The following is a 52,450-nucleotide window of genomic DNA, read 5'->3' on the forward strand; positions in this document are numbered from 1 at the left end:
GAGAAACAGCTCACAGGCTCACATAAGTGGGATGCTTGGGGAGGCCCGACTTGGATGTCACCCCAGTTGAGATTTAAAAAGGTTAAGGTTAGAGTAAGGGTTATCGTTAGGGTTAGGATTCAGGGCAGGGTCATCCCAAGGACCCCATTTAGCATCAACTGTACATAGTGGAGGCTGGTAGGGGACCATTCCTCATTCCATTCAATGCATTACAATGAGCCCATACTCTGATTTCTACCTTCACCAGTCTCCACATATGTCCATTAGCCACGCCTGGACTGTAGTTGGAAACCAGACTTTCCTCCATTTCTTGTTATTTGCCATGACATGTAGTGTACAGTACCACTGACTATTGAACACTGAACTTTATTAACACAAGTCCTTTCCTGTTGAAATAGCAATGGTTGACCAAACAGGATGTTCCCTCTTTACAGGAGCCTAGGACAAAGCCAGCAGAGGAATGAGAGGCATGGAAACTGAGGTTTCCCTCCATTCGTCACAGGAAGAGAAAAGCTCCAGCAGGTGACGGCTCCTTGACGGTTCCTTGCCTGTGGGTTCACACCAGTGATTGGTTGATGGGTTGAATGATATTTTCTGTCTTTCACACAAACATGCACACACACACACACACACAAGCACTTCTGAGGTGAGAGTAGGACACCTGGTGGCTGAAAGAACACACTGATCTATGGGTCTCATACAATGTAAAGTGAAGCATCAGTTTATTGAAGTACAACAAATCTAGTCTTATTGTAATCCTGTTCATTTAAAACACCTATTCTTGTGCTTTCCCATCCTCTTTTGCCAATCATTTACAGCGTGTAGAATTATCTACTTAAAACAATATTAAATAATGATATGTCATTTCCAGGCTCAGATAACTGTTTATATTATCAGCAGAGATGGCAAACCATATAAGTGAATAATAAGTGAATATGAAACTATTTAATTTACAGTTACAGATTAGTGTTACAATATTAGAGACGGGTGACTGTCTCAGACACAGTAGTAACCACAGTCTGTGTGTCGTCTGTCTGTCCGCCTTGCTTCTTACAGCAGGGCAGGGCCTCTAGCACCTCCCTGGGTCCGTTGGCCATGAAGATGTAGAGGAACGGGTCCACCAGGGGACTAAGGTACAACAACAGGTTGGCTATCAAGCCCAAGTATCGCACTTCCTCCTTCAGGGACAATGACTCCAGCAGGATGTTGAGAATGAAGGGAAGGAATAGAAGGGTATAATTGGTCAAGATGACCGCCAAGGCTCCCAGAATCCTCCTCTTCTCGGCTGTGGTCATTGAAGTGGAGCACAACAAGGCTCTGGCACTATCCAATAGGAAGAACAGGAGGAGGGGGAAGGGGACGAGGAGGGCCACAGCGAACCAGAAGAAGTATTTGAGGAAGGCGAGTGCCAGGATAGCGAATGGAGCCCCCCACATAGCCATGGAGATGAAAGAGGACTGTTTGAGTTTGCTGCAGCAGCCGTGGCACTGTGGGTAGGCCACCAATAGGTGGCGTTCCTGCGCTATGCACACCATGAATGTGATGTTGGATATGATGCTGAAGTAAAAGATCAGAGTAGTAACGTCTGTTGATATGACAATCTCAGTGACCATCTGGGGTCGTCCAATGAAATTGAAGATGTCGGCGATAAGGAGGCTGATGATGTAAATTGGTACACCGTTTCGACCTTTGACCAGGTTCTTCAGGGTGTAGATAGCCAATCCGATGGCAGGTAGCCCAATGGCGAAGGTTACCCAGCCAATAATATGAGCCACACGGTCAAAGGTTGTGGCAGCGGTTGTGTTGGTGGCGTTGTGAACAGCTCCTAGACTGATGTCATCCATGGGGTCCGGGTGGATTGAGGTGGTCCCTGATGTCTCTCCTGATTGATCTATCTAGCTGAACTTGTGTGCTTATGTTGTCATCCCTTGTGTCTGCGTCTCTCATCCTTTACATACTGCAATGAGAGCAACATGGAAGAAAGAATTCAGCTGATTTTCAGTAAGTCAGACAGATATTACTTTGACAGACAGACAGACAGAGATGAGCTAGCACTTACTTGAAGCAGCAGTAGAGAAAGCAGTACGGATAGAGCATCATTGTGTCCTCCTTTTTAGTATCGTCTACTTTGGTGTTCTCCTCGAATGTGCTCTTCTTTAGTGTTCTCCTTTTGAATGTGCTCTTCTTTAGTGTTCTCCTTTTGAGTGTGCCCTTCCTTAGTGTTCTCCTTTTGAGTGTGCCCTTCTTTAGTGTTCTCCTTTTGAGTGTGCCCTTCCTTAGTGTTCTCCTTTTGAGTGTGCCCTTCTTTAGTGTTCTCCTTTTGAGTGTGCCCTTCTTTAGTGTTCTCCTTTTGAGTGTGCCCTTCCTTAGTGTTCTCCTTTTGAGTGTGCCCTTCTTTAGTGTTCTCCTTTTGAGTGTGCCCTTCTTTAGTGTTCTCCTTTTGAGTGTGCTCTTCTTTAGTGTTCTCCTTTTGAGTGTGCCCTTCTTTAGTGTTCTCCTTTTGAGTGTGCCCTTCTTTAGTGTTCTCCTTTTGAGTGTGCTCTTCTTTAGTGTTCTCCTTTTGAGTGTGCCCTTCTTTAGTGTTCTCCTTTTGAGTGTGCTCTACCCTGCTGTTACAAACCTGCCCTGTGCCTGGCTGGTGACTCGAGGAGATGATGTGAATGCTACCACGTCCATGATATACGGTACACTGGATTTATTTGCTATTGGTGTCTATGTATATATTCTCCTTGGAAGTGTTTTATTGGTGCTGCACAGCATGGCCACTTATCGTAATAGAAGCGCTAGATAAGCAGGTTGAATAGGACTCCTGACTCTCATATTTCCCTAGGTTCCACATGAGCTGTGTTGATGCTGTGGGTAAAAGTATATATTTGCATGGTGGACTATGAACAGTCTATAACAGCCTACATCGGAACGATTTCCTCTAAGCAGACACTGAAGTCAATGATGATGATGTTACACTTTTCCAAAATCTAGTGTTGGCATCTTTAAGTAATGCACCACATTTCATAGAAGAGACAGCGAGTGAGAGAGGGAGAGATAGAGAGAGATAGAAAGAAAATAAGAAAAGAAGCAGGGGAAATGAGAGCATACACACACCCACACAATTTGGTTTGATGTTTTTAGGCCATCTCATCCGCCCACGTCTTATTGCTCTGTCAATTCCCGGAGCATAGCATGGGAAAGCATAGCATAGCATGAGCTCAGACAAGTGCTCTCATAACACGGACTGCACTGAGGGAATTACACGGTCGGCCTTTGGGATCCCACTTTTTACACGCTGTTTAGGGAGAGTTAGCAGTGGAAGGTTACGTTCAATAGCGGTCTTTCCTCATGAACTTCAGTTAATGACTTAACAACATTTCATGAGCCGCAGACCGCACATTGAATTAAGGTTGAGATTTATTGGAGAACAACAATGAGCTCAGCTGAAGGACCGTTGGGGGTGGGTTTAGCTTGGATTCTCAGGACATTGTAGAGCCATCTTTGGGTAGAAGAGTTGATGTCAGTCGTCAAAAGACTCAAACCTAGGCATGTCATGAAGTTGAACAATGTTGTAACAGATGTCCGGAAGGAGGGAGATGGGTGGAAGGAGCATTCTGGGTAATGGCCTCTGTGGCGTGTGGACCGTTGGATAGACTACTTGAAAACCTAGCCTGGACCCCAAAAGGAGGAAAAGATGTGGTGGCGAGGAAGCCTCTCAGACGGGAGGAACCAGACCCCAGACCTGCGTTGGGGAGGACAGCAGGCACCGGCACACTGTAGGCCCTTTAGCAGGAGGCAGAGACGAGGGTGGGAAACAGAGGGGAATGGGGGGAACCAGTGAGGCGCTTGAAGAAGAAGGCCAGGTACGCCCGAATGGTGGAGGTGCACATGGAGAGGGCCGACAATGTGAACAGGTCATCGGAAGGAAGGGGCAGGTGATAGGATGGAATCCCTGGAAACACACACTCAAAGACAGAATACCATAATGTATAGAGGACACACATTGAAGTGGGAATATGATGAGTCATGAGTTAATTCTTTCATTTCCAAATACAGAAAAAAAATAAGCCTAGAAAAAGAAAACATGATATTTACTCTATGATACATAACAACCTTAACAATTTTGTACATAAATATAAGACATTATAAAAAATACTCAGCAAATTAAAAAAAAACTATCTTGTTCCTCGTGACATGAAATAATCCAAGTGATACATTTAAAAAATATTGAAAATTGGGCAGTGTGGCCAGGACATGGGGTGGGAGTAGCGACAAAGAAATTAGCAGGTGCCAGGGGGATTCTATGTGGACGTGAGCTACCGGGAAATTCTGATGTTCATTTTGTTATTGAATGTGGGACATCATTCTTTTGGAGATTATTTGGGGGTTATGAGTTATTATTTGTCATCATCTGAACATTGACGTCTCTGCTGGGGTTGGCTGGCACAGACGCCTCGCTTGAGCTGTTCCTGGACCCGAGGAAGCCGCTTTCTCGGTTTCTCCCCAGGGCCATGTACACCCAACACCATCCGCAGACTCTGACTTCCCACGTTAACACACACATCTAGTTGCAGAACCTTTAAGACAGCCTATCACCCCTAGACTAGACAAGACTGGAGATACCTGTAGGCTGGCTAGTAGGTTTCCTAACAGTGACATCTACAGTATGGGACAAATGAGCAGTGGGGATAAGTTTACACCACTATCATTCTCTTCAGGACAGAAGAATGGATAGTTTCTCAGCGAAGATGCAGCCAGTGAAAGAATAGATATGGGACCTGGCCTCAACATTGTAGAAGGACACCAGCCCTTGCCCACAAACACCCGCACCTTGCATCCACAGCTCTATGCATTTGACGGTGGTCGTATTCAACTTTATAACAAAAGTGGCAGGCCAGTCATTGGCTGAAAACTGACAATTAAGGATTGCACCTTTAAAACTGTTTAATAAGATTAAATATTCAGTCAATTGTATTTACCTGGATACCCTTTCATGTTCAGAAAATCTTTTGGGTTAAAAAAAGCAAACAAAAACAAACAGACAAGTGATGTTAATTAACATGTATGGGTAAATGTTATGTGAGCATCTTTTCTTCAAAAAGCAAAACCTTCTCATTGATACTGTACACATTTTGTTTTAACAAATGTAGCCTGTGTGTTATTTTATATAATGCATTATGAAATCAGACATCACACCATGAGAGGACAACATTAGAAGTAAGTATTTTACTTTATAGTTTCATGTATATACAGCACTGTAACACACTCCTATACTACTTAACGCTGATAAGAAAGCAGACCTATAGATAGACAAAAAAACTTAAGTAATTCAGAAAATCCTAATGCCATTTGTAAAGTTGATTCATTCATTCCTTTTTTAATGGATTTAATTTAGAAATCTGCGCCTCGAGTTAACATGTAAATATTTACTTTAAATCTTAAATCTGTGTTTCGAAATCCATATTTAACGAAAATATAAATATTTAAATGATATCTAAATATTTTATTCCAAAATAAATATTTAGTGACTAAATAAATATTTAATGTTTATTTTGTATCTGCAGGGCTAAATAAATGTTTAAGAACTAATTATATTTTTAAATCTGGGGTGTTGAAATTAAATATTAAACTTAAATCTAAATCTGAGATTTAGACTTTACAATGTTTACTGATTTGTTATGGAACTCTACCATTAGTTTTATTACATCTGGCAAAGTGTAAATCTCAAATTTAGATTTAAGTTAAATATTTCATTTCAAAACCCCAGATTTAAGATTTAATCTAAATATTTGCGCTTGAGCTAAACATTTAAATCGGTCATCCAGATTTAAGATTTAAATTAAATATATGTGATGTGTTCTATCATTTCCAGGGGCATGTCGCCACCCCTATTATTATTGCTAGTCCAACTATTATTATTACTTATTCTTCTTATTAGGTGGACTTGCTTCAGCAAGTGCAACTATTGTTCTTCGACATACTTATAAGGTGGGCTTGCTTCAGCAAGTCCAACTATTGTTCTTTGACATACTTATTGTTATTATTATTATTAGGTGGACTTGCTTCAGCAAGTCCAACTACTGTTTTTCGACATACTCATTAATGCACTTTTTAATATGGAGGTCTATGGAAACCAAAAGATGTTGATCTTACACCTTTGAAGCTACACAATTTCAACAAAAAATGTGCCAAAAACTTAAAATTATCAACTCAAGCTTTTTGATACCTTTTAAGCTTTTTGTAACTCCAAAACCTCTCACCCTGTTAACATAGTGGAATGTTGATTTAGGCCAACATTCTGTGAGCTCCTTTGTTACTGCAACTGCCATGGTCCTTTCAGGACTCTTAAATAATTTTTACTTTGACATTATGGGGTATTTTGTGTAGATCAGTGACAACTAAATAAAAAAAAAAATAATAAGTCATGTTGTAACACAACAAATATGGAAAAAGCCAGGGGGTGAATACTTACTGAAGGCACTGTATCTAAATTGCCTATTTTGGCACACAAATTGCCCATACATTTTCATCTTAAAATGTTCTATTTTGTAATAATTTGTTGCTAAAGGAGCTTCTCTGCTCTGCCACAGTGTCATGTGCCTATGGTGGGTTTTTTTTAATATGTTTTTAGTCAGAAAATAATAATTTTAGTGGAAATTATCTGATTATGATTTGGAATTTGATGATGTCTCAGAGTATGAAACCTGTGACATCGGTTTCATTAATGAGAACTTGCCTGTACCAACGATTGGCATTGGAGTGACACAGGTTTAGCTGGCATCAACAAATCCAAGCATTCAGTTGGAATGCATTTTCCCCAAATGAGGAAATGAAACTACTGCTGGAGTTTGTTGTTGAGTTATGTAGCTTAGTCTCCTGAGTTCCCTCTACCATCTCCTCTGAATTACTTGCTCTGATCTGAAGATATACAGTAGTTGCCTGGTCACCCCAGACAACTCCTATTGTCTTTATAATGACAGTATATAGCACAAATAGGCAAGGGCAATCTGGCAGAGATATAGCTGAGGGAGAAAATATGCTGGATGTCTAAAGACATTTCATTCACCTGTTTTACAGGGGTGCAGATGAATGATGGAAATCAAATGGGTGAAAGATGTAGAAATCTGGCATGGTTGATCGAGACAGGTAGAAGCCAAAAGCCTGTTTTCTTTGACACATACAGTAGTAAACACAAAGAACACGCAGGCACGCACACGTGCACACACACACACACAGAGAGGTTAGAGTACCAGTTTCAGAGCCTGCTCTGTGGAGGAGAAGCAGTAGAGTCAAACACGGGCAGCGAGGCAGAGTCATCATCATTACTGAAAGAGAAGATGTGTGTGTGTACATTCCCCCAGGGTTGGAGCTCCAGTATGTGTAGCTCGTAGAGTGATGGACAGAAGCCCTCACAGTCTGCAAGGCTTCACTGTAGAGCCCAATGACAGCATGCATGGTTGAGTAGGCTAAATCCTGTTACACATAGGGTTGGTTTCCAGGACACAGATTCAACCTCGTCCTCGATTTAATCACACTTGCAATAGAAAATCTCCACTGAAGACACGTTTTAGTCTAGGATGAGTGTCAGGGTTAGATGATACTACAAACTTGTTTTCTTAGTCGGATAAATATCCCCCCTTTAGCACACCTCACACTGTACCATGATAGAATTATGCCCTCTAGTGGTCAGAGATTGGCATCACAAGCAGTCTGATGTTGAAGTAAATTCTAAATTCCATCCTTCTCCTGAAGTATACACTTGTAAAATTCCCCACGTGGATTTAGATGAGCATGGATTAGCGAAAGAGCCAGGGTTTAGACCAATTCTATGCTTTTACATCCACGATGGGAAGTGCACAAGTGCATTCTCCAGGAGATGGGTGGAACAATAGGACGCAACTGGGTCTTTTGAAACCGGAGTACAGGATGTATCAAGCATATAAACGGCCAATTAAAAGATAAGTGACATTTAAAAGCTCAACGGTCTGATTGAGATTATGAGTCTGTGTGTGTGTGTGTGTGTGTGTGTGTGTGTGTGGAGGTGAGAGTAGAACGTGGCAGCAAAAATGTTCTCAGGGAACGATTGGATAAAGATTATCGATAATCGTTATAACATTAATGATCAATCATGTACACCATGCTGTAATATTGGAATACCAAAAAGGTTTTCTGCATACATTATCTATTTTACAAATGTATAGAGATAGGTACGACTTCTGGTCTCTCCTCTGCTCCTGCAGTATCGCCTCTGTGGTGTTTAGCACAAAGCAGGATCATTCCATTAAATAAGACAGCTCACTCAAACACTCAGATATGGACATTGAACAGACATAGAAATGAAGTTATTCCAGAAACATTCTGAAACAAGATGGCTATAACTAATTGATCCTGATTTGACACATATGCTCCAGGTGTTCTGCAGATAGCTCTACTACAATCACACTATACTATATGCTTTCTAATAACGGTGTTATGCAGTACTTTATCATGTGAGTCTGAGAAATCTTTATCATGCAGTTGTTGTCATCCATAGTGGCTTTAAGGCCATGTTGTAGTACCCTGTACTATGACTCAGTTGATGTTTTGTTCCTGCTGGATCTTTAGCAATCTAATAATTGAATAAGGACAGCCGAGTATGTTTCTAAACCTATTAAACATGGGTACATTTATTTCTCCAGCCCCATCTTTGGACCTTATACCAAAACATGTGCCAGGCCAACTGTTTGGCTGAAAACTAATGGAGGACAAAGCTTTTTTTGGACATGACTGGACCTATCCAATCATGTCCAGTAACAGGGCCTATACTTTGAGGAAAGGAGGAAGGATACATATTTAAACGTTTTCAAACAGGGCCCAAGTCTCCCCTTCATCTAGCCTACTAAACAGAAAAACAGTCGAAGACCATACTCTGGTACAGTTCAGTTACAGTTATGTAGCTATTGCCAATTAGAAACTAATGTCATCAAAGACCCATAATGAAGAGATGCAAAGCTTTATTCAGTAAAAATCTTTACTGGCACATGATAATTGCAAATATTATACACGTGTTACACTGTAAAATCTTGCAACAGTGGGCTGAAACTGTCTACCAGGACATATTCTTCCCCTAAAAGATTGCTTAGACCTATTTCCTCCCCATCTGAACCTCAACTCAACAACCAAATAATTTCTTGGTACACCAGCATTTAGATATGACATTCGTGACTATTGATCACATTCAAAATACAGAGAAGCAAGGTAATCATGGTAAGGCTACATCTACAAAGCTGCTGATTTCCTCTTTTCACATGATGCATTCATCATCAAGCCTTTTTTGGTATATTTACATAAAAGCCAGTGAGGATTTGCTTTATCTACTAGCTGTGTCTGTGTAAGCCTACAAGAGAGGTCAGGGGTATTTGATTGCATGGCAAGTGTAACACTAAAGCATTGGCCACAGGGTATTTTCATACATAGTCCTCTAAAAGAACCAAACTCAGAACCCTTTAAAAAGAACCAAGAGGTGAAAAAATTACCGACAGACTGGGAGTGGTTTGCGCTGACATTGCACCCAAAAAAGCTAATTGCACTATGGACTTAAAGGGAACCAGAGTTCACAAAAATTGGCTAAAAGGGACCAAGTGTGAAAATACCCTGAGACAGCAATAAGATGCTTTTTTCTTTACTGCCAACTTTAGAAAAGATCTACAGCCCCCCCTGGTGGCCACCCTAAGACTGAAGGCAAAAGGAGAGGGTCCATCAGAGTGAGGTTGTCCTGAAATCCGGTCCTGCCGTTTCTGAGGTTGAACACTAGCCTGCGCCGGTGATAAGAGATGGTGAAGTGAAGGGTTGTTGAAAAAAGCTATTTTGTCAGCCAGCCATTCTCTGGAACTGAGGTAAAAGACCACTAGACATCGTTGTAGAAATGGTAGAGGACCTTGGATCCTCTACAATGCCCTAATTCAAACCTTCTGCTGTGCATATCACTCACACTCCCTCTTTCTCACACTCCCACACACAAACACACACATGCACAAACCCTGTGATCACATGTATTTTGAAAAAAAACAAAACACAGGCATGATCTGAATGAAGAACTAAAGCAAAGGGAAAACAAACATAAATTGTTTTTTTTGTTTTTTTAACTTTTTTAATATATATATTCATTTATATAATATATATATACTTAAACGAGACAATGTGTCTTCCAAAGTTTAAGGAATAGTGGACAAAAAGGAATCAAAACAAACAAAGGTAAAACAATGAAAAGTAAAAAGAAATAGGTCTTGATGTTCCTTGAGTAAAGAATATTTTTCAAAAGGCAAAAAAATAATAATATCTGTCCCAGCACTTGTGGGATAACAACGGTTGTCTCACCAGCAATCATTCCTCTAGCTTTCAGACAGGGGGCACACACACTCAGGTACAAGGGTAGTTAATGGGTGGCCATCTCTGTAGTCCTGACATAACACTTTGTGGACTACATAAATACTTAATATGTTGGAAAAAATACTAAACCAAGAACTCAACACCAATTGTTGAATTCAAGTGTACATTTTTCACCACTTTTCACAAAATTTGGCCTCATCACAAACATTGATCCATGATTCTAACCGTTTTCATTCTTAAATATGGGAACATTCAAATGCTTATCTTGAAAAAAAAAAGAAAAAAAAAAAGAAGTGTTTACATCAATACAATTAAAAAAAAACAACAAGTAAAGACAGATAACTGAACACAAATTGATTGACAGCTATTCTTCAGGATATTCCTGCTCAGAGGCAGTAGCGACAGCTGCTAGAAGAACTTTAACAGCTGTGTGAATCTGGACAGAGAAGACTGGAGATGTGGTCACTCATCTAGCTCTAGCCCTCCTCCTCCTCCTCCTCCTCCTCCTCCTCCTCTTTTCTCTTAACTGTTCAAACTAACAGGGGAAACAAGCCTTTCACACCAGGTGGTCGCTTAGGATACATACTACTGTACTTCATCTCTTTTTTCCCTTTAAAACCTCTCATTGACTGTGCTGTGTAGTGTTCTCTGGTCTCCCTGTTTTTTTTCAGCATACGGAATCAAAAACTCTTGCTTTTATGCAAAACTTACATGCAAACGTAAAACAGACACAAGAAGATGTTGAGATTCAAAAGGGTCATTCATACATTCTCTTCCGCACACACATTCATTAGCACACATTCATTAACACACATTCATTAGCACACATTCATTAGCACACATTCATTAACACACATTCATTAACACACATTCATTAGCACACATTCATTAACACACATTCATTAACACACATTCATTAACACACATTCATTAGCACACATTCATTAACACACATTCATTAGCACACATTCATTAACACACATTCATTAACACATTCATTAACACATTCATTAACACACATTCATTAACACACATTCATTAGCACACATTCATTAACACACATTCATTAACACACATTCATTAACACACATTCATTAACACACATTCATTAACACATTCATTAGCACACATTCATTAACACACATTCATTAACACATACACAGTGCAAGCAGAGAATTAGCTACCTTCCCCTAGGTTCACATCTCTTCTTGCCCCTCCCCTCATTCTCTCCCCACCCCTCTCCCTCTCTCTTTCCTTCTGTAGGAACAGTCCAACACGATTTGTAACAGCAAGTTCCAGAAAGAGCACTTGTAAAAATTGCAGAAATATGGCTTTGAAAACCGTAACAATCAAAGGAAAATTTTATTTCAAAAATATTTTTCTTTTTCTTCCCAAAATCTTTTTTTTTTTTCTTCCATCTCATTTCAAAATTTGTTTTGTAGTTATTCTTTTCTATCCAGTACGGTTTTTCATCTGCAGTCTATGGGAGGATTGGTGTCATTGCATGTCAGTCTGTGTCTGTACGTGTCGGATAGGTGTAGCATGCGTTCGGCTGGTGGCGAGGTGGTATTTGCTGGCATAACCTGGGTATGGTGAAGTGCTGTCACTGCTCGGATGTGATGCACAGTGTAGTGTGGCAGGGAGCCTGCAGGCAGGGCTAAAGGCAGCCCCGTCCCGTTGGAGAGATAAAGCCGCCAGTCTGTCCACATGGGCCTGCTGAGGTCAGTCATCCATTGCGTGCTTTCATGTCATGCTCTAGGATCCATGTCTTCACATTGATCTGTTGGCGCTTGTGTGTGTGTGTGTGTGTGTGTGTGTGTGTGTGTGTGTGTGTGTGTGCGTGCGAGTGTTTCTTGTGCGAGTTGTTTGTGTTTTTGTGTGTCATCCCAATTCCCCAGCAGTGCGAGTGTGTTTCTGAATGCGTGTTAGCCTGCCTGCTCATGTGAGTGTGTGAGAGAGAGGTCACTCCCGTATGCTGGCGGAGTACGAGAACTGAGGGAAGTGAGTGCGCTGGTCCGGGTCTTCTGCGTCTAAGCTGTCATCTGGAGGAACCAATAGGGGAGACGGGGCGAAAGAAGGAAATTCAACACACAGACCAGGAAAAGGGTGACAGATGTTTGTTTCTTAATATGATACTGAAACATACAAACACACCGCCCGGTGTTATAACTTTAGAATTTGTAACTGTAGAACATTGAACTTGAAATACAACCACGCACACTGTACGTTCACACTCACACTTGTCTGGGGGCGTTACGGTGATGGTTTGTGCTGTGAACTCATCGTCAAAGTAGCGTGTATCTGTCTCTGAGGTCACCTGGGGCTTGAAGGGTGGGATGAGCTGTGGGGTAGACCAGAGGCATATATTAGAAGTGTTCTTTCTTAATCTCAGAGGACAATTTGAAGGGTGGGATGAGCTGTGGGGTAGACCAGAGGCATATATTAGAAGTGTTCCTTCTTAATATCTCAGGGGACAATTTGTCTCGTAGGCAGGGGGAACACAACATACAACAAAAGCACAATACAACAGAAAGTTAAAAACAGACAAATTACAACAACAACACATGTACACAACCACACAGTACACCCTAACGATCTAACATATGCCCTAGCATACTGTACAATTAAAGTGCCAGTCTACAATAAAGTGCAACGGGAGTCCGGAGGTCATGTTCCATCCTTCTGTGCTCCTGGAAAGTGTATTTAGTGATTTAATGGCTGTGGGAATGAAGGAATGTTTGTATCTGTTGGTTTTTAGTTTGGGGAGAGTCTGAGGATAGGGAGCCTGAGGATAGGGGTTTGAACTGTGAGTTAAGAGGGGGTTTCACAGCCTGAAGCTATAGCTTGAGCTTTTCGGTTGACTGATCGCTCTGTTTGACCCCTATGATTTTGTAGCTCCGTTTCACGATACAGGTTATTCCACTATTGCATTTGACATTCAGGTTGCCAATCAGGTTGCCAATTTGTTGTAAGTCGCTTTGGATAAAGGTGTCTGCTAAATGCAATCAAGCAAATCAGAGAAAACCATCAAATGGACTCAATAAAGGACCTATAAAAAAAGTTTTCCTAGTTTTACCGACATTAAAATACCTCAACTTCCTTAAACAAAACAAACGCTGTTAGCCCTTCTCCATTACATTTCATCATGTACATCAAAGCACAGTTTTATCATCAATTACTGTACTCACATGCTTATAACTGTCAACAATGTCCACCTCCTGGCCCTTAATGGTAGTTTGTTGTAGAATTGGGTGGTTTGAACCTAAAATCTATATGAACCTAAAATCTATGGCCATATCTTTTAACTTCATTAAGTTGTAGGAAAGCATCATCATACTATTCATAGACCACAGGTCTGTGACATATCTCATGCTCCTGGAGTAGGCTAAGAATTACCGAGTTGTCTGCAAACTAGCACTTCAGACCTTTACCCTGGGTTCTGTTGGTTAAAAAAAATCCAGTATCCATCCGACAATGTTAAAATCCAAACCAAAATTCACAATGAGTTTGTCTGCTAAAACATGGGGCTTATAAGTAGATGAAATGTCAATAAAGCAGTTTAATATGAGTCTGCAGCCCTCTATGTGCAGGAGCACCAAGTTGAGTAACGTGGCCCTGGCATCCTCAACTCCACACTTGGCCCTATAAGCAAACTGCAGTGGGTCTAAGAGATGAGGGTTCTTGACAATAGCTCTGTCTTTAACAGTTTTTCAAGCGACTTCATCACTATTGATGTAAGTGCAACCGGCCTAAAATCATTTTGTATTAGGGGGTGTTTGATTTTTTTTTTAGGGAAATCCCATTTGCCTGTTTCCATAGATTAGGCACTCTTTGCAGATTAAACCACACCTGGAAAATATCACAGAAGTTGTGCAGCACTGGATTACAGAGATATTATCTGGCCTAGGACTCTTCGTAGCTTTGTTCTACCTGAATACCATTGTCACACTGTTCATCAAAAATGATCTGTCCAGTAGCAGTGGCCTTTTAGTCCTCGGATTTCCTTACTGAAATCAAATGCATCAAACCTGAAATAAAACTCAAACTCCTGTGCTACAAGCTGCTTGTCAGATTTCACACCATCCTCTTCTCACTTTTAATCTTTAATCTAGTGGTAGTGTTCATCCCAGACTGAACCCAGGTTGTTCATGCTCAGTTCTCTCTAGCTTTTCTTTGTAGTTTTGCTTGGCCCTTCTTATCTCACTGCTCTGTCTAAATCCTGCTTCTCAGCCATGTTACTCACATAGAATGCCCTATTTGTCTTATTCAGTAAGGTATTAAGTGATTTTGTAACCCAGGGCTTGTTCTTTTGTTGGAAAAAAGCCAACAAAAAGAATACAAATGACGTTTCCATTGCCTCAAGCCTTCTCGTCTTCCCGTGAGTTATGCGGATAGACGGGTGAATGTTTGAAAACAAACAAACAAGCACTGGCTGTTCCATTAAGTGCATTCGTTTCAACTGGCACTTTTCAACATTTTGTGAAATCAAGTATCTAATCAAGCATCCAAGTATCTAGGCCGTCTCACCTTCCTCTCTACAACGTCCTGCCAGTTGATGGTGGTGAAGAATTTGTGGGTCATCACGTCTTTGGCATCATCTGGCCCACCTCCAAGCCTTCAGAGTGATCATAGTCAGTATCATTACCACCATTTACTTTTCACTCAATACATCAAGAAAAGCATGTTCGCTCAGGAAACACGCCCACACACCTTTGCTTGGGGTCCTTCTTCAGCAGGCCAGCGAGCAGAGCCTTGCCCTCAGGGGCCAGGTTCCTGGGGAAGCGGATCTCCTCCATGAGGATGAGCTCAAAGAGCCGCTCATGGTCCTGGTTGTAAAAGGGCAGCCGACCGCACATCATCTCATACATGACCACACCCAGACCCCACCAGTCCACCGCTCGACCATAGTCATTGTCCTCTAGAACCTGAATGGGGAGAGGACGGGAAGGGAGGAGATTTTGAGATTTCACAAGATGAGAAATCTAATTCTTGGGAAGGCAAGGGAACTTTCTCTCCAACTCTGTTGCAATGTAAACAATGACCTATTTGCGGTGTGCAATGTGTCCGGTTGATAATCATTTACTTGCCAGTTGCAAAGTTACTACTAAACTCTGACATTAAGAAATGAAGAATTGTTGACGAGGATAGCAGCAAATAATACCTCAGATCATCTGAACAGAATCACAATATGTTGATCGAACCACAGAAGGAACCAATGATTGATGACTACTTGATTTGGTTACCTCAGGGGCCAGGTATTCTGGGGTGCCACAGAAAGTCTTCATGGTCGCTCCATCTGTGATGCCTTCTTTACACAGTCCAAAGTCTGTGATCTTAATGTGTCCATCTTTGTCCAGCATTAGGTTCTCCAGCTGAAAGAGAAACAAGAGAGATGAGGGCTGCTTCTTAATGACAAAACTGTTATGTAATTGTAGGTGCTGGAGAGGTATACAGCAAAGTAAAAATCAGCAATACAAGATTTTCAAGCAGATTTGGTATAAAAGCACCTTTACCTTGAGGTCCCTGTACACTACATCTTGTGAGTGCAAGTATTCAAGCGCAGACACAATCTCGGCACCGTAAAACCGTGCCCTGTCTTCCGTAAACACGCGGTCCCGTGACAAATGAAAGAACAGCTGTCGACACCGAGACATAAACCAATAAATATGAGCGAGTGACTTTATTTCTGTGATTGATTAATTAATCAATACATGATCTACAGTATTTGACACGGCAAACGGAATGAGGCAGGAGGGGCTCACCTCTCCTCCATTTGCGTACTCCATCACAAAGCATAGCCGGTCATGTGTTTGGAATGCATACTTTAGCGTCTGTGTGGGAGACAAGAGACTCAGATTCAGCAACAACATTATTATGGACATTAAGGAATGAGTATGTTGCGTAGTGAATTGTTGTCGCCAATGAGCTTAGTGGACACCAGTCAGGAACTCACCGTTAGAAAGGGATGCCTCGTATTCTGCAGGACTCGGCTCTCTGTGACTGTGTGTGCCACCTCGTCCTATGGGGACAAACACACAGTCACATTTGGTGGGACAATAACATACAGCAGCATAGGCTACACACCAAATGACTAGTTCTATCACCTTAATATATGATCCGTGCGTGTATGTATGTATGTGTGTATATATATATATATATATATATATATATATATATATATATATATATATATATATATTTACATATTTCTCATCTGTAATTTATTATATTCTTATAATTCATATAGCCATACAACAATCTATTTCAATCAGTATAACCATGTCTTCATGGTCATATTTTGTTCAGTCATACACTGTTCAATGACTCTTATGATCAGTATTATACTCATTTCTGACTATGTCGTAACGGTACAAATCAAGACAGCCAGTCAGTGTGGCACTGGTCCTATCTGTTGGTGGCAACGCGTTGATTCAGGTGCAAGGCCACCCTGACGGCCACTTGTTATTGAACTGTGCATGTGTCGCTTTCCCTTTCGAGGTTGCGCGAAAACTCCTCATCTGAGAGAGTTTAAACAGAGAGAGATTGCGCACCCTGCCAGAGAGTTTGGCCTCTGCGGACAGCCTTTTGTCTTTCACCGGAATTGAGTCTTTTATTTAAAGTATTTAAGTTGAGCCCAAGGGACTTACAATAATTAAAATACAACAATTCTGGTGCCACGATCCGGATGCCTGACACCTGCTCGGGACAGGAGTTGCTGCGTGAAAACTACAACTCAACAAACTCTCAATCGGCACCAAAACTAAAAGGTAAAGGACTTTTGCATTTCCCTTTTAGGTATTGAATTGAGTGTGTCATTAGTGAGTTTTTCTGAGTTTGGTGACTCTGGTCTGAGAGGGGGGGCGACATTGCAAGGTAAAATGAATAAAGGCTTCCTTATGGGTGTGCATGCACGGGACTGTGTTCCCAAGTAAAAAAAAAAGAAGAAAGAAACAGGGAAATAAATAAATAAACGGCTTTCTTAAAGACGCACGCACAGGGAATTGGATTTACCCTGGTATTTCGGTCTGTGAGCTCACAAGAGAAAAAGGTTCTCCCCGGTTTTGCTGTCGCACGTAGGGAGAAAATCGTTGTATGTATTGTTTGTGTGTTCAAATCTATTCATGAATAGTCTGTTGTTGGACAACAGTATCATTTGTGCAGTATGTTCCACTATAATTAGAAAAGGGTTGATTTCTGTCAAAAAATTGGTCATAGCCCAAAAGTGGAATGCAAAAAAAAGAGGTAGGCCTAGTGTAGTCACAACAAAGAGTGTAAAAGTAAGTCTCCCGTGACAATATCTTAGATGTTTATTTTCCAGGGACAATTTGACATAGGAATAAAAGGAAATGGGAAGTTAGAGTGAGATTATGATGACGTTAAATTAACAGTAACAAGCATTAAATGCACTTCTCAGTAAGATCAAATAGAACACTATTGAATAAGATAAATAGAGTTAAAAAATGTTTGTTTTTTTAGAAGGGGATTCTCTGAGGTATTTTTCTGACTGTTATTAAAGGGTGCAGAGCCTTAGGTTAATTTATCTTGTTGGTTGAGGAAGACTTAAAAATGTGCATTCATAATGTGTTAAAACAGGCCAGAGCAGACGTTTTGTGAATCATCGCAACCATTAAGCATAGGCATATTAATGGACAGTTTATCATTCGTGCCTAGTTGACAAGGATAATTTTGCTTACTTGGTCTACAGCACACCTTCAGAGTATTGATCGGCAGCCTGGTGTTGTTCAACAAAGTAAACATATTTAGAGAAATTTAAGTGAACATTAGTCACCAACTCCAATTTGTAGCCAGCTGTAATACGGGTACTTCTGATATTAATCTTGTTCCCAGACACCTCCCCCCAAATGCTCAGAAGGTCTTGTGGACCATCATTTACAATAACAAGGTCAGGGAGTATCTTCTGGTTGCTTCTGATAAAGTCCTAAACCATACAAGATAGAGAGGGAAATGAAGAGAGTGGGTTTAAACTAGCCTACTGTACCAATTCAAAAGTTTATAATAATATTATGAATATTTTGGGAGGATTATGGACATATTTATAAAAAAAAAAAAAAAGAATATAAGAGTATAAGAACTGGCAAGTAGCCAAAGACAAATAGTTGATAATAGCATTAAATGCCAAACAACTTATTAAATGGAAAGTAATGTAGATGTTTTTTTGTTTTTTTATTGAAATGTAATTAGACTCAACCTGATAAGTTGATGTGCTTTCAAGACCCACATTCAAATAAGAGTTTAACCTTTATTCCTAATTTTGAATGTAGGGATAGAATTGCCACTGGTATGTGAAGGCCACACACAGGCATTAAGGCAGACTATGCTGATAGGGGTGCAAGACACTCCTGATAGGGGTGCAAGACACTCCTGATAGGGGTGCAAGATGTTTAGGTGGCTGTTCCGCACTCTGTTCTCATTGTTTTGTCAGCTGGCGACGCTCAGCGGATATTTATACCAATTTGATATTGTTGATTGTGGATGTCTCTGTGTTTTGGTACCCATAACAATGTTGATTTGGAGTTTAGAATGCTGCTGTACTCCTACTTCATGAGGAACATCATATTGACAGTAACTGATTTATTTTCTGTTGGGGCATCATGTTTCTCATGGTCATTGGCATGGCATATCACAAAGACAGGCAGCAAGAGAGAACAGCCCCGCCTCACTGCTGACTTTGTTGTTACAAAACAGTGCTGATAATGAGGAGAAATGGATTTGGATGTGTAATGACTGTACTGTGATGACAATGTTTGGTACCATTGGAGCGGACGCCCGGTGGCCCCAAAAGCACGCGAGCAAAGGGTGACCTTTGGATTTGGTGCAATCTGTAACTGAATGGAGCCGGCGGACTGGGTCTACATAAAGAACTTCAGGAGAACCCAGCCCCTCGACCCCCGCTGGACCGGCCCCTTCCAGATCCTGCTGACCACTCACACGGCTATCAAGTGTGAAGGACGAGACAGCTGGATCCATGTCTTGCACTGCAAACATGATCAGCCCCCTGCAACCCTGTGCCGTGCTGATCCTCACATCACTACTGGTCATGCTGACTGTCGATTTCCTCTTTTTCAGATAAGTCGAAGCCCCAGAAACTAGAGACTGTCCCCACCCAAAGAAGCTGTGCCTCAGAGTGGAAGAAGATACGACTTAGACTTGCACTATTCAAGGGGACTCCACTGCTGTTGTAAGAATTGCGTCTATTATTTTTTACAATACCCGTGGAGAGTTAGAACATGACTGCTGACCTGTTGGTTGTGATTCAGAATAAGTCACAGGCAGACAGGACATCTCCATCTATAATTTGTGCGTGGGGGGGGGGGTTATTCATTGTGTCTGATCAATCATAGTCATAGTAGCTGAACAGGCCCTTCTCATCCAAGAAGGTATTTTTCCTAAGAAGGATAAAGGCAGCCCCTCCGATATCACCCTATATGCTCAGCCCGCCTATGGCGGCAGTTGGCCCCAATACAATGTAGGGCTTGATGTTTTGATCCCAAAGTGCTCCCATAGTGATTTGCCCTGGTTCGACAGTAACCAATTTCATTGTTCTAGACCCCGTTAATTTCTCAAATGGATCCCATATCATTATGGCTATGCATGGAGGGGTCCTCACAAATATACTGTTCTGTACCTTCTTCAGCCATCACCCCATTAGAGATGCGGCCCCATGGGCCTGGACCCTGAGAAGGTCTAATGTGATTAATTTGGGTATCAGGACATACTGTGGGGTATCTGTGTCTGGTACGTTGACAAAACCGCACCACCACCTGTATCATCCCCCATGCATTTTGTGTGAATATTGATAAGAATATAATAAATGTTAGATGAGAAATGTGTCTCCCCTCACAACTATATGATAGATGACACTATACACTCAACGCTCACCTTAGCGATGATTACTTCTTTGCGCAGGATTTTCATGGCGTAGTACATCCCTGTGGCCTTTTCTTTGACCAGAATAACCTTGCCGAACGTCCCCTTCCCCAGCAGCTTCAAGTAGTCAAAGTCACTCATGGTCTGTGGGGAGACATAGGAGAGGACAAGAACAAACCATGAGTATGTACATATCAGTCAATTCAATCGTTATCCAGTAGGATAACCAGTAGGATTGACATTGACAGCAGAAGACTATAAGTCCCAAAGTACTAACAAAGATCTGAATGAAACAGAGGTAAATAAGTACCTCAACTTACCATAAGGATGTGGCAGAAATGTTCTGTACTATGACTGACAGTCCAGAAGACAAAACTGCCTTAGACCCCGTAATAATAACCTTAACAGTAATAATGGCGTTCCAGCCCCTTCAGGGCTTGGTACCCTTAAATCATAACAACTTTCTTTATTTGCCACTTTTATACACAGTTGTTGCAAAGTGGTTCACACAAACATTTTAAAAGAAAAGGGAAACAGACACTTAAAAACATAGCTGATGGACAGAATATTGACTGAGTTGTAAAAAGGCTTCAGGTTAGTGGGACTAGGTTGGGCAGACAACACTGACCACTTTGTTGCGGGACTTTGACATGGCAACTTCCATCTCCTCCATGGCACTGCAGTCACTGGGGGAGCCAAACTTGATGTCCATGGGCTCCTCTTCCTCCCGTGTCTTCAGGCCGTTGGCTACGGCTTGGATAGCTCTCATCCATTCCTCCCTGGAAGAGGAATGAGGGAAAGTCAGGGTTTTCATTAAGATAACTTGAAGCTTCAGGACAAAATTGACCGTTTGGTTGGCACGGTGCTAATTTATAGGGACACAGACATGAACCTGCTTGTTTCATTGGGACATTTGTGCTTGTGCCTTTCAGTGACATGGCAGTGCTGTTACAATGACTATGATGTGTGTGTGTGTGTGTGTGTGTGTGTGTGTGTGTGTGTAGGGTGGGGTTAGGGAGTGATCACTAATCAGGTCAATTACAGACCTCTGAAAGTTGGCAAGGAAAATGCAAGTTTGAAAACTGTCAGTTTTTAGGAGACTGGGAATGCAGTTCACCATCTTCCTCCTCGACGACAGCTCTTTCAACCACTCTATGGTTAAATATGTTTTATTTATTCAGTACACAAGAAAGTGCAGGTTGGTGGTTTGCAGGTTGGCAAGAAAACAAATAAATCAAAATGATACAAAATTAAAAATCTAAATTAGTGCAGGTGAGGTGAGAGACAAACAAATCCCAACAGTCTTTTTTTTGTCAACGCCTTCTGCGCTCTCTCCACACCTTCTCAAAACCCACCGGAGAAGGTCAGAGGTTCCTCTCCTCAAACCTTCTCCTCCACTGCCTTTAAAAGGGTGGTAAGCAGATAGGACGTGAGGAATTTGAGGTGAGACTTGACTCATCCCGTCACCACCAGCCTTGCCATTCTCACCTCTCTTCGTTACTGTCCACGTGGAAGGTGCGCTCGATAACCGTTGTCCATTGTAGGCAACGGATGACAAAGGTGTTAGGCCTGGGCCGTTCTGTCTTCATCAGCTGACACTCTACACACACCAGGCAAGCAGAAGAAGCTTAGAGAGGTATTGAAGAATATCAAATTCACACTGCCTTCGTCCCTATTCCCCACCCTTCTCCCTCATTTGTGCGTGACTCTTACACCAATCCCATGCTTTAAAATCCACACAGGGGAGAACACAAGTTCACACTTCAGGGAGAGCAGTGACCAATCAGGAGGCAGCCACTGTGTGAGCAGCATCAGGGAAACTCACTTCATGCAACCAAACTATCTATCAACCAAACTATCACTTTTCAACCAAACTATCTATCAACCAAACTATCACTTTTCGGAGTTTGCCCCAATAAACAACAGACCTGCTACTGAGAAGTTGTTGAGGGGTGGGAGGCTGTGGTCAGACATCTCTGGCTTCTCCTTGTAGCCGATGAAGGAGCCATCACTCTTCAGGATGAAGTACCTGGGCCTCCAAGTCTTAATGTACTCTCCTGCAGAGAGTGAGAGAGACAGACACATGAGTAAACCGGACTCAGATGGTATACTAGAAACAGAGTGTGTGGCCATGTCCAAAAACACCCCCTTGCCCCCGCTCTCTAGACACTTGTGTCGGTATGAAAATATTGGATAGATATAAGCAAGATGGCCACAGTTCCATCCAGTCTATGAAAGTTAGGTGGAGTTACTACTACTACTACTTCCACCAGAGGCCACGGTGGAGTTACTACTACTACTACTACTACTACTACTACTACTTCCACCAGAGGCCACGGTGGAGTTACTACTACTACTACTTCCACCAGAGGCCATGGTGGAGTTACTACTACTACCACTACTACTACTACTTCCACCAGAGGCCACGGTGGAGTTACTACTACTACCACTACTACTACTACTTCCACCAGAGGCCATGGTGGAGTTACTACTACTACTACTACTTCCACCAGAGGCCACGGTGGAGTTACTACTACTACTACTACTTCCACCAGAGGCCACGGTGGAGTTTCTACTACTACTACTTCCACCAGAGGCCACGGTGGAGTTACTACTACTACTACTACTTCCACCAGAGGCCACGGTGGAGTTTCTACTACTACTACTTCCACCAGAGGCCACGGTGGAGTTACTACTACTACTACTACTACTACTACTACTACTTCCACCAGAGGCCACGGTGGAGTTACTACTACTACTACTACTACTTCCACCAGAGGCCATGGTGGAGTTACTACTACTACTACTACTACTACTACTACTTCCACCAGAGGCCACGGTGGAGTTACTACTACTACTACTACTACTACTACTTCCACCAGAGGCCATGGTGGAGTTACTACTACTACTACTACTTCCACCAGAGGCCATGGTGGAGTTACTACTACTACTACTTCCACAAGAGGCCACGGTGGAGTTACTACTACTACTACTACTACTACTACCAGAGGCCACGGTGGAGTTACTCATTTCTACATAGGGCCTGACACTGAACAGCGGAGCTCACCTCTCTTGTGGAGCCATCCTTCTCTCACTACGCTGACTTCGTTCATGCTGGGGCGGAGGGCTGATGGGGTTCAGGGTGGGGATGAAGGGGCAAGGGGAGCTATGGTTCTGCTGGTGGAGGGTGTCAGATGAGTGTCTCAGATGGAAATCTCAATACCTGGGGACAGACAAAAGAAACACGACATTAGCCACAACACAGAAGGGGCCTGAAATTAGGTACTTTTCAACTAGTCATTGAGAATTTGTCAAATTAAAACTAGAATAAATATTAATTAATGATAAAATGATGTAATATAATGGAAAACGATCGCCACCACAATTAGGCTACATTTTCAACTTTTCAAGATGTTTCTAATGTAAACTTGACATTAGAGGCACCGACAGATGGAAAAACCCTGTTACACTCTTACAGTGCCCTTTTCATGAAACAACTAGGTTAAAAGGCAAAAACACAACACTGACATAAAAAACAAGTTAAACAAACTATAACAATTCCAAAGAAGTTCCTCAGAAATGTATGTACATTTTAAAATTAAGGAGAACTGGGATGAATTGTAAATGGAAATGCTACTAAAAACACTACTAAAATATTGATAAGTTTGGTACTGGTCAGTAAGCAGTGTGGAGTCAACAAATTCCTCAGAACAGACTCAATGTACCCCTTTGCTTATCAAGAGAGCATTGGTCTGCTTGTTTTGATTCCTCACTCAAGTCAATTCCAGTGTGAATCCCCAGTGTTGGGTGTCTTTTCTGCAGCCAGGTCTGTCCAAAGGCAGGCCACCCGTCCCCAGGCCCTGCCCTGGCAGCACTCCCGGTCACCATGGGCACTGCACTGGATTACCCAGGCAAAATCCCCACCTTGTGATGCACTCTGCTGCCCATTACACAACTACACAGCCAAACAACTGCCAAATACCATCCCCCCACCTCATCTTGCACTTGCCCATGGACATACAAGCGCGAGGTCCAAAAGGAGCAAGACAAACATAATTACTTCCATGACCTTAGGCTGAGTGCAACAATTCCAGACCTTTCACAGCTAGAGCTTTCACAATTTCTCCTCCTTTCAACTTGCGTCACTGATTAAAAAACAAGTGGTGTTGGAGGTACTGGTGGTAATGGTACTGGCGGTAATGCCAGGGTTAGAGATCTGATATGTTGCTATGGCTCTGCCAGCTACAGGACCATGCAAAGACAAATGACACAAATGCCATATAGGAGGACCAAATGTTTTACCGACTCAGTCAGTCAGTGACTACTTTGCATTCCAAGGGAATACGGTGTCTGTTTGAACTGTATTATTTGTAGAGATGAAAATCAATGGTTCCCTTCCAGTTCAGTCGATTTTTAAATCTATTTATAAACTACATGTAAAGAAAGAATGAAAGGGCAGAGAACCATTGAAGTTTCAGTATTTTACAGTAGTCTTACACACAGATTTATCACCGTAGTACAGGGCAGTATAAACAACTCCAGAAAGCATACCGGCTAGTGAAACATCATTACTTAGTCAAACTCAAGTTTAAAACATAGACATTGGAACGTTCCGACGAGCAGTGACCCTGGGTCGATATCTACACCTGCGCCCGGAGATGATTGCTGTGTTGACAGATAAAACGGGACAAACACATGAAGGTGTGGGTGAATGAATAACACTGACACTTCCACACACCTGCTTAGCAAACTCGTAAACAGCGTGTGTACGCCAGCCCCTGCTGTGGAATTCAACACTTCCTCAATTTCCAAAGTTTACAATAAATACATATATAATATACATAACAATTTTATTACTATGTAACCAACATCGATTAGCTTGTAAACAGAGCTGCTAGCCAGGTGTCCAAATCATGACTGATAATCAGATTTAGACAGCTAGCTAGCGACAGGGAAGATGATAGCTTGTTATTGATTTTCGGGTCCAACACTGTCATAGCTTCTTACTCATAACAGCAAACTATGGCAACTATAAATCCGGGTCCGACTAATCTCTGGAACAAAGTAGATTAATGCACTTATTTGTTGCTACAAATCTAACTAGCACCATCATTTACATTGGTTTGTTAAAGCAGCCGTCAGATCCCTGCACAATACCCAAAATATAGTTAATTTCAGAAAGCTACCTCGCAAACTAAGTAAGCGTAAATTTGCAAGTGTTTCATATAGCTAGCTAGTTCCATACCAGCAGTTAGACAGACCCAGCACTTCCCCTCATTGTGTTGCAAGCAATCTAGCTGGCTAGCTAAAGCTAGCTTTCAAGACAATGTTCTGCTGTCAAATGAAGACTATAAATCGCTACTGCTTAGACTTGGGGTTAGTATCAATCAAGTTCTCCGTCAGCCGAGTTTATTATCTTACCTCGCCTTCTCCAGCAAGCTGCTTAGGCGAAAATACCGTTTTCCAGGGTTGTTGCTTTAGTTTAGCCAACGTTACTTAGCTGGACAACACACAAAGTAGTCTTGGATTTAAAAACGCCTCCGCAGTGAACCGTCCTTATGACTATCCTCCCAAGCTGGTGTATTGAACTCTGCCAATGAACACACAGCCTCCAAAAAATAACAAACAAATACCCGCTGATCTTTTTTTTCTTCCCACAACAGCGGCGTGTTGTTGTTGCTGCAGTTATTTAGGCTAGCTTGTTAGCCAACCAGCATGTTGTTAGCTAAGTAAAGACGGCTATGAAAGTGATCAGTAATTGTTATTGATACACCACTTTAAACAAACTCCAAGTCGTTACAATTTGGAAGTTAGGTTCGTAGTTATTCCTTTCCCCCTTAATTGTCCTCCTTGTTCGGTTCAGTCCTCTCCTGTGCTGGTGCTTCAGCAGGCCCTGTCCAAGTCACAGATAGAACAACCACAGTTCACACGCGCACAAACAGGACATGACGTTTCCATCTAGGGGCCTTTCGTAGATGAAAGGGAGAACTGCACCTGGGTGTGAAAAGCACATCAAGTACAGTGCTGTATTCTGTGTTATGTGTTATGTTCCTTCAGGGAATGGGCCGGGCACAGAGAAAGAAAACAAAATAAATTACTTTACATTATGTATGTTTTATTTGCACATGCAAAAAATATGGGTTCAACGGTTAATGTCTCCTCTACTTCAAATGAATAGCCTACTGTACACATTTCTGTCATTGCCCCAAGAAAGAACGAAAAACCCCATTTGGCACAATCTTCTCTGAGGGCTAGACTGAAACATTTAATTATAAAAAAAACATGCATACAATCATGGACCTGCAGCAGTGGACATTAGAAGACACATCTGAATCTATTCCATATTGATGCACACTTTGCTGTGATTAGAACTAGAAGTCTCTCCTATAAAGGACTTTGTTCTGAATCGTCTATTGCTGTACAGTTCAGTCACAACTGAGGTTGTCAACCCTGAGAGGAGATTCCAAGATTCTGTCCTGGTCCATCCAGTAAATATGTCTCTTTTCTGTGATCTTCACACTCATCCTAGTAAGCCACTAGGATGAGTGTCACCCATGTTGTACTCCCTCATGGTGCTTTGCCTTGCTGCCGTTCTTGTTTTCGCTGCAGATACCGAGCACGGGCATCGCTAACTGAATTCTCGTCGTTCCGTTTCTCCAGTTTCTTCGAGTCCTCAACCGACTCCTCTGAAAACGAAAACAAAAAAACAGCAGCGACAGTTGTGAGATTGATTCCAACAGACAAATTAAGCTATGGAAGTTGGGGTGTGTTCAACAGGCTAATAAAAAGTCAAAAGCCCACCTGTTTGTCTTTTTGCTGCTGTCTCCCATTTGGCCACCTCCTCCTCAGTGACCTCTTCCCTTGCGACGCTACTTAGCTCATACACGTCAACCTCGTGGAGCTTGGGCAGCAGGTCCTTCACCCACTCGTAGCGGATGGGGCACACTGTCCTAATATACACCCGGGACGTGACCATCATGTCATGGAAGATGACCCAGTCTAGCTCAGCCTCCTGGTGAAATAGCTGGGTAGCAGGGCAGTGAGTGGGGACAAATTATGAAAGAGTGATGGGAGGGAAAAATGTATGTTTAGGTATTCCACAAGTTCTTAATTGATATATCATTTTTTATATGCAATTTTTTTCAAACCAGACTTAATCTCATCACTGTTGGCATGCACTTGAATTCCTCCTTAACTTTGATTGCCGTATAAACCTTCACATGTGCTTCATTCACAAGACACAGGGAGATTAGCCGTTCCCAGAATATCTAAGACTACGGCAGGGGGCAGAGCATTTAGCTACAGAGCACCCATCTCTGGAATAATCTTCCGATTCATGTTCATTTGCTCTCCTACTGTTTAATGTATCAGTTTTTCAGTTTGCAACAGCCTCTAATCTTGTGTTGTCCTCTTTGTGCTTATCTATCCGAGGGGCTCTGAGCCAGTTCCTGAATTCGTCCAGGCTGAGTCTACTCTACCCTATATCCTGGTCCTTGCCGCCCCACCCGCGTCCCACCAGAAAGCTGCCCCTCACTATGGACCCCTGAGCTCTTGCACCACATTCCACATTAGTTTACTCTTCAGTACCTGATCAGCCAGAGGAGGATGGGTCCCCTGGAATCTGGTTGTGTAAGAGTTTTTCCCCTTTCTTTTTTTTTTTGCCCTATATTTTTCCCCCCTCTGGGGAGTTTTTTTGTTGGCTTACTCCTAGAGGTCTATGATTTGGTGTTAGATCATATTGTTTGTATTGTATTTAATGCTTATATTATTTTGTATTATTTTGTTGTGAAGCACTTTGTGACATTTGTCTATGCTATACAAATAAACTGGACTGATATATTTGCTTTTTTATTTTACAATGTTTCTATTTTATCTTTTAATTTATGCACTTTGAGATTATTCTTGTACAATGAAAAGCAATTTATAAATATAATGAATTTTAATTATAATTAATTAGTTGATTCAGGAGCTAAATCTAGGATGATGGTAAAACCAAAACGTTTATCTTTACCGAGGATGATGGGTGAATGTGAACTATGGATCCATGTCCATCCATCGTGCAAAACACCTTCCCAACTGACCTGAGAGAAAAATAAACAGTCACTTTCATTCACACAAACTAATAGGGAGTCATACTGTATTACTTAGTACTTTTACTATGGGTTTTAATTTCCAAGCAATATGATATGGATTATCTATTTGAACTCAATATTAAAACTCCTGTTACTGGGATAAAGTACCTTCTGGCGACGTTGGTGAAGTAACCTGTGCAAAGGCATCGTCTGAACAGCTCGCTTTTATTGCCATCAAATCTCTCCATAGGGAAATCTCTCTTCTGAAAAGCAAATTCCAATGGAGAAAATTCCAATTGAGCAGAGACTCAAATCAATGTTCTATGCAGATCATATAACAATATAATATAATATATGCCACGCTTTTATCCAAAGCGACTTACATTGCAGTGAGTACATACATTTTTCAGTATATATGGTCCCAGTGGAAATGATCTAAATGTTTGACAAGATCCTATCCAAGGAGGTTTTCATTTTAGTCAATTCGTTTGTGGCTTATCTGCTAATTGATAAATAATATAAATTACAGTTTGTTCATTATAACAGCCACTCTCTGTTCCTCCCTTCCTTGAAGAAAGAAATCACTGATATGACATGATTTAAATGAGGAAAGCAATACAATGAAAGGCTTGCTTTGACCAATTCAATCATGAAAGATCAGAGGAAAGGAGGGAGGGAGGGAGGTACCAGGAAGGATCCTAAGTGTATTTGAACAGGGCCCAAATTATGTTGACAGTAATGAGAGGAAAGCCACATTGATCCTTGATATGATATCTACTGTTGTGATGCATGTACAGGAAACAGCTGACCTGTTGGAGCCGCAGGAGGATCTCTCTGAGCTGGGTCTCCACACTGAAGGCTGACTTTAGCGCCCTCCAGTGGATGGAGTGATCTTTGCACCACGCTGCAGGGGAGTCACTGCAGCATACAGGAACACATGTTCACATTTAGGTGAAATAACTAATAAACAGGAGTGCAGGGAATAGACCCCATCATTACCATTAATACGCTGGTAAAGTGATGGCATCACTGTCTGGGGACAAACATAGCAAGTTTGTATTGAAAGCTCTATGGGAGACTAGTAAATAAAGCTTTTTTATGTATTTTTTTAGCGTGATAAAATATTTGTATTTGATATTCAAGACATGTACTGGTACAAGTAACGTGGTTAATAGTTAATAGTTAACCAGTAGCTAATATAGCCGAAAAACTACTTTTGAAAATAAATCTTCTTACCTACGCAGTTCTTCACACTGTCACCGTTTCAGGGACGATGGGGAAAGGTTTGACAGCCAAATCTGCATTAGTAGGTCTGTGTGATATTCCACTTTACCAGCTTATTAAAAGTTGAGGCCACAACTTAACATCTGAATACCTGTAGCCACAGTCGCATGGCATATTGTACATGACCTGTTTTCACTTATCAAAAACAAACTGATTACTTTTTTTAAAGACAGTTACTGTTTTGAACAAGATAATTGTGATGTTGCACTGATGGGAAGTGGTAAGACCTGTGACTTGTAGTTCTTAAGGACAGGGGGATTCATTGAGGCTAGACGGGTTTTCCATACTGTACCTGGCCTTGCATTTCTCAAACACACTGAGCAGCAAGGTGAAGTCATTACAGCTGCCTGCCTGTGCAGCTAACCGCCTGTGCTTCTCATCTGCTTCCTTCTGCTTCTCTGGATGGCCTGAAGGGGGCGCAATAGATGACATTTACAACAACAACCTTGGAGTCCTGCCTCGGATACACTGGAAAACGTAATGCTACAAATAATTGTAAACACATATTCTTAGACATAACTGAATAACTGTAAAGTGTAAAATACATATCTATTAGTCACTGTACAAGAACATAATACCTCTCTCCACAGGTCAAGTGACAAGTACATACATTCTCTAAACTTTGTGTGACCATGAAAGTCACTAACCTGGCCGGATGAAGATGTTCTCCACTGACAACATGGCCGCTACAGGAAGCAGGACGTCCTCACAGCCCAGGGAGGCAGCCTTGAGCAGGGCACGTGTCAACCCTGGAGGCAGGGGTAACTCCACCATCAGCTGCCCCAGCTGGGTCACCTGACCACGCCTACAGGAAAGAGTGTGTTTCAGGGTGAGCAATGACTGAGATGTTAGTATGATGGAGTTGAACTAATGAAAAGCTGTGAGTATGAGGCTTGGTTCCCTTCATTTGAACGGCAGGACAGGACAGCTCCTAAAGGGTCCGGCAGAAGGTCAATTTAAGAGTTTGGTTCCCTCGCAGCCATTGAAAGTAAATAAAGGCCTAGTATACAGAAGCGGAGCATTGGTGATTCTGACTGGTGTATTTGAATACCATTGCTCTGTTTGACATTTTGCTTTAACAATGTAGTCAACTTTTGATAACAAGGCAGGTGTCCAGCATGAATTAGAGAGGAGTCCTTCATGATATCTCGTGGTACCCGGGGAGTTTGTGGTTTGCTGGGGAAGATAATATGGGGAGAGGAAGTAGCTCATTATTTAGTTGTTGTCTTTTGGTCAAGGTCTCACATCTGCATGTAACTTCACACCCTGCAAAAAATGTATGTAAACAGTTCACTGATGATTTGAAACCCAAAACATTTTACTGTGTTCTAATATGATAGGCTGATTTTGATAAATAAGAAAAGACCAATTAGTGCAACGCTAAATCTGACTTAGAACCAGGAATAACTGTGGATGCACAGGAGAATTATACTTTGAGAAATGGCTGATCCAGAACTTTCTCCCAGGCACCTGTCTTGTCTGCTGTTTTTGTCCGTTTTGTCTGCGCCTGTCTTGTCAATAAAAACATCATCTTGTACTCTGAAGATCCACCGTCTGATCATTCATTATTGATCGCTTTGAGTCCTTCAAGTCTGGGTGAGGTGAAGATAAATTGAAATATCATGCTGGTTCAGTAAGGCACGGCAAGCAGGATTTCTCACTTTTGCTGATCATGTCACATGTTGATTGGACACGCTATAAGAGCCATTTCATGTTAGTTCCACTATAGCTTAGCAATGATTCGAGTTCAATATCTTGAGAAATCAAATCAAGCCGCTACAGCAAGACTGTGGTTACGGTACTCGTTGGCTACTACTACAAAGTAGGCTTTTACCCTAACGATTTAAGAAACATTTTCTTGTGAGTCTGTTAGAGCTAAATCTACCCTTTGGCTGTCAATACAGACCAGAGTGTTTTAACTTGGGTAGCTTGGCTTGTAGTCAGTATTTTGCGTATATATAATACATCTGTTTCTTCTAATTGGTGGGTATATAAGCATTGGGATCACAGCGTTTTTTTTTCACAACTCACAGTATGTTATGTTGAGTTCTGGATAACGTTTTGCTTCTTTTACATGTTCACCTTCATTTCTCTTTTAGGGGCGCTATATCCTTGCGGGAGAAGGCATGTTTACTGTGCACTCGCTATCTTTGCATTTATATTGTCTGCAGGGTGTCGCCGACTTGCGGTAGTCCTTCTTCTAGACTTGTGCGATGCAGCTCTTCTATTAAGGCTTAAGCCTCGTCTGTGAAACTGTCCCTAAGTCTTTTATTCTTCTTCTAAGTGAACATTTGGTGTCCTCTAGGAAAAGGACGTTTTTAAGTCACTATGTAGATTCAGTCGCTGAGTAGCTTTAGGTTCTCACGGTTGCATGCTCCCAGAAGGCATGCAACCAGAAGGCAATGATGAATATCTTCCTTCGACTCTACCTCAGGTGCACAACGGTGTGTTTTCTCAGACGCAGGGTTTTCAGTGTTTAAGTGGACGTTTTACTGGAATTGTGTTTCTTAGGCGTGGCGAATACATTACTCATAGTGCCGTTTTCTATCCGGCCTACAATCACAGACTCGCTGATAGGAATGGATAATCACTTGTTTCACAATCATTCTCACACACCAATCCTGATAGGAACAGCAGAGGAATTCCCATTGTTTTATCTCAAACTAATACTACTAATACCTCAGCAGCTTCAACCACTGACGTATCACTGCCACTTTAAAGAAGATGGGTCGATGGTCCTCAGCTGCTTATGAACGTTACTTAGGTTGAATTCAGTAGAAAATGTTAAAGCTCAAAAGGCACTGAGTAATGTTGTGCATGGCATGGCCTGTTGCAATCATTTCGGTACAGTGTTACTTGTATGTGATGAAAGTTATTCTAGCTGGCGGTGGTTGGGACTGACTTGCGTAGTAGTTAAATGACAGGCAGATTTTGTTTCTCCTTGTGGCTTTGTAGACATGCTCGTCTCTAGCAGTGTTACTTGGGATATAGCTTAGTGTAGGTCACATAATGTTAGAATGACCCTGTCTGATCCAGGTTGATCAAGCCCGTCCCTGCATGTGCGTGCAGGGGGACAGCAGGTGGGTCAACCTGGTAAGCAGGTACCAGTTGTTAAATCGAACAGTTTTTTTGTTTCACATAATGCTAGAATGACCCCCGTCTGATCCAGGTCAGAAAACATGATTCCTGTCCCCACACACGTGATGGTGGGGATACCGGGTGGGTCACCCTGCTAAGCAGGTACTGGCTTAGATCGGACACAGTCTAGTGGTATTGGATGGTTCTGCTGTTTTTGGGGGTTAGAAGTTTATGGGCTCCCCGCTATGTATATTATATTGTATTATAATGTTGTTTAATTCAGCGGGGAGCTATATCAGAGTGGAACCATCCTTTGCGGCAAATCAAATTGTACATTCATTAAACTAGAAACATTTACACCAACGACTTAAGTGTCCTGACTGAACTTATATTTACTCACCTGTCGATGGCGTCACACTGGTAGAGCTGTTTCAGTGCTTCCAGGATAAACCTCTCCTCAGGACGGTCCAAGTAAGGGAACCTTCGAAAGACACACCAAAGTCCAGTATGTAGTTTTGAATAAGAATGTACAGTCATGAGAAAAAATTAGGACACCCTATGAAAACCTTTGTCTTCTTCAACATATTCAAACATATGGACATTTGATATTCATTTGAACAATATTGAAAAATTGAGGTAATATAACTAAACAAATACAACTGAAACAAATTATTTAAAAAATTATTGGTAAAATGTAATTAATAGAAATGCAATCTTCTTGTGAGGAAAAAGTTAGGACACCCCTACATTTAGTTCCACTTAAAATGCCTAAAATTATAATAAAGAGCACCACATCAGGTGCAAATGATTAGAACATCGTTACAGAGGATTTTGGAGGAGCCTGTCCTATTTAAACCTCAGATATTTAGTTTGGTTTGCTCTTGATTGTTGAAGTGAGTTGCATCACCATGGCGAGATCAAAAGAGCTCTCTGAGGCCTTCAGAAGAAAAATTGTAGATGCATATGAGTCTGGGAAGGGATATAAAAAGATCTCCAAACTATTCGAAATTGGCCATTCCACTGTCCGGAAAATAATTTACAAGTGGAGAACATTTAAAACCACCACCAACATGGCCAGGTCAGGCCGCCCAAGCAAGTTCAGCCTAAGAGCTGACCGAAAGATGCTTAAAGAAGTCTCCAACAATCCCAGAATGTCATCACGAGACCTACAGGTATCTCTTGCCACAATTGATGTCAAAGTACATGCATCCACCATAAGAAAGAGACTGAACAAGTTTGCATTACATGGGAGGTGTGCAAGGAGGAAACCCCTGCTGTCAAAAAAAACATCAGGGCAAGACTAAAGTTTGCCAGAGAACACCTAGAGAAAGACCAGAACTTCTGGAACAATGTGCTTTGGACAGATGAATCCAAAGTTGAACTATTTGGGCACAGTAAGAGTAGACATGTTTGGCACAAAACCAAGACAGCATTTGAGAACAAGAACCTCATACCAACTGTGAAGCATGGGGGTGGAAATGTCATGGTTTGGGGCTGCTTTTCTGCAGCAGGGCCTGGTCAGCTCACCATCATAGAATCCACTATGAATTTTGTATTGTATCAGAGGGTGCTTGAGGAAAATGTGAGACCATCTGTTCGAAAGTTGAAGCTGAAGCAGATGTGGACCATGCAACATGACAATGACCCAAAACATTCCAGTAAATCTACCAAGTAATGACTCAAGAAAAATAAATTGAGAGTTCTGGAATGGTCAAGTCAAAGCCCGGATCTTAATCTTATTGAGATGCTGTGGATTGATTTGAAACTGGCTGTGCATGCAAGACACCCCTCGAACATCACACAGCTGAAAGAATTCTGCAAGGAGGAGTGGGAAAAACTTTCTCCCAATTGATGTCAGAGACCTGTAGACAGTTATAAGAAACGTCTAATTGAGGTTATTTCAGCAAAGGGGGGCAATACTAGCTATTAGGGCATAGGGTGTCCTAACTTTTTCCTCAGTAGGAATTGGCATTATTGTTAATTTTTCGTTAAATAAATGATTACAAAGTTACATTTTCATAGTTTTTTGTTCAATTACATCCCCTTTATCTATAGACATTGTTAGAAAGAAGATAACATATTGATATGTCCATATTTTTAAGAGAATAACTTAATATTTTGGGGGGTGTCCTAACTTTTTCTCATGACTGTATACACAGTGCCCTGCGTAAGCAATGGGACAGTGAAGTATTTTTTCTTCTTTTGACTCTACATTCCAAAGGTTTTGGTTTTAAATCAAACAATTACTATGAGGTTAAAGATTCTCAGCTTTCCTTTTTATTTATGTAAATATTGGTTTCACCATTCAGAAATTACAACACTATGCATAGTCCCTCTATTAACAAAAATAATGGGACAATTGGTTTGACAGGTGTTTCTGGTAAGTCAGGTGTGTTCCATCACATCATTTGTGCAGGCATACGAGAGCTAAGAGACCAAAGAGGTGTCAATGAAAGTCAAGAAAGCCATTATTAGGCTGATAAATCTGAAAGAACTCTCAGAATCATAGCCAAAATCTTAGGCTTGCCAAAACCAACAGTTTGGAACATCATTAAAAAGAAAGAAAAAAAAGCACTAGTGACCTCAGCAATCGCAAACGGGATGATAGGTCAAGGATAACTTCCACAGTACATGACAGAAGAATGCTGACCAAAATTAAGAAAAACCTCAACACAGCTGTCCCACAGATCAGGAACACTCTCCAGGAGGTAGGTGTGAATGTGTCAGAGACTACCATGCACAGAATACATCACTAGCCAAACTACAGATGCTTCACTGCATTGTGAAAATCACTAGTTATCCTCAAAAAGGATGGTCAGGTTACAGTTTGCTAAAAAGTACATAAAGAGGTCTGGAAAAGGTCTTGTGAACAGATAATATTAATCTTATCATGTACCAGAGTGATTGCAAGAGGAAAGTTTGGAGAAAAAAGGACCTGCCCAAGATTTACAGCATACCACTTCATATGTGAAACATGGTGCAGGGGATGTTATGGTTTGGGCATGTATAGATGCCACTAGAACTGGCTAACTTGTCTTAATTGATATGACTGTAACTGCTGACGGGAGCAGCAGAATGTATTCTGAAGTGCACAGAAACATCTTGTCTGCTCAAGTGCAAGCAAATGCCTCCAAATTCATTGGATGGCACATCATGATACAGTAAGACAATGACCCAAAACATACTGCCATAGCAACTAGGGAGTTTAAAATCCAATTGAACATGCATTGAATTTCCTAAAAAAGATTTTAGGCTAAATGACTTCAAAACAAACAACAACTGAAGATGGCTACAGTACAGGACTGGCAGAGCATCACCAGAGAAGATACCCAGCATCTGGTGGGGTCAATGGGTCACAGACTTCATAGTTATTGCATGCAAAGGATTGTCCACCAAATACTAAACATGAGCGCTTAATTTGGACATATCATAAATCTGTCACATTACTTTTGGGTACCCTGAATTAGGGGGACTATGCATAAAAAGTGTGGTCATTTCTGAATGGTGAAACCAATATGGACACAAATACCATCAAATAAAAGCTGAAAATCTCTACTTGTTTGAAAATCCAAACTTTTGGAGTGTAGAGCCAAAAGAAGAAAAAAAAATGCTTCACCATCCCCTTACTTACGCTTGAAGAAGGGGAGGTGTACCTGATGACGTCATGGACTCCCAGGCACTTCAGTGTGAGAATGACAGCAGTGAGACTGGTCCTCTGGATCTCTGGGATTGTGTACTCTGGCATGCACTTCTCCCAGAATTCTTTGCTGTAGATCCGGAAACATTTCCCAGCGGAGGTTCTCCCGGCCCTGCCTGCTCTCTGCTGCGCCTCGCTTCTGCACCACACAAGATACACAGTTCAGTAATTAGCCCAACCTTAATGAAATTCCCCAGAACAGCTGATTCGATGTTTACATTTATAGCATTTAGCAGACACCTTTATCCAAAGCGACTTACAACAAATACATTTGACGAAGTAAGTGTATCATCTATCCATCAGTCATCATAAGAAACATTAATTTACGCTAGGAGCAGGGGCTATTGGCAGTCGCAATGCTAGAAGAAAGATTTTTTTCTTTTTTTTCTTCTAAATTAATTAATTTATTTACAGGAGAGAAACTTGCACAAGGGGGTAGTGGGGATGAACAGGTCTTTAGGAGGGGTGTCTGATTGTCATAAGCAGAAAGTACTGTGAAAGTGAAATAAGTGACTTTTTCAACACTTACTTTGAAATGGGCACCACTTCCAGGATATCCATGCCAACCCTTGAGTTGTGGTTGAGTTGCTTCACAAATCCGCTGTCAACAATGTACCTGCCGTAAAAAAAGACATTGCTAGTAAGATACTTCTTTGTATTATACTTTTTCTGATTTCAGATATAAACCCTTTGAAGATAAAACTTACCAGTTTATCCACAGAGATCTTATTCTATTGTTCTGATCTTTTCCATGCCAGAGATTATAATAAAAAAAGACACAAAAGGTAGATTTTGAGTCTTGCCCTTCTGTGATGAGTAAAGGCAGCTCTTTGTCTCACCAATAAGCCAATGGTTCTCACTCACTTTATTCCATTAATGGTCAGAGAGGTTGCTGCGATGTTGGTGGCCACCACACATTTCCTTATGCCTGGTGGGGGAGGCTGAAAGATTTGCCTTTGTTGATCTGCGAGGTCACATATCCATAATCCATGAGTTTCAATTACGCAGCAATTTTTTTTGTTATTTTGTCAAGACAGAAGAACAAAAAATTGCTGTACATTTAGTTTCCACTTGAAATCCTGCTATAAATCCAGTAAGTGCTGTCATACTTCATACTTTCAGTATGTTACATTCTCTCTCTGAGGGAACACTACGGCACAGTGCTGTGTTTTTGCATTTCACTGTATACTTGTATGCACGTGACAAATAAAGAATCTTGAATCTTGAATCTCTTGTTACCATGAAAAATGCACAAAGCAAATGGTATGCTAAACCAAAACACATGGGCAATGTTGCATCACAATGAGGGGTAGCTGACATAAGCTGTCCATACCTGTGGGCATGGATCCGTATAGAGGCAGGATGAGTAGGCCTTCTACTGAACGGTCCGGCACATCATACCGGTAGTCTATGGACTCAGCCTTCTCATACAGAATGTCACAGGCCTTCTCAATCTCAGACTGCCCTGCAATTAACAGTTGCATGCAAGAACTATGAATTCATGATCGTTACAGTAGATTCCTAAAAAACAAATGTTTAAGCATTACTAGGCTTAGTTACCTGTCAAAAACACCAGGATATCCCCAGCCATCTCACTGGTGTGCACATCCAAGACCACTTTCACAACCTGTCAAAGAAAAGACATTTGCAGACATTCAGTGATGTTTTTCCCCACAATATGCCATACACGTACTGTCCAATGTACCCTGCACTAGTAGAATTCATTCAGAGTTTAGCAGGGTCACATTGCAGATAACCGTCTTGTATAAAAAAATGTCTTGTATAAAAGTAACCTAATTCCCCACTCTACATAAGACAGGTGTGGGTTAGTGAAAATAAACACACAATGCACCTCTTTAACGTATACAGAGCTCTCTGTATCTTTGGGTCCGATTGCAAAGCCAAATTTGGAGGTGACAGGGAAGGTCCTTCCAGGAATGGTGAAGACCGGACAGTGGCCCAGGAATAGGGAGAGCTTCTCTGTTTCCAGGGTGGCTGACATCACCACCACCTTCAGGGGCACAGAGCGTCCCTTGGAGCTCTTATCTGGGTGGGAGAGGGTTTTCTTCAGCAGGCCCAGCAAAATGTCCTGCAGTAAAACACATCACATATGTCCCATAATGCTTGTGGGACTTAAACAAACGTTGACAAATCAATGAACTCAGGTCAACAGTATAATGTATTTTTTCATTTGTTGTCAAATCTATTTCAGATGGGAAAGGCTCTACTAAGCATGGTCGGGGATCTTGTACTGACCGTATTGAGACTCCTCTCGTGAGCTTCATCCAGAATGACCACACTATACTGTGAGAGACCAGGGTCTGCCAGAATCTCTCTCAGCAGGCATCCATCCGTCATGTACTTCACTAATGTGCCCTGACAAAACATTAACACTTTACTTTATTATTAAAATATACATTACAATCTCTTTCAATTTAAACAACACTCAAACCAATTAAAGGTTAAAGTGATATCCCAATTAAAGTGATATCCCTTTGACCTTCTCTGAGATGTCTTGGGCCTCTCACCTGTGACGTGCAGTCATCAAAGCGCACTTGGTAGCCAACCTCTCTGCCCAGACTGCAGTGCATCTCCTGGGACACCCTTTGGGCCACTGTGATGGCTGCCACTCTCCGAGGCTGGGTGATGCCAATCTTACCATCTTTCCCAAATCCTACATCACACAAGAAAAGTGGCATACTATACTTATAGTACATGACAATCTGCATACTTATAGTACATGACAATCTGCTAAATCGCATTTCTCTAGTACTCATAACAGGCAATAGCAAACAAACAGTGTGCACTAAAGCTCAATTCCAACTCAACCTCCAGCCCGATCGCATACAAGGGAATACAGCATTTCATCAGATAACAGATTACTTCATATTATGGCATCTTGCCCTGTTGCAGACAGGTGGAATTGTTGTTGACACCTACAATTTAGTACCACTACCTTGAGGAGTGTGAATTTTTAGTTGGATAAACTAAGTAGGTACAGTACAACAACTGAAATGGGTAACTTGTGCCATAGCATTGCTGTAACTTTACCTGCTTGATACAAGTACTGTGGAAGTTGTGTGGTTTTCCCGCTACCAGTCTCACCAGTGACAACCAAGAACCCATTGTCCTTAACAGCCTGTACAAGTTTCCTCTTGTGTTGATAGATGGGCAGGTTCTTTGATTCGTTCAAGTCTTCCTTGGCATCTTCCTTGGTATCCCATTTAGTTCTTTTTGACATCTTGAGTTGGCAAGTAGTCAGTCTTCTTCTAACTAGCAATGGGTGGCTACACCACAGGTACCAACTACCAGCTAAGCCAAAAGCCGGATAACACACACTAACGCTTACTCAATAGACTTGAAATTATGGTAGAAAGTATTTTCCTGACCCACACTTTTGTTACAATACGAAACGTTATAGATACTTCCGGGATAATATGCGCTCTGCATTTCCATTGGTCACATTAGTGGGAACGTGACCGAGACCAGAGAGGGATAGGCGGAGACTTAGCAAAACCCCTTCTCCTTGGCTAAAAGGTGGAGAAGGAGGTACACTAGTGTTCTCTGAGCTAGCTGCATTAAGATTTACCGGTTTCGCTTATAGCAGTTTATAGCAGTTTTCGCGGCTTCAAAATAAAAGCGCGAGTTAAAACATGAATGGAAAATGATGGTATCACAATATTTTCTCTTATTTAAGCACAAATGTACATGTTGGTGGAATTACATAATTTTACACATGCCTATTATACGAACTGTGTAAGACACATAATGGACTGTACAAAATTATTTTTCAAAGATTTCAATACTTCTCTGGTACCACTCTACACCTCAACACTTCTAGAATTCATATCAGGTGAATTTGAATCTAGAGAGATGTCATTGCAAATGTTGCTGGCTATTTACTGCAGCCATAGTAAAAAATGACCAATGACCGAAACTGTAAAAGTAACCAATCTGCACTGTGTAGGACACATATAATGGACTGCAGTAAATAGCCAAGATTGGTTACTTTGAGGTGTAAGGCTGAAGTAAATAGCCAGCAACATTTGCAATGACATAGATTCAACTCTCCTGATATGTATTCTGGAAGTGTTGAGGAGTAGAGTGGTACCAGAGATGTATTGAAATCTTTGAGCTCTGTAAAGTCCATTACATGTATCCTACAGAAGTCTCGATTTGGTACTCTGAGGTACACTCACTTAACACTTTATTAGGAACACCTGTACACCTTCTCATGGTGGAGGTGGTGTAATGGTGTGGGGAATGTTTTTTTGGCACACTTTGGGCCTGTTAATATCAATCAATCATCGCTTGAATGCCACAGCCTATTTGAGTATTGTTGCTGACCATGTGCATCTCTTCATGGCCACAATTTACCCATCTTCTAATGGCTACTTCCAGCATGATAATGCATAATGTCACAAAGCAAAAGTAATCTCAAACTGATTTCATGAACATGACATTGAGTTCAGTGTTCTTCACTGGCCTTCCCAGTCACCGGATCTGAATCCAATAGAACACCTTTGGGATGTGGTACAATGGGAGATTCACAGCTTGAAAGTGCACCTGAAAAATCAGCAGGAATTGCATGATGCAACCATGTCAACATGGACCAGAATCTCAAAGGAATGTTTCCAACATCTTGTGGAATCAATGGCACAAAGAATTGAGGCTGTTTTGAGAGCAAAGGGAGGCCCTACCCAGTATTAGTATAGTGTTCTTAATAAAGTGCTCACTGAGTGTATAACAACAATTACAAACCCTTCTGGGGCAATACTATACCAAATATTATGATTGGTTATGGTTATGATTGATATATATTTGTTAAGATGATTAGCATATTTTTTTAAGAAATCCTAATTTACATACATTTACATTGACCGGAAGTAGATTGGCAGAGTTCCACTATTGGAGCTCAGAGAACACAGATAGGAGGTACCAACTGCTGCCAAAGACCAATTATTAAGATACAATTATTGAATAGGCTTGGCAATCATTTAGTCATTCATTTAATCATTTTTACATTTATTACAGTGAGCTACATTTACAGTCCAGGCCCATGGACAGCATGCAAGGCTGAGCTGGAGCATACAGTTCACAAGCAGTCATTCAAAATCATAAGCTAAAATTAAATCAATCGAACAATAGTGATTATGGTTCTGGTTATTTACACCTCAAGAATGAGAGGCCCGCCAGAGACAATAGTGTGCTGCTGCAGAACATGATTCTTTCCCTCTTGCTGTCTCTGTCCCTTCAAATGCCTCTTTCCTAGAGGAAAATGACATGGGACGAATTGTCAGTGGCATTTATCACATTCATTAATCCACGGAGAGTGGAATCCATCTCAAAGCAAACCGACTGAAAACAAACAAACACTTACTTCTGTCACAGGGCATGGAGCAGTTTGTTCCTTTACAGACCTCTACCTCACAATGGAAGTATATCTGAGAGCAAAGAGTGTCCAGTTGACAGACACAGTGAGTGTACATAAGTGTAAATGTAAGTGCTGACTATTGGGCACCAATAATAACCAGAGAACAGTCCCAGTCACCTACCAGGTTTTGAAACCCATGGGGTTTCACAAAGGAGAACAGCTTGACCATGAACCTCTTGTGATGCGAGGGATACTTGACTCCCTCTCCAGGGACAACAGGCAGGAACACAGTCCTGTGGGGATCACCGCTAAACGGACACCTGATGGTGAAAACAGACTGAAATTGAATTTCAATTTCAATGTAGGTGTTGGGGAATTATATTAACTGTGAATTGACAACAACAAGTAAAGAATTAATCATCTATGGCAAACATCAAACCAATTTGAGTGGGTTTACCCTTTAACCAGCAGGTTCCATCTGCGCTGGTCTTGTGGGTCTTTACTGGGTGTGGCCCAACAGTCATCCAATAGAAGCACAAGCTCCCTGTCCTCTCGTTTGAGGGCAAACACCTCCACATACACAGGCTGGCCCAGTTCACGCATTACTTTGGGTCTCCGGGATGAGTGGAAAGACCGGTACGTGGCATCTGGAAAAACCATATGACATTTCTGTAAGATTAATGTCAGTGAGAATATAAGATGCAGTATGTATTGAAGGCAACCTTATCTTTGAATCAAACTGATCTTCAGTAAATATAATAAAATTAATTCACAATAGGTCCCTATAGTTTTTTAAACTATAGGGACCTATTGTGATATTATCCCAAGCAAACACAAAATGTGAAATTATATTTAGCACTGAAAAGCTAAGGAATTCAGCACCCTTCTAAAAAAAAAAACGGGACCTTTGGCAAACCTCAGCTCAGTCCGCAGAATTCCCTCACTCTTCAGTGCTGGTGGGTGCTCTTCTGTCTCACTTTGGACTTGCATGACTTGTGACACTCTGGCCAATGCATATCTACAGCGGACTGTCAGCCTCATAGGGGAAATAACAAGCTAACATTCAGTTGACACTGTTCCTTATTCCATTCCATGCATTACAATGAGCCCGTCCTCCGATGTCTACCTCTACCAGCCTCCACTGCTTATTACATCTCACAAACTGTAAGGTACATCATGTACTACTGAAGTCATGCCGTACCTGAGGGGGGCATCTCGAAATATGGATCCTTGTTTATAATGCAATAGGCGTTCTGCCTCAACATTTACCCAATAAGTGATCTGTCCATTGGAGATCTGAAAGAGAGAATTATAATCTGCACATAACTGTAATCTATAATCGATAATAATCTATTTCTCTACATTGACCTTACTGATACCTGTGTTTGAGTGCCACAGGAAGTGAACGGAAAACGGAATGTAACAGAGTTAGCAGTGGTAGTTTTGGGCTTGCAGTTCTGGCTTTGGCTCGAGGAGATCTGGACTGTGTTCAGGTTTAGAGGTGGAGCAGTGATATTCTGGAAGATGGTGATGATGAATCCACCTTTTTCACAGTACTGAGGATAACGTTGTGCTGGAGGATGATCAACTTGGTTGATTCCCCCTGAGGGAACATCTGCAGACTGTTGATAACAGATTCTTTGCGGGATGCAACGTTTTTTTAATAATGCATTCTCACTGAACATTATGGAAATGTTACTGTACCTTTAGTTGAAATAGTTGATATTTTGCAGATGAAAGGCACTCTCCTGGTAATCTCGAGTTTGCCCTCATCTATTGTAAGCTTGATGACCACATTCAAACTTGCAGTATCCCCCTTGCAAATTATGAGAGAGCGGTTTGCATACAATCTAAACAATATGTTGAACAGAACAAAAATAGTTTAAATGTTGGGGACAAATGTATTCTTGGCCTACTTGTCTTTTGGTGAGACAGCCGTAATAGGGAACAGCCAAGGCAAGGACACTGTCTGTTTCTTGTATGATATAGTGGCACTGAAGTGCAATCTCCACTGCTTTGTAGTGTCTACCCTGTTCATCTATGAGAGTGAAAATACACAGGCCTTAAACCTAATCCTAACCATTGATACTGCCATCTGATTCAGTATGGAATGAAAAAGTCATAGATCACTTTACCAGGTTATTGACTTACCTTGGACATACATACTGAAAGGAACATGGATGAATTGCTCCTTTGGAATGTAAAGTGACATATACCCTTCATGACAACCCACAGTGTAATGTATATCTTTGTCAACTGCCTTTTGGGATATCTCTTGAGAGGAAAGTACCCCATGGTAATCCAGTAATGATGTTGATAGAGTAACCATTCTCATCACAAAGTCTAAACTGAGGGTCTTCATCTCTGATTGCCAAAGAACTCTACACAGGGATGTGTTTCAATGACCAGCCACTGAAGGGGTCAACCAGCTGGAGGCCATTTGGTTTGATTGGCTTGATTAAAGCCCCAAAGATAGTGTTGTCCCCATTTTCCATGAGCAGTCTAAAGACCAAGCGACCATGTTTCTGTATGCTTGATGGTGTTCATAATTTAATGTGAACACTTGAGGGCAGACCTGACATGCAGATTGGTCCAGCTAGTTCCCCATGACAAGCATCTGAAGTACAAGAAGTAGTACATGTTCTACATGCTCTGCTATTGTGAGCATTTAGATGCTCGGGCAAAATGTGAAAAGTCTTGTATGTAGAGTAGAGCACATTTTCTAGTTGTGTGTACTCAATTATAGTTTTACTTGGTGTTGCTTTTTTTCTCCAAAAGCTGCAAGGGAAAAATAATGCAACATTTAAATCAGATTGTACTTCAATTGTCTTTAATATTAAGGCACGGCATATGATACAGTATGCTACCTCTTTGGCGGTTCTCCATTTGAGACCTGGCTTGTTGGTTGATATCCACTTGGTTTGCTGTTGTGATTAATGATATAAAATCAATGCAATTCATATAAGTTACATGATGCATGCATCATACAGTACAGTTGTACATTGAGACCTCACATAACCAAACTCACGTTACCATAGTAATGTCGTCCAAGACTTGATTGCCGTAATCTGCTGAGGAGATCTGGGGAAAGTGCATTGACAAGCTGCAGTTATTGATAAATTCGAATATTTCATACAGAGAAGTAACATAGCAAAACATGGCTTACCTCTATGACATGTCTGTCTTTGTCTCTCACTGTCATTTCCTGCTGGTTCATGCTCATGTCTGGTTGAATGAATAGTGTTGGCTTTGTGATGGATAATGTTGGTTTCTTGCTGGATGATTCTGGTTTCTGGTTGGATGTTTCTGGTTTCTGGTTGAATGATTCTGGTTTCTGGTTAGATCATGTTGTTTCTTGGTTGAATGATGTTGATTTCTGGGTAGATCATGTTGATTCCTGGTTAAATCAAGTTGGTTTCCAGTTGGCTCGTGCTCATTGTTTTCTGTTGAATGGTGAGAACAGAGAACAGTTCAAAATACAGGGCTGTGCTGTGGAATAAGTGGTACAAGTGGAATAAGTGGTTCTATTGAATCCAGGAATTTAAAGTCACTGTTATGAACTGCACCATTGTCCATTAAATACAATGTGGATTTGTTCGTTCCTTGAATGAAAAAGGTAAACACAGAAGCATAAACGCACCATAAATGGGTCGCTCATTGATGGTTCCTAAAGTAGGAAATACAACATATGGTGTGAGTGTTGACATTTGAATAGACCACCAAAACAACAACCATCAGTCCTTGAACAATTGATCAAATATGTATTTTGCAATGTATTTCCTGTAAATTGCTAATGAGCCTGGTTAATGACACGTGTCTGTCTGTCTGTCTGTCTGTCTGTGTGTGTGTGTGTGTGTGTGTGTGTGTGTGTGTGTGTGTGTGTAGTCGTTACCTCTCTGCTGTTCTTCCCCTCTCCCAACATTCTCAATATCCTCGAGAGATCTATGTCATACAGAATTCTACATTAACGTCAAGTTTCAAATCATGTTTGAAGGGGAGGCTAAGAAACAATAGCTGTGGAAATGCCTTCTTTTACTCAAATTATATGAAATTGAATTGATGAAAATTGATGAAAGCCTAGAAATCTAATGACCTGCTTTGAAATTGATGTTTTCATAGTCTGGTGGTGTCCCATCTCGGCCTTAAAAAAAGGGAAATACATTTAATGTCATTATTTGAGACATGAAAGCAGGTTGCAAAAAGAGAGGATGTTGCTAATATTCAGAAGAAGGGTTGGACTTGCAAATCAACGTTTTTATTAACTCATTTACTTGTGCTGTGTGACTAGCCAGTTACTTAAAACCCTCAAACTACCAACAGGGATTGGGCCAGACCCCAGGTGGTACTTTTAGGGTATATAAAACAATCTCTATATTGTAAGCTTCCAATTCTCCATGAATGTGTCAAAAAACATGTCCCCGGATGACCGTCAACCAATCGGGTGCACAGGAGCAGGCGTGGAGGGGGAGAAGGGACTGGTCCTCACCTCCTTGAGGTGGGAGACATTGCAGGAGGGACAAACTCTCATCGACCTGAGGAGCTGGAGTCAGTAAGTGACCGGGTTAATCCGCCTCAATATTCTGAATATCTACAAAGTTAGGGGAGAGCTTACGGGAGTCCACTTTCAAAAGGAGATCTTGGGTGGACAGCCATACCAGTTGACAAGGTCTGAGGAGACGGAGGGGTCTTCAGTGGCAATTGGTCTGTTGCTGCTAATGGGCGGAGGCACGGTGTAGGGAGGCATGCGCTGTGGACCACATGTGGCGGCACAGGAGAATGAGGGAACCCCCACTTCAGCCACCTGCTCTGATAACAGGGGGGGTGGAAAACCAAATGAAGTGCTTGCTCCAGCTGGTGGCCCGAGTGCAGGCAAAACAGCAGAGGAATTTCTCCAGCTCCAGGTCGTTCAACTGCGGGTGAAACCCTGAAGAGAGGCTCATCGACGCCCAGGAAACAGAAGACTTTCCAGTACTGGGCCATAGTCAGAGACAACATCTTAGGTATTGTGTAGCCGAAAACATGACCATGAGGTCGGCTGTCTCCTGGGCCAAGGGCAACTTAGGCAGGGCAATGAAGTGGCCTGCCTTGGAGAAACGATCAAAGACCACCAGGATAGTGGTCAGCCCCTGGGATGGAGATAACCCCGTGATGAAGTCCAGGGACAGGTGGGACAAGGACCGGTTGGGGAAGGGCAAAGGACAGAACAGGCCGTGACAAAAGAGTGTACATCCTCAACCTGTGTCGCAGAAAAAACATTGTCCAATTCACCCCAGGATGGACAGTTGATATGGAGGAGTGTCCCCACTGCAGTACCCGAGAGCGAGCTGAATGTGGAACATAAAGTCTGTTAGCGGGACGCCCACCAGTGTCAAGTTCTCGGGTCTGGGCTCATCTGACTGTGGTCTCTAATCGGTAGAGATAATGTGGTCCAGGAAGGACACTTGGGACACGTGGAAGTCACACTTCTCCAACTTGATGAATAACTGGCTTCACAGGAGGAGCCTAAGGACTTGCTGGACGTGCAGGATGTGTTCCAGGAGGGTCTTGGAGAAAATCAGGATGTCACTGAGGTAAACGAAGGCGAAGCGATTTAACATATCCCTAAGAGTGTCATTAACCAACGCCTGGAAAACTGCAGGTGAGTTTGACAACCCGAATGGCATGACCAAGTACTCATAGTGGCCACTAGGGGTGTTAAAGGCTGTTTTCCACTCATCCCCCTCACCAGGTTGTAGGCATTGTGGAGGTCCAATTTGATGAAGAACTTGGCCCCTGAGTCAGCTCCAAGGCAGAGGATATCAGAGGCAGGGGGTTGACAGTGATCTTGTTCAATCCACAGTAGTGAATGCAGGATGCAGACCACCATCCTTTGTTCCAATGAAGAAGAAGCCTGCACTGGTTGGGGAGGTTGAGGGACAAATGAAGCCAGCCTCCAGAGACTCCCGGATGTAGTCCTCCATGACCACTGCTTCAGGGGCAGAGAGAGAATACAGATGGCCCCGGGGAGGAGTAGAACCAGGTAGGAGGTCTATGGCACAGTCATATGGGCGATGAGGAGGAAGGGTCGTGGCCCGCCTCTTACTGAAGGCTTCACAGAGGTTGAATCCTGATTGCCATAGTTATTAGAGACTCGAGGTCCCCTCCCTGATCACAAGAAGCCAGTTTATCCTTGAGAGCAGTGGAAACAGGAAGACATGGAGAAGCACGAATAACAAAGTATATGTCTAAACCTATGAACACTGGAGACTAGGGAGTCATCAAAGACATAAGCTATATGTACGAGAGAGACTGGAGCACATGACAAAAATCAAGCTACAACACAGAATGAAGGAGAACATAAGGAGAACATAATTAGGAATTAGATGCACCTGAGTGGTAATTAGTCCTTGGGGCAGTCTCTGCCGGCCTTCAGTAATCAAATGGAACCATGACAGGAGGTGAAAAGATAAATTCTTGATTATCATTACATTTTGGCATGTATAACTTGTCATGGCACTTCCTGTGTCATAAAAATAGTTTTTCAATAGTTTTTAGAGCCATTTAGAGCCCCTTTCACTCCCATTAGTTTTATCTTAAAAACTATTAACATGTGTAAATTGTAAAACCTACTTTCTTTTGTGTGTTTTAAATGATAATAAAAGAACAAATATTTCACTATTTATTGTGGCTTTTATATGTTTTCATTATTGGCGTCTGGCCAGACCCCTGTCGGTAAACAACATATGCAATATGCTGGTAGCTTCAGGGTTAAGTCATATATCATTCTACATTTCAAAATACAATTGAGGAAATCTGATAGTGGGGTACATGGAAGGAAGTGCTCACATGTGCATTTAAACCAGTAGCAGTAACAGCAGGCACTCAGAAACAAGATGATGAAGACCACCCCACCAACGCTGAAAAACGAAACCCTCACCTCTGCACCCAGATGAGGGGAAGAAGCGTGGTTTTAGTCAGATATATATCTTTCAGGAAATGCCCTGCTAACCTGACCATGAAGTGGGTTGGTCTTAACAAAATGTGCAGACGGAAAGAAAAAAAGTGTGTGTGAACGGTGCATCTCAGCAGCCTGCCCGGTCGCTCTGACTGATTACGGGTGTAAGGGTTTTGTTTGGTTTTGTATCCTCTGATCTGTGCAATGTGCTCATTTAACAAACCCTTTTATTAAAGTGATCTACGCTTACTTATTTTATAGAGATATTTTATATCTCTAATTATATTTCTATACCTCAACATACTATATGAATGCAATGAAATTCTAAACAGGCAAATTAAACTATGCCCAAAAAACTATTTTCCTGCTACTCACTACCCACAATGTAATAATTCCATATAGCTGACTGAGTCAGAGACCAAACAGCGAACATTTACCTACCCTCTTCAAATTCAAGTTCTATGACCTCTACCCGATGGCAGCCATTTGCAGCAGTACGAGCCCAGGTCTGAGGTCTGGAGTGCATCGATGTGGATGGAGAAGTTACCTAGGCCACACTGGTTGGGGAAGGCCTTCACTCTGTCCTGCCTGGGGTCCAGGAAGTTGATCTGGCCCAAGGATGTGATATTGACCGGACCTAGGCCTGGGCTTTGGGTCCACAGCACCCACCCTTGGCCCAAGCCTGAGCCCAGAGAGGTGTTCTCAAAGCTGCATGAGAGGAACACTGCAGAACCAAGTGGAGCCTCAATGATGGACGGCAATTGTGTCTCTCACCTAAAGTAGGGTTTGGAAAAGTTCAGGGAGTGGTAGTAGTTAATGATAGATTATTCAGGTCAGGAATCACAGCGGTAACATTTTACATTAAGTTGCCCTTATACCTGTGTAGTAACATATAATATTTATGCCAGTAACAACATAATATTTACATGTTACAAAGTAGAAAGAAACTCATTATGTAATTTTATGGAGTTTAATGGTTTTTGGATTATTACAAAAATGGAGTTGAACATTTTTCAATTACTTGTGCAAAGTCCTTATTCCACTTGTGAATGTCACAGGTGTGACAAATTGGTTTTACATTGATTGACATTGCATTGGTTAATTTGTTTTTTTGTTGATTTCTTTCCCTTCAAAAACCTCCATGTTTCCTTGGAAAGTGATGCAATCCAGAGGTATGGGCCCTTTCTCTCTTCCCTCTTTAAAAAAGCATTGGAGGAGAATATCTAAGGGAAGGCACCTACGTCTTCTCCTCCCATGTCTTTTGTGTAGGAAGCGAGTGGAGAATGAAGGACAGGACACAAGGATTTCATTTATAAAAAAATGTAGCCATGGTGTTCCTGTTGCTAGTAGCATGTGCTTGGGCTGAGAAAGTTTGTAAGTAAAACGAAACCTGGACACGTTGCTTCCTGCGTTCCAGTTTCTTTGGTTTGTGTATGATTAAGTAAAAAGGAAACCATGCATCTGAAATTAAAACTGATAAATACACCTTTTGTCTGGCCTGCTCAACCCAGATCATAGAACCTGTCACACTTTTATATTTTATTTTAATATTTTATTATTTATAATCATAAAACATGAAACTTATATGGCACTTTTCTATGACGCAACTAAGTTTAAACATGAATACTATCTGCTCAACTCCATAACTATTCAATCACAAAGCATTTAAAGGGATAGTATTAACTGTAATACATGGTTCAGATTTGTTCAAATAGCCATTACTAACTTTAGCTAATTTAAGCCACCACTAACAAAAAACAATGGGAGTGAAACAGTAGGGGCAAGACTAAGCTCAAAATTGCATGGCCTACTTAACCCATATGAAGTCTCTGACTTGGTTGGAAGTTACTTTGAGGTGATTTGGCCATAAACAGTGTAAGAAGTGGCAAACAAAGGATGTGATGATGTTATCCATGGTTAAACAAATGAACTATGAACTATGGATAACAGTTTCTATTGGCTGTTAGACTACTACTAGTATGGAACTATCTGACTATACGGTGAAAATAGTGAACTATCTCTTTAATAACAGCATTTTATTGCAATGTTGCTAGAGTAATTATAGGTATTACACAGGTATGGGGGGCAATATATTGGAAAATGTGATCAACAGAACAGATATTCAATTTGGGAAAACATAATAAAAACATACAACCATACAAGCATAAATCAATACAGTTGACAAAGTGAATTTCTCTTAGGCTATATATGATAACCTCATTATCATCCCTGGTACATATTATACATGTGCAGAAAAGCTGTATATATTTTGTTTATATCCAAATGCAGTAGGCTAAACCAACCTAAATCATATTTTCTATACGTCCAATAAAAATGTAAGAAGAAAGAAAACAAAGACACAAATAATAATTTGCTTAATTATTCTTAGTCTTACTTATAAGATAATTCCCTTAAACACTTACCATTTGAAGTAACAGAGGTATAGCATAGTGCTAACCAGAGGATCCAAGATGTACCGTTGACCTTGAACATTGTTTGATGTGGCAGTGAGTGGTAACAGAAATGCAAGTGAAAATATCCTTTTGTAACACATGCAGTACTGTATGCAGGTCAGCAAAGTAATGGTAAACCTCTTCAACTAAGACCCTAAGCGATTGATTTGGTAATTTCCTGAGTTGCTTTGTTCCACTCCCTTTCTGTGGCTCTGCTTACATATCAAAAACCTTTATGTAGCTTTACATTTTAACAATGACATGGAGACACATGCTACCCATATTATCGCAAACACTGCAAAAATGTTTAAAGTACCTTCATTTTGTATATCCCCAAAAGGTTATAAGCACACATAATAAATATTAAATTGAATCAATCAATTTAAATGAATCAATTTCAATGTTATCAACTGCTGAAATATGATAGCTTATGATAGCATATGCTGGTCACAATTGAATGATTTGAAACATTTAAAGGGAAGTATTTATTTAAATATATTTACTGAGACATATGCGTAACTACTGTACATCTAATAGAACAAGATATGGAGCAGTAGTTCAGGTGGGGTAAATGCGGAAAGCATTTGTTTTTGAGACCACAATGGCTTCCTGTTACAACTTGTTGACATTTTCTGAGAAGGGGACCTTGTTGCTATGGCAATAGGCTGAGAGGTGCAGTAAACCACACACTCAAACTGGGCCACTGGTGTGTGTGTGTGTGTGTGTGTGTGTGTGTGTGTGTGTGTGTGTGTGTGTGTGTGTGTGTGTGTGTGTGTGTGTGTGTGTGTGTGTGTGTGCCTGGGCGGGGATGGGGGTGGGGGTTATTGTCAATAATAGTCAAGAATGAGACACAAGCAGAGGCTGAGGAACATGTGGTAAATGTATTTCCGATTGCCTCATTTTCCCTCATGTTAGAATATCATCTTTTGAAAAGAAGGTTGTGCACACACTGCCAAAATGAATCCAGGTATATTCAAATATTCAGCAGTGAAGTTGAAAATGGAAAAATACTGCCTTTCTTGCCTTGTCTATGAGAAAACACATGATATATGGAATAAGAAGACCTAATTCAATTCTTGTGCATCTCTCTTTAAGATCACAATGCTTTGTTATTTTATATTTCTCACTGCCAAAATAAGAATACGAAATTTTAAAAAGGCAAAAATAACCAGAGAGAAAGATTAAACATGAGGCAATTTCCCTTGGGGGTTCTGTATTCCCAATACAAGCACAAAATGCACTCTCTAAAGTCTTCAAAAAGTACTTTAGCATACTTCCTTCTTCAAAATACGGTACATCATCACTGACACATAT

At 41.4% G+C, this 52,450-nt stretch overlaps 3 protein-coding genes across 11 annotated transcripts; all 3 read right to left on the bottom strand.

Moving 5' to 3' along the window:
* Window positions 1-11,699: 11,699 nt before the first annotated feature.
* On the bottom strand, window positions 11,700-26,137 carry LOC310823004 (RAC-beta serine/threonine-protein kinase). The gene is made up of 14 exons (XM_083695645.1): window positions 25,666-26,137; window positions 23,312-23,467; window positions 22,173-22,301; window positions 21,733-21,844; window positions 20,873-21,023; window positions 20,257-20,388; window positions 16,310-16,375; window positions 16,119-16,187; window positions 15,870-15,992; window positions 15,600-15,728; window positions 15,067-15,281; window positions 14,884-14,971; window positions 12,595-12,697; window positions 11,700-12,398 (listed from the first exon to the last, which is right to left on the bottom strand). Exons 2-14 carry the CDS (start codon window positions 23,355-23,357, stop codon window positions 12,319-12,321), a joined length of 1,443 nt encoding a protein of 480 aa, XP_083551771.1. The 5' UTR covers window positions 23,358-23,467; window positions 25,666-26,137; the 3' UTR covers window positions 11,700-12,318.
* Window positions 26,138-26,346: 209 nt separating this feature from the next.
* dhx40 (DEAH (Asp-Glu-Ala-His) box polypeptide 40) lies at window positions 26,347-39,756 on the bottom strand. The gene is made up of 17 exons (XM_083694496.1): window positions 39,427-39,756; window positions 38,904-39,049; window positions 38,632-38,751; window positions 38,228-38,464; window positions 37,936-38,002; window positions 37,709-37,840; window positions 37,240-37,339; window positions 36,905-36,991; window positions 36,332-36,514; window positions 33,079-33,159; window positions 30,248-30,405; window positions 29,893-30,007; window positions 29,126-29,234; window positions 28,485-28,579; window positions 28,256-28,325; window positions 27,046-27,268; window positions 26,347-26,930 (listed from the first exon to the last, which is right to left on the bottom strand). Exons 1-17 carry the CDS (start codon window positions 39,614-39,616, stop codon window positions 26,812-26,814), a joined length of 2,232 nt encoding a protein of 743 aa, XP_083550622.1. The 5' UTR covers window positions 39,617-39,756; the 3' UTR covers window positions 26,347-26,811.
* Window positions 39,757-41,377: 1,621 nt separating this feature from the next.
* On the bottom strand, window positions 41,378-51,220 carry LOC310822611 (zona pellucida sperm-binding protein 4-like). Of its 9 annotated transcripts, XM_083695006.1 has the most exons (15): window positions 51,107-51,220; window positions 49,125-49,457; window positions 45,843-45,890; window positions 45,642-45,691; window positions 45,390-45,416; window positions 44,916-45,192; window positions 44,783-44,830; window positions 44,617-44,673; window positions 43,129-44,527; window positions 42,951-43,045; window positions 42,655-42,785; window positions 42,207-42,396; window positions 41,931-42,069; window positions 41,756-41,819; window positions 41,378-41,643 (listed from the first exon to the last, which is right to left on the bottom strand). In XM_083695006.1, exons 9-15 carry the CDS (start codon window positions 43,432-43,434, stop codon window positions 41,543-41,545), a joined length of 1,026 nt encoding a protein of 341 aa, XP_083551132.1. In that variant the 5' UTR covers window positions 43,435-44,527; window positions 44,617-44,673; window positions 44,783-44,830; window positions 44,916-45,192; window positions 45,390-45,416; window positions 45,642-45,691; window positions 45,843-45,890; window positions 49,125-49,457; window positions 51,107-51,220; the 3' UTR covers window positions 41,378-41,542. The 9 variants fall into 9 exon arrangements, with proteins under 9 accessions (XP_083551132.1, XP_083551134.1, XP_083551137.1 ...); XM_083695008.1 differs by having other exon boundaries at window positions 43,129-44,673; XM_083695011.1 differs by having other exon boundaries at window positions 43,129-44,673; window positions 44,778-44,830.
* Between the last annotated feature and the right edge of the window lie 1,230 nt (window positions 51,221-52,450).

The sequence above is a fragment of the Argentina silus genome (assembly GCF_951799395.1).
Source record: "Argentina silus genome assembly, chromosome: X".
NCBI lineage: Eukaryota > Metazoa > Chordata > Actinopteri > Argentiniformes > Argentinidae > Argentina > Argentina silus.

What these genes read in the sequence shown, in the direction of transcription:
- LOC310823004 (XM_083695645.1), bottom strand. Translation starts at nt 23,357, where the DNA reads ATGAACGAAGTCAGCGTAGTGAGAGAAGGATGGCTCCACAAGAGAG. An exon ending in CAAAGTCCCGCAACAAAGTG is followed by an intron (nt 20,389 to 20,872) that starts GTCAGTGTTGTC and finishes GTCTCCCCACAG; the next exon opens with ACCATGAGTGACTTTGACTA. An exon ending in CGTAACGCCCCCAGACAAGT is followed by an intron (nt 12,399 to 12,594) that starts GTGAGTGTGAAC and finishes TGGTTCCTCCAG; the next exon opens with ATGACAGCTTAGACGCAGAA.
- LOC310822611 (XM_083695012.1), bottom strand. Translation starts at nt 43,434, where the DNA reads ATGTTCAGTGAGAATGCATTATTAAAAAAACGTTGCATCCCGCAAAGA. An exon ending in TGAGCTGAGGTTTGCCAAAG is followed by an intron (nt 42,397 to 42,654) that starts GTCCCGTTTTTT and finishes TGGTTTTTCCAG; the next exon opens with ATGCCACGTACCGGTCTTTC. An exon ending in CCCATGGGTTTCAAAACCTG is followed by an intron (nt 41,820 to 41,930) that starts GTAGGTGACTGG and finishes CTTTGCTCTCAG; the next exon opens with ATATACTTCCATTGTGAGGT.
- dhx40 (XM_083694496.1), bottom strand. Translation starts at nt 39,616, where the DNA reads ATGTCAAAAAGAACTAAATGGGATACCAAGGAAGATGCCAAGGAAGAC. An exon ending in TTTGAGAAATGCAAGGCCAG is followed by an intron (nt 29,235 to 29,892) that starts GTACAGTATGGA and finishes TGTATGCTGCAG; the next exon opens with TGACTCCCCTGCAGCGTGGT. An exon ending in TCCTCCTGCGGCTCCAACAG is followed by an intron (nt 28,580 to 29,125) that starts GTCAGCTGTTTC and finishes TTTGCTTTTCAG; the next exon opens with AAGAGAGATTTCCCTATGGA.